Genomic DNA, 72,089 nt, shown 5'->3' on the forward strand with positions numbered 1-72,089 from the left:
AATCCTTCCCTTCAGATTCTATGAGCCCTACTTATTTGCTTCTTGAGATCAGGCAGCATGCCCTCCCCCACTTTCAAAGATTTCCCAAGTCTCAAGATGATGTTTGATTCTTTCCTTCTGCTCACATTAGCTGTGAAGAAGCCTGTGAACAGTTGGATTAAGGACCAATATGTGGGTGTAGTAAATAGACATATTACAATCCACAAACTCAGGGAGGAAACATAACCATGATCTATCTAGAACTCTTATCAAAAAGACATATATAAATATAGATATAGATATAGAAATAGATATAGATATGTTTGTGTATATGTGTGTGTCTGTGTGTCTGTGTGTCAGTATAGAGGGGACCTACCTTCAAAATGTAAAGTTGTAAAGTGAATAAATTGATTTATTAATGATAAATTATATTTACCACGTGATCCAGCTATGATATTTCTGTACTATGCCTAAATGACTCAATATGCTTCTCTGAAGATACTTGCTAGGCCACGTTTACTACCACTATTTTATAATATCCAAGAAATAGAAATAACTGAACTGTGATTTATCCTATGACTAGATAACAAAACTGGGTAGATATGCAATAAAGAAAATTATTCAGTTTTACAAAAAAAAGAAACTTTGAATTAATCAAATAGCAATTAAAATATTAAAACAGTTACCAAAAACCTAAAAGCCAGATATCAAATATTTTTTTTCATCTGAATCTTTTAGGTCCAACAGGTCATACTGAATATAAACCTACTCTTAAATGGAGAAATTGAGAAAAAATAAATCAGTATTTTCTATATGAATGTCAGGGAGATAAATAGCAAAAAGAAAATTGGTTTATAAGCAATCTGATGTGGAGAATCTAATACAGGAGAGTTTCAATTAGAGAAACTGAAACACAGAATAAAAGAATGTAAAGATAGAGATAGTAGGATGTCTGCAAACGTCAGCAGTATGTACATTAAGTATAGTGCTAAAAATACATGTAACAAATAGAAGTCATTGTATAGATTACCATATATATATATATATATATATCAAAGGTAGTTGCGAAAGTGGAATAAGCAATAGTAGCAAGGAAGTATCTAAGAGAAAGAGGTTTTTTTCTGGGTCAAAGCTTTGCTATATTTTAAGCAATTCCTGTGTTCATTTATTTAACTCTAACTCTGTAAAATGACAATAATTAAGACAAATATATACACTGTGGTTTGCTAATTCATTTCTTCTTGGAATTAATTTTAATCCCTATTTATGACTTACAATTTTCTTTGTTCCAATTAGACTGCTCTTAACTACAATTAGCCGGTCCTGAAGGCCATTATTTTATGGCATACCCACCATATGGTGGCTTCTCTTTCCTCCTCCTAAAACAATGTGTGCTACTCTCTCCTCCATCTTATTTCTTTCTTTTCTTCTCCTTAGCAAGCTTACAAAAACTAAACACCACCCATATCTCTCCTGTCCAACTCTAAGAGATGTGATCAATAACTTACAACAGGAAGAATGAACTGTGGAAAATTCAGACCTCCTAGAGAGTGAAAGAATTAAGGCACTAGCTATTAGAGGGGAAAGTCCCATCAATTGTAAAAAAATCCTTACATTTAGGATTTCCTATCAAGTAGTTACATGGAAGAAAATATTTAATTAGAGGAATGTGGTGGGCCTCTCCTTCAGGTAAAAACAGCATGAGTAGATAAAGGACTACTGCGGAGTCATTGCCCTACACAGGGACACATGGTGAAGAAGGTGATAGATGGGTTAACATTGATGGAAAGAGAGTGCTATATTATTCTTTAAATTTTATAGAATGCTTTGCCAGATCATGTCCCAATGTTTGTCTATTATCAAGAGGAACTATCCTATCTTTAAAAAGACAATTACATGAATTTTGGCCATGAAAGGGTAAAAGACTAAAGACTCCTTACAGCTGGCTGTCCTGTTATTATCCCAGAGATGATATTTAGAGATTGAGATAAAAGAGGTTTATGACCACCGTCTGGCACCAGTCTGTTTCTCAGGAAAATTTATTTCCTGTCTTGCTTTCTGTTCTGTATTTCATGTAAACTGTTAAACTTTTTCGTCATTATTGTATGAGTGTACCCTGGCAAAGGGTCAAAAATTAGCTCTTGTTCAAGCATTGTATATAACCACAAGCAGATTTCAGTAAAATTGTAGCAGATTCAAACCACCCTGGATGTGTTGTGTCTGTTTGTCATTGCACCGAACCTGTACCTTCCTGAGTACCAGAGCCCTGCTTCTCCCATGATGTCCCCCGCCTGAGTGGTCCATGGCAGTGGTGAAAGCTGGTTATCATGTCCCCAACCAAGGGTAGATGAAATTTTGATAAGAAGGCAGGAAGTTCTGGAAATAGTTGGAAAATTGGAAAGATGGTAATTAAAATATATTATATAAAACATCAAATAGTAATACAAATTAATATATAAACAAATATCATCCACACTGTCCAACATATAGTAAATTTCTTATACTATAAAATTGTAAAAGTGACTTTAATATGTAGGAATACCTTAATATATAAACAGAGTTCATATAATATACTATATTAATAAAATATTGTCAAAGGAATACATGTTGGTTTCAATATTCAGTCAAAGAAAATATAAATCCTTTCCTTGAAAATCTCTAGCCACTTTCATGATTTGAAAAAAATAATTCAAGTGAGTTACAAACAATGCAATTCCATAAACATAAGTGGCGAACTAATATACAGAAAGTATAAATACCTCAGTTCTGAGATTTAAAAAAAATGTTAGAAATTGTTGCCATTTCCATCAGATATTTTTCCAGGTGTTGTGATTAAGGTATACAGTAGATAAGGTAAATACTAGGCTTTTCTTCTTAAATATGCAATAACACACACATTCTGTAAAACATATTCTGACATAAGAAAGAGACAAGTCAAAGCTAATGGACTGGGAATGGGGCTGGATTCAGGTAGCGAATGGGAGAAGAGAGGAGATTGTGGAAAAGAAATCAGGAAGAAAGAACTAGAGTGAGGAGAGTGGATTGTGGAAAGGAGGACGAGCTAAAAGTAAGGGGACTAGAGGTGTACTGGACACGCAGTAGAGAAACATAATACAATATAATCATAAATTATATATATATATATATTAAATACATATATGTGTGAGTGCGTGTGCGTGTGCATGTGTGTGTGTGTGTGTGTGTGTGTGTGTGTGTGTTTGCTCTAAATGAAATCATCAGATAATGGGTCACAACTGCTCATCAACTTGTCACCAAAATGATTCAAACATTGGAATTGGTTTACATTTAATTGAGTTATGGTCCAAAAGCACTGCCATAAATTAAAAAGATATTTCTATAATGTAAGTTGTTTCTAATACAGTAAGGTCCTCCCCCAAACTGACAGCAAGGCCCCATTATTGATGATATTATTTAGACATTTCATTAAAACGGAACTGTCAATTCAGTGCCTACATATACTTTATAGTACTGCATTCCAGTGTGTTTGGTAATGGTCTAGATCCTTGTCACATGTATTATGACTTCAAATTAAGGGCTTTTATGGAATGTCTGAGTGTACAAATAAGTAGGTCTCTGATTATTGTGCCTTGTCTTCAGCTCATGTTTTTCTCTTGATTTTGCTTACCCAATATCATTATCATAGCATTATTTTTTAATTAATTTTTCATTGGTGACTTCCTGCTTCAGGAGTTTATGTTCTTGAATGAAATGCACACAGCTTTTATATTTAGTATAATTTAAGCAGCACAGTAAATGAGCAACTGCCCAACATTTATGGTATTAGAACCAACCTCCAATAGGTAACACTGAATTACTACTTACTAATTTCTTTGTTCTGTTTTGTCTATTATTGACTTAATTGAGTAGCCTTCTGGGCCATGTCCTTCTGGCCTCTACATGGTGACTCTGCTTTTCTCTTCTGCATACTCCTATATTACTGCATCTCCCTGTCCTTTCATTTCCTCATGGTTCCAAACCTGGGAACATTTAATCCTACAGCTATCTTTTCTCTTCAGGTAAGATGCTGGCATCTTTATTTACCAATCAGAATTAGCTGAGGGCATGTTCCCACTAGGAATATGCAGATCCTGTCCTGCAAATTGGTTTTGGGGACCAAATTAACATTGAAATACAGTTACATTGAGGTAGTTAGTAAGTCCATGCCTGTATTGATTAAGGGCAGCACAGTAAGAGTTTATGTCAGACATGTATAATATACATTGAAAACAACACTGGTGTAAATGGAACATATTCATATTTTAAATTACAAACAAAAGTATATGTATGTAAATATTTCATAATCAAACAAAGTATTGAGAGATTATTTTTAAATAAACAAGGTGTAAAGATTAAAGAAATGTAAATATTTGGTATATTAACCCTGTAGATAGTTTTATTTTATTGTATCACATTTAATTTTCTTATATTTTAAAAAAGTAATAAATGAATGGATAAATGTTTAAGATATAAAATAATAAATAATTGAAGATTTAAGCACCACAGTAAAGTTTAAAAACTGAACTCTCACGTGTAAATACTGCAAGCAATTAAAATTTATTTTTCCTGAAAGATTGAAAGTAAATATATCAACTATGACAGCCCTCAGGTTCAGCAGTAGTTGATTAACAAATAATTCAACTCCTCAGTTTTATGAGTTTTTGAGTGTGTTTTATGTGGTTACAGTTTGTTCATTTTTTATGTTTTTTGTTATTTTGTTTACTGTTGTACATTTATTTTTGATGATTTGTTTTGAATGTGGTTTTATTTTCCCATGGTTTAATTGTGAAGGGTTTGGTTTCAATTGGATTTTTGTATCTTTTTGCGAAAGGTCTTAATGTTGGGTGGAAAATGGGAAAGGATCTGAAGAAATAGGGGAGTGGTATAATATAACCCAATGTTTGAAATAACATATTGTTTTAAGTAAACAAAATGTACATTTCAAAATATATTTTAGTGTTTAAATATCTTGTGTCATTGAAAAAATAAAAAATAAAAATATATTTAAAACTAAAGGTGAATTAAGTAATCCTGTCGTAATAAAAATATGGTTACATCTAAAGATGATTTAACTAAACCTTTAGTAAACGAGGAGATATTAAATTTTCAACTCAATTTAACCCAAGCAAGCAAAAATGAAAATGAGTAGTAAAGCAATTTTACAATACCACTAGCTCAGTGTGATCTACATCTGTTGATGCTGAGAGGAAACATGGCTTCAAAAATGAACTTGAAGTCTCAGATGGCAGCACAGTGAGAGTCTGTATCAGACATATATAATATACATTAAAAACAACACTGGTGTAAATGGAACATATTCATATTTTAAATTACAAACAAAAGTTATGTATGTAAATATTTCATAATCAAACAAAGTATTGAGAGATTTTTTAAAAAATAAACAAGGTGTAAAGATTAAAGAAATGTTGTACATGTTTGATCATGAGGAAAATGCAAATTATAATGACCCTGAAATTCAACATTATACCTGTCAAAATAGCTAAAGTAAAATCTGTTTTAGCACATATTGGAGAAGATGTAGAACAGGGCAAACATTCCTCCATTTTTGGTGGGAGTGCAAACTTATACAAGAATTTGGAAATCAATTTGACAATCTCTCAGGAAACTGGGAATTGTTCTACCCAAGACTCAGCCATACCACTCCTGCACATATATCCGAAGATGCCACCCAATAGCAGAGGGGCAATTCTAACTTATGTTCATATAACCTTGTTTATAATAGCCAGACACTGGAAACAACCTTGATATCCTACAAATGAAGAATGGATAAAGTAAATGTATTATATCTTCATAATGGAATACTATTCACCTTAAAAATAAGGACAATGTGAGTTTTACAGGGGAATGGACATATTTTGATATTAGGAGCCTGAGTGGTGTAACCCAGAGCCATACGAACATATGGTATGTATACATTTATGAGTGGACATAAGCCATAAAATGCAGGTCAAATATAGTACAATACACAGACCCCAAGAAACTGGGTAATATAGAAGTCCAAATGCAGGCTGCCCAAATCTCACTCATTACTAGGTAGTCATCAGAGGTGGATGGAATGACAGAACAGCATAGAAATGCAAGTGGTGAAGGGACAAGGAATGGTGATCATGTTAGAGAAGAACAGAGGCAAAAGAGTGCTGGGAATGATAATGGAAATAAGTGGAAGAGAATTTCTAGTGATTAGGTGGAGGGCTGGAATGGGAGAGGATACAGGTAGTATAGGAGGGGTCACATTAGCTGAGATTCCTACTAGAGGTCAATAAGGAGACTGAATTGGCCACCTCAAAATCTCCCAAGGCAGAACTTCTAGAGGAGAGAGAGTGGCATCAATTCACCCACAAAAGCTTCAACACAAAATTTATCTGACCTACAAAGTATGCCAGGATAAGAAGGTTCAAAAAGTGAGGGAATAGCCATCATCTAATGATTTCCCCAACTCGAGCTCAATCTCGGGTGAAGCAGGCTTTTTGACAATGTTAATGAAACTCTGCTGTGCTTCCAGACAGGAAAATATCATAATTGTTTCCTAAGAGGCTTCATCCAGCAGCTCATGGAGGTTGACACCAAACCCCATAGTCCAATATCAGGCCCAGTAGCAGGAAGTTGTGCGGATGAGTGCGAGATTGAAGTGAGAAAGACAGAGGGGATCAAGGACACCAAAAGTAGACTAATAGAGTTAATTAACATGGGACCATGGGGATAATGTATGGATAATAACGGATAATGTACAGTTCTTCCAAGAGAGATAACATATAATTCCTGAAATAACAGGGGAATACCATAATCCACGTGGAAATAAAATAGTGAATGTCGTGTTTCCATACAGTTTATGAACAAGTACAAAAATTTCAAATAAAGCCTTAGCCATTACAAAGAGGTAAAAATATCTGATCTATTAACATAACTTTCACATTCATATCTTTCTAATTAATTTTTTTATTTTTATGCCAAATTGCCTTATGCTAAACACCAAAGATTTTTATAGGTTTGACTGCATGGTGTGTTCATAAGAAAAGAGTATATACTTCTTTTAAAACATGCAACAATAATTTCAAACATCAAATCCCAAAAAATAATCCCGAGGTATATAACACACCAAAATTAATTTTTTTACTTCAAAAAACAAAACAAAACATTGTGTCGCAAAAGACACATGCAAAAACGATAAGTGTTTACCTGACAACAGGCACAAGAAGCTTTCCAGGTATCCAAAACTGATTCAAAATAAAAACTAGTCATAATATATATTCTCTCTATCATTCATATATATATATATATATAATCATTAGAATTTTCATGATTATTAAAATTTGGTGAAGGTAAACTGAACATCAGTGAATATATATATATATATATATATATATATATATATATATATATATATATATATATATAATTTCAGTGGAGTCATTATGGATTTGAAATTGGGTATAGGCATTAGTTCCACTGCCCACTATCTGACAAGTTGTGAGGACTTATGGATATGTATTTCTTCGCTGAGGGATTTGATGAGAAAAGAAAAAAATATATTCCTTTTCTAGGGAACTTAATATGTGATAACAGTTGAATAACCTGAACAGTTGAGTGAAACACTTGAAGGACGTTGAAGAGAAAGACTGAGATCTTGTTCTCCTTGCTCTTTTTTAGTGTTAAGCTCACATTCAAATGAATGTTTATACGGTAAGAAATGGTCAATTTGTATAATTTCATTAGCAATGTTATGTTGATTTTATGGTTACAGTCTGATCAATATGTTAAGAGTAATAAACACTAGATAGAAAACACCAGTTATATTCTTCTAATAATATTATTTTAAATAATTTACCATATAGAATTCCCACATTATCTAATACTCTGACACTGTGATCCCTTAATTTCAGTCTCTACATGATTATTAAAATTAGTGAAGATAAACTGAACACCAGTGTTTCAAGGACTAAAGATTTATCAGTGTAAATTCGAGGACACTATTTAAGCCATAGTAAGTAATTATGATATCCTTCAGGACATAGAAGTATTTCTGAAGTGCCTTATCTATATCCACAAGGATAACATGGAAAGTCTTATGAAATCTGGGCATTTGTTCTTACAGGGCAAAAAATAATGTCAAACATCAAGACTAAGAGTTATGTAATAGGCAGAGTGCAGGATTTATTCATCTAGGAGAATTATTTTTTGACATTTCTAAAGCTTTGGGATGTCAATATAGATCTTCATATTGAGGCAACCTACAATCATGAAAATATTGTGTTACTCCATAAATATTTGAATCATAATGGAAGTATGTGATATGCATTTTATCTGACATGGAATTCTCCAAAAAATGTCTCAAACCACAGTCTGAGAAATGCTTATCCAAGAAAATTGGACCTCTTGAGAGCTGCAATTTTCAGGCACTTTAAGAGGATTTTGTAAAGAACAACCAATGGGCCATTCAGAGTCTGAATTAAGGCTGTCTGTTTCCCTGTCCATTATCATCTGAATGTTTATAATTCATGATTGGGATAGTTAGGCTTATCCATAGAATCCTTTCTAGCTAATATGCTAAGATGTGGAGGGACTCAGTTATTATTTAGATTTTGTCCTCAGATGTTACATGGGGTTCATCAACACAGAGATTCTCAGCTATTAGTAGTACACAAAATGAGAATACTTCTTAATACTTAATTGTCCAATGACTAGTTACAAATTAAATATTGGATATTTTTTAATCTCTGAAGACAGGTCATTTTATTTTTTTCAAAGGGGAGAAATCTGAGTTTTATATAGAATAATATATTCCCATTAATTAGAGTCGGTTCAATCCTCTGCTCTATATAATATTGTATCTTGTCGCTTGTCTAGTCTCAAATGTCAAATTACAACTTGTCATTTATACTGTTACCTTGTTGATATATAAAACCTAAGAGTATTTCCTGAGTTTCTTGTTCCTTCATTTTTATCCAGTGACTTTGGATTTTAATTTTTAATTGGATATTTTCTTTATTTACATTTCAAATGCTATCCCCTCTCCAAGTCCCCCTCCCAGAGACTCCCTATACCATTACCCCTCCACCTGCTGCTCTGAGGGGTCTTTCAAACCAACCCACCAACTCCATGCTCTGGAATTCCTCTACATTTCTGTAGAGTGATGTACCAAGGATTTGAATGAGCAGGATTCAAAATGAATTGTATGTTAATTTCAAAACCACATATTATTTTTCATTATACAAATATGAGTATAGGGGTTAACAATTGAATCAAGTTGCACATGCACAGACAGCAGTCACTTTAAGGTAGAACTTTGATAGGGACATATTCATCAACATAACAGGAGGATATGCTAAACAGCAGGGAAAAGTGACAGTTCCTTTGTTTATAACAATAGAAAGTGTGATCTAAGTCATGACATACAGGTTCCTCAGAAAATTGGACAGTGCACTACCTGAGGACCCATCTATACCTTTATTGGGCATATACTCCAAAGTTGCTCCAACAAATAACAAAAACACATGCTCTAAGATGTTCATAGCAGCCTCATTTATAATAGTCAGAAGCTGGAAAGGACCCAGATGCCTTTCAACAGAGAAACGGATACAGAAAATGTGGTACATCTACACAATGGAAAGGGGTGAGTTATCATTGTAATATCTCATCCAAATACCTTAGATTACACTCCAATATCTTCCTATATCATGATCCACAAATAGAATTTTTAGAGAATAAAATTACAAAAGTAACATAAAAACACAAGATAATATACAACAAATTCAATTGGAGAAGATTTTATATTTTCAGAAAGAACTTAGGCAAAGTTGCAAAACTGTATAAACATTCATAACATAACATAGAGTTGTAATTACCATAAATACAGTGTTATAGAAGAGATACTGATCACTCAGAGGAGATTCCTTGTTAAAAACTCTGTTGGGTAAATTACTTTCAATGAAAATATAGAATAGAAGTCACAACACAGAGATATTTTATTTTCCAATACTCTCATTCTTTGCTTGAGAGCATAGAAAGGGGTGGGCAGAAAAAGAAGTGACAATAAATTATAAGATCTACTAATTAGCAAAGAGAGGTAAGAATTTTACATTGACACTCAAATTTTTAGTAGAAAGCAGAACCTCTGGAGCTCTGAATGGCAACAGAATGATCATAAGTAAGATTGCTAGGGCTATATTTCTGTGATCACAGAGGGCATCAGAAATCATGTGTGACATTGTCTTTGAATGTTTACAGCTCACTTCTTTCAAAGCATCTTATGTGGTCAAGAGAAAACTGTTCCTGCCATAGCAATTATTCATGGTTGGGGCCCCAAGAAACTGTAATAAAAAGTACATCCTTTTTCTACATAAGAAATTAATTCACAAGGTGACTCATCCTCATTTTAGAAGATGAAGCACTGCAAAACTGAGACAGTGAAGATACTTCAGAGGCAGGAAACATATTTCGTGCACAGAAAATCGAAGTAGCTGACTCATAGCAAGAGTTTGGGGAATTCCAGAATGTCTTTTATTATGATGAGTTTTTATTTGCTCTGTCTGCCCCAGGGTTCTAACGAAATAGCAATCTTTGTTCTCTCCAGCACTTTAGTACCAGTATTTGTCTATACCCAGCTGACAGTTGGATCATTGCCAGAAGTCTGTGTATAAAAGCCTTAAATACAGTGATATTTATTATCCCTGATTGCCTCTGTTTTGTGGAGTGTGTTCATTCAAATAGTTTAAATGAACTATGCAATGTTTTAACTATTTAAACTCAAATGGTATAAAAACCAATGAAGGAAAAGTTCTCAATCCAAAGAATGGAAAAAAAAAAAACACTGCAGTGATATTCTTCAATACTCCACATGCTGCTAATTCATCTGTGTATTCTCTCTGTGTATTTCAGCAGAACAATGGAAAGTTGAAAGTTACCAGAGTAAAAATATAATATACCCTGAGATCTGCCTCGATTAATAATAATGAAAAACAACTTGCATTGCCTGGAATCTGATTATGTACCTGTTTTCATGTTCTAGACCCTTTCTGGCTCTAATAAAGTACACAGCTTTGTCTGTGCATATCTAATTATAAGTCTTGATGCCTGTTGTGGTAAGAATAAAAAAATAGTTGAGACAGTTTACCGCATGTCATGTCTCCATGCTGGGCCCCTGGTAATCTCAGACGTGGGTGGATGCTCCATAGCATTAGTTCTGGCAAAATAGGACCATATAGTACTAATTTATCTTAATTTATCTCCGTGGTGGCTGGTTTTAATGTAGTACCAGCACATGTTAGCCTAGCTATCTTCTATGTCCAGCAGTCTTTCTGCTCACCTTGCTAATCACCTTGGCCAGCCCACCCAGTCAGTTAATTTCTGACTCCAGCCACCGACAAGGTAAAATCAAGACCCAACAAAATTTAACCCACAGTGAGATTTATATGTTACCAAACCCACAATATAGCCTTAGAATAAATTCACTGCCAGTTAATAATAATAGAAACTGCCAACATAGACAATATAAAATTGGCCCAGACAATCTGGATAGTAATGATCTTCCTGTTTCGTCTCCATCTTGAATCCTCTCTGCCTCAAGATTTCCCTGACCATAACTGCCTTCTCATCCAATGATAGGCCATGCCTTATCCTGGATGCACCTTGCTGCATAATGGCATCATCCTACAGAAACCATGTAAAACTTGCTGCTCAGCTGGTCATTTTTCCAATGTGCTATAATGTCATCCTTAAATTATTCAAATATATATCCTATACAAAGGGCGTTTAGATTATGAAAATGAAATATTGAAGCTGAAGCAGCTGGGAACCCTGAGGAGACAAGTGGACTTGGGACCCATTACTCACCAAAACTCCAGCCCCCTGAAATCTACTCCCTTTCTGACCTGTGCCTTCTCCTGGGGCTGGGTGATCAGATGCTTGTCTGTCTCATTGAAGAAACCACAGTCTGATGGCCTCTCCGGAGTTTCTCTGTACACAGGGCAACTTACCCTAACCTGGGAAAGACTTTCTGGATTTCTGCTGCATACAGGGCAACAGAATTCATAGTCTATTCCCAAAAGAATAGCTACATTCAGGGCAACAGCAAGATGGCTCCTCTGAAGAGAAAGAAATTTGAAGGCCTTTCAAGAGATCTGAAGTTTGTCTGAACCCTGAACACTCCACAGTCTGAATCTTCAGCAACATGGCTGCAAAAAAAATTAACTAAAATAAAAAAGTAGCCTTCCTTTGTACAAATGATAATCAGCTTGAGAAAGAAATTATGGCAACAACTCCCTTCACAATGGCCATGATTATTTTAAAATATTTTGGTGTATCTCTATCCAAAATCTGTATGATATTAACTTCAAATCTCTGAAGAAAGAATCAAAGTTGTTCTCACAAAAATTGAGAGAATGCCCCTGCTCATGGATTGTCAGAATTAACATAGTAAAAATGGCCATCTTACAAAAGGCAATCTACTAACTCAATACGATCCCCATCAATATCCCAACAAAATTCTTGAAAGACATGGAAATTGTAATTCTCAATTTTATCCAAAAAGTCAAAAAAAAATCACAACAGGAAACACATTCTTAGCATAAAAAAGAACTGCTGGGGGAATCACCATCCCTGGCTTCATGCTATACTATTCAACATTACTGATAAAAACTACATGGTATCCATACAGAGACAATAGAATTAATCGATAGAATGAATTGAACTCCCAGAAATAAAACCACATAATTATGGACAGTTGACCTTTGACAAAGAATCAAGAAATGCACAATGAAGGAAAAGCACCTTCAATATACTGTGCTGGTCTTACTGCCATTCTGTATGTAGAAAAGTAAAAACTAAATAAGTACATATTTATCACCTTGCACAAAGCTCAAATCGAAATAGATCAAGGACCTCAACATAAAACCAGATACACTGAATCTAATTGAGGAGGAACTGGAAAGAAATCATTGAAATAACAGGAACTGGAGGAAATTTCCTAAACATTATTCCAATGGCTTATAAAGTACACCCAAACTTATGGGACACAATGTAAGCAAGGCTAAAAGGAAAATTTAAAAATGGGACCTTAGGAAACAGGAAAGCTTCTGTAATTCAAGGTCACTATCAATAGAACAAATCAGCAACCTACAGATTGTAAAGAAATCACTCACCCTACTTCTGATAGATGGCTAATATTCAAAATGTACAGGGAACTCAGGAGCTAACCATCAAAAAACCAAAAACCCAATCAAAACATGGGGTATAGAACTAAACAGCGAATTCAGGAGAAAGGAATCTTGAATGGCTAAGAAGCACTTAAATATTCTAAGTCCATACTGATCAGAGAAATACAAATGAAAATGATCCTGAGATTCAACCTTATACCAATCAGAATGGTTAAGATCAAAACCTCAGATGACAGCACTGTTGGCCATGATGTGGAAAAAAATGAATACGACTCTATTGCTGATGAGATTAAAACCTGTTAAAAAGCACTCTGGAAATCAATCTGGAGATTCCTCAGACAATTGGAAATTATATCTACATGAAGATCCAGTTATAGCACTCTTGGGCATATACCCAATATTTACCCTTTATACACGAGGGACACATATTCCACCATGTTCATAGCAGCCTTTTTTGTGAAAGTCAGAAGTTGGAAACAACCCAAATGTCCCAGAAGGATGTATACAGAAAATGTGGTTGATTACATAATGGAATACTACCTAGCTATGACGAATGGTGATCTAATGAGCTTCCAAGCAAATGGATGGAATAAAATTGAAACAATCCCACATATCCTATCAGATCACCATGGCTTAAGGCTAGTCTTCAATAACAGCAAATATATATATAAACCGTACATACCCATAGCAAATGAAAAACTCACTATTTACTGCTAACTTGGTCAGGGAAGAAATAAAGAATTTAAAGATTTCTTGGAATTCACTGAAAATGATAATACAGCATACCCAACCTTATGGAACACAATGTAAGAAAGGCTAAAAGGAAATTTCATAGCATTAAATTCCCTGGTAAAGACATTGGAGTGCTCCAACATTATCAAATTAAGGCACACACAAGAGCTCTAGAACAGAAAGAAGCAAACACACCCAGGAGGAACAGAAGGCAGAAAATAGTCAAACTCAGCGGCAAAATGAAACAAAAGAAACAAAGGGAACTAGACAACGAATCTACAAATCCAAAAGCTGGTTCTTTGAGATAATCAACAAGATATATAAAGCTATGGCCAAAATAAGTAAAGGGCACAGAAACAGTATGCAAATTAACGAATCAGAAATGAAAATATAGATATAACAACAGAAAATGGAGAGACTGCCCATGCTCATGGATTCATAGGATTATTTTAGTACAAATGCCATCCTGGCAAGAGCAATTACAGATTCACTGAAATTTCCACCTAATTTCCAGCAAAATTCTTGACAGACCTATAAAGAGCAATTCTCAATTTCATGTGAAAACTCAAACACACACACACACACACACACACACACACACACACACACCAAAACAAAAAGAGGACAGTAAAATAATCCTTAAAAATGAAAGAACTTCATAAAAATTGTATGGTATTTGTACAGAGACAAACAGATAGAAAGATCAGTGGACCAGAATTGGAGACCGAGAAATGAACCCACACCTATAGCCAATTGATATTTGACAGAGGAGCTAAAACCATCCAATGGAAGAAAGATAGCATTTTCAACAAATTGTGCTGGTTCAACTGGCCGTCAGCATGTAGAAGAATGCAAAATATTCTTATCACCATGAACAAAGCTTAAGTCCAAGTGGATCAAGGACCTCCACATCAAACCAGATGCACACAAACTGATGAAAGAAAAAAAATGGGTAAGTGTCTCGAACACATGAGCATGGGGAAAATTTCCTGAACAAAACACCAATGGGTTATGCTCTAAGCTCAAGAATCAACAAATGGGACTTCATAAACATGCAAAGCTTTTATAAAACAAAATACACTGTCATTAGGAAAAAAACAACAGATTGGGAAAATATCTTTTCCAATACTACATCTAATAGAGGGCTAATAATCAAATATACAAATAACTCAAGAAATTAGACTCCAGAGAGCCAAATAACCCTATTACAAATGGGGTACAGAGCTAAAAAAAATATTCTCAGCTGAGGATTATTGAATGGCCAAAAATCACCTAAAGAAATGTTCAACATCCTTAGTCATCAGGGAAATACAAATCAAAACAACTCTGAGATTCCACCTCATACAAGTCAGAATGGCTGAGATAAAAAACTCAGGTGAAAGCAGATGTTGGAGAGGATGTGGAGAAAGAGGAACACTCTTGCATTGTTGGTGGGATTGCAAACAAGTTCAACCACTCTAGCTATCAGTCTGGAGGTTCCTCAGAAAATTGGACATTCCACTACCTGAGGACCCAGCTATACCTCTCTTGGGCATATACCCAAAAAATGCTCCAACATAAAAAAAGGCACATGTTCCACTATGTTTATAGCAGCCTTATTTATAATAGTCAGAAGCTGTAAAGAATCTAGTAGCCCTTCAATGGAGGAATGGATTAAAAAATATGATATATCTAAACAATGGAGTAATACTCAGCTATCAAAAACAATGACTTCATGAAATTCATAGGCAAATGAAATGAACTACGAAATATCATCCTGAGTGAGGTTACTCAATCACAGAAAAATACACTTGGCATGTACTCATTGATATTACCCAAGACGTAATCCACAGACCACAGGAAGCTGAAGAAGTAGGATGACTACAATGAGGATGCTCCCACTCCTTCTTAAAAGGGGGAAAATATCCATAGGAGGGGCTATGGAAGTAAAGTTTAGAACAGCGACTCAAGGATTTGCCATTCAGAGCCTGACCAATATGTGGCCCATATATAGAGAGCCACCAAACTAGATAAGAATGATGAAGCTGAAATATGCATACTTAAAGGGACCAGATATAAATCTCTCCTGAGAGACACATCAAGGTCATGTCCAATACAGATGTCAATACTAGCAGCAAACCACCGAACTGAGAATTTCCCTTGGGGGAAATTAGAGGAAGTATTGAAAGAGTTGAAGGAGCTTCCAACTCCATAAAAATAACAATGCCAACCAACCAGAGCTTCCAGAGTCTAAACCACTACCCAAATGCTATACATGGACTGGCCCAGGGCTCCAAGAGCATATGTAGCAGTCTTTTTGGGGCATCAGGGGAAGGGGAAGCCCTTGGTCCTGTCAAGGTTGGAACCACAGTGCAGAGGAATATGGGGGGGTAATAAGGGAATACCCTTATGAGGGAGGGGGAGGGGAGGGAGTGGGGGCTTATGGACAGGAAACTGGGAAGGGGAATAATCTTTGAAATCTAAGTAAAGAAATATCTCTAATAAAAAATTTAAAAAAAAGTGAAAGAGACACCCGCGGATCCCGGCCCGCAGCAGCTCTCTGCTCCCAGACCCGGTGAGAGAGAGACACAACCGCCTGGTCAGGTGGGCACTCCTGAGGCTGCAGAGCGGAAGAGAACACCAACACTGCTCACCCCTGCCCACATCCCTGGCCCAAGAGGAAGCTGTATAAGGCCTCTGGGCTCCCGTAGGGGAGGGTCCAGGAGCGGCAGGACCCCTGCCTGAGACACCGCCAGAACCTGAAAGAAACAGACTGGATAAACAGTTCTCTGCACCCAAATCCCGTGGGAGGGAGAGCTAAACCTTCAGAGAGGCAGACAAGCCTGGGAAACCAGAAGAGACTGCTCCCTGCACACACACCTCGGACGCCAGAGGAAAAAGCCAAAGACCATCTGGAACCCTGGGGCACTGAAGCTCCCGGAAGGGGCGGCACAGGTCTTCCTGGTTGCTGCCTCTGCAGAGAGCCCGTGGGCAGCACCCCACGAGCGAACTTGAGCCTCAGGACCACAGGTAAGACCAAATTTTCTGCTGCAAGAAAGCTGCCTGGTGAACTCAAGACACAGGCCCACAGGAACAGCTGAAGACCTGTAGAGAGGAAAAACTACACGCCCGAAAGCAGAACACTCTGTCCCCATAACTGACTGAAAGAGAGGAAAACAGGTCTACAGCACTCCTGACACACAGGCTTATAGGACAGTCTAGCCACTGTCAGAAATAGCAGAACAAAGTAACGCTAGAGATAATCTGATGGCAAGAGGCAAGCGCAGGAACACAAGCAACAGAAACCAAGACTACATGGCATCATCGGAGCCCAATTCTCCCATCAAAACAAACATGGAATATCCAAACACACCAGAAAAGCAAGATCTAGTTTCAAAATCATATTTGATCATGATGCTGGAGGACTTCAAGAAAGACATGAAGAACTCCCTTAGAGAACAAGTAGAAGCCTACAGAGAGGAATCGCAAAAATGCCTGAAAGAATCGCAAAAATCCCTGAAAGAATTCCAGGAAAACATAAATAAACAAGTAGAAGCCCATAGAGAGGAGACACAAAAATCCCTGAAAGAATTCCAGGAAAACACAATCAAACAGTTGAAGGAATTAAAAATGGAAATAGAAGCAATCAAGAAAGAACACATGGAAACAACCCTGGATATAGAAAACCAAAAGAAGAGACAAGTAGCTGAGGATACAAGCTTCACCAACAGAATACAAGAGATGGAAGAGAGAATCTCAGGAGCAGAAGATTCCATAGAAATCATTGACTCAACTGTCAAAGATAATGTAAAGTGGAAAAAGCTACTGGTCCAAAACATACAGGAAATCCAGGACTCAATGAGAAGATCAAACCTAAGGATAATAGGTATACAAGAGAGTGAAGACTCCCAGCTCAAATGACCAGTAAATATCTTCAACAAAATCATAGAAGAAAACTCCCCTAACCTAAAAAAAGAGATACCCATAGACATACAAGAAGCCTACAGAACTCCAAATACATTGGACCAGAAAAGAAACACCTCCCGTCACATAACAGTCAAAAGACCAAACGCACAAAATAAAGACAGAATATTAAAAGCAGTAAGGGAAAAAGGTCAAGTAACATATAAAGGGAGACCTATCAGAATCACACCAGACTTCTCGCCAGAAACTATGAAGGCCAGAAGATCCTGGACTGATATCATACAGACCCTAAGAGAACACAAATGCCAGCCCAGGTTACTGTATCCAAAAAAACTCTTAATTAACATTGATGGAGAAACCAAGATATTCCATGACAAAACCAAATTTACACAATACCTTTCTACAAATCCAGCACTACAAAGGATAATAAATGGTAAAGCCCAACATAAGGAGGCAAGCTATACCCTAGAAGAAGCAAGAAACTAATCGTCTTGGCAACAAAACAAAGAGAATGAAAGCACACAAACATAACTTCACATCCAAATATGAATATAAATGGAAACAATAATCACTATTCCTTAATATCTCTCAATATCAATGGCCTCAACTCCCCAATAAAAAGACATAGATTAACAAACTGGATACGCAACGAGGACCCTGCATTCTGCTGCCTACAGGAAACACACCTCAGAGACAAAGACAGACACTACCTCAGAGTGAAAGGCTGAAAAACAACTTTCCAAGCAAATGGTCAGAAGAAGCAAACTGGAGTAGCCATTCTAATATCAAATAAAATCAATTTCCAACTAAAAGTCATCAAAAAAGATAAGGAAGGACACTTCATATTCATCAAAGGAAAAATCCACCAAGATGAACTCTCAATCTTAAATATCTATGCCCCAAATACAAGGGCACCTAATACGTAAAAGAAACCTTACTAAAGCTCAAAACACACATTGCACCTCACACAATAATAGTGGGAGATTTCAACACCCCACTCTCATCAATGGACAGATCATGGAAACAGAAATTGAACAGTGATGTCGACAGACTAAGAGAAGTCATGAGCCAAATGGACTTAACGGATATTTATAGAACATTCTATCCTAAAGCAAAAGGATATATCTTCTTCTCAGCTCCTCATGGTACTTTCTCCAAAATTGACCATATAATTGGTCAAAAAACGGGCCTCAACAGGTACAGAAAGAGAAATAATCCCATGCGTGCTATTGGACCACCACAGCCTAAAACTGGTCTTCAATAACAATAAGGGAAGAATGCCCACATATACGTGGAAATTGAACAATGCTCTACTCAATGATAACCTGGTCAAGGAAGAAATAAAGAAAGAAATTAAAAACTTTTTAGAATTTAATGAAAATGAAGATACAACATACTCAAACTTATGGGACACAATGAAAGCTGTGCTAAGAGGAAAACTCATAGCGCTGAGTGCCTGCAGAAAGAAACAGGAAAGAGCATATGTCAGCAGCTTGACAGCACACCTAAAAGCTCTAGAACAAAAAGAAGCAAATACACCCAGGAGGAGTAGAAGGCAGGAAATAATCAAACTCAGAGCTGAAATCAACCAAGTAGAAACAAAAAGGACCATAGAAAGAATCAACAGAACCAAAAGTTGGTTCTTTGAGAAAATCAACAAGATAGATAAACCCTTAGCCAGACTAACGAGAGGACACAGAGAGTGCGTCCAAATTAACAAAATCAGAAATGAAAAGGGAGACATAACTACAGATTCAGAGGAAATTCAAAAAATCATCAGATCTTACTATAAAAACCTATATTCAACAAAATTTGAAAATCTTCAGGAAATGGACAATTTCCTAGACAGATACCAGGTATCGAAGTTAAATCAGGAACAGATAAACCAGTTAAACAACCCCATAACTCCTAAGGAAATAGAAGCAGTCATTAAAGGTCTCCCAACCAAAAAGAGCCCAGGTCCAGACGGGTTTAGTGCAGAATTCTATCAAACCTTTATAGAAGACCTCATACCAATATTATCCAAACTATTCCACAAAATTGAAACAGATGGAGCCCTACCGAATTCCTTCTACGAAGCCACAATTACTCTTTTACCTAAACCACACAAAGACACAACAAAGAAAGAGAACTTCAGACCAATTTCCCTTATGAATATCGATGCAAAAATACTCAATAAAATTCTGGCAAACCGAATTCAAGAGCACATCAAAACAATCATCCACCATGATCAAGTAGGCTTAATCCCAGGCATGCAGGGATGGTTTAATATACGGAAAACCATCAACGTGATCCATTATATAAACAAACTGAAAGAACAAAACCACATGATCATTTCATTAGATGCTGAGAAAGCATTTGACAAAATTCAACACCCCTTCATGATAAAAGTCCTGGAAAGAATAGGAATTCAAGGCCCATACCTAAACATAGTAAAAGCCATATACAGCAAACCAGTTGCTAACATTAAACTAAATGGAGAGAAACTTGAAGCAATCCCACTAAAATCAGGGACTAGACAAGGCTGCCCACTCTCTCCCTACTTATTCAATATAGTTCTTGAAGTTCTAGCCAGAGCAATCAGACAACAAAAGGAGGTCAAGGGGATACAGATCGGAAAAGAAGAGGTCAAAATATCACTATTTGCAGATGACATGATATTATATTTAAGTGATCTCAAAAGTTCCACCAGAGAACTACTAAAGCTGATAAACAACTTCAGCAAAGTGGCTGGGTATAAAATTAACTCAAATAAATCAGTTGCCTTCCTCTATACAAAAGAGAAACAAGCCGAGAAAGAAATTAGGGAAACGACACCCTTCATAATAGACCCAAATAATATAAAGTACCTCAGTGTGACTTTAACCAAGCAAGTAAAAGATCTGTACAATAAGAAATTCAAGACACTGAGGAAAGAAATTGAAGAAGACCTCAGAAGATGGAAAGATCTCCCATGCTCATGGATTGGCAGGATTAATATAGTAAAAATGGCCATTTTACCAAAAGCAATCTACAGATTCAATGCAATCCCCATCAAAATACCAATCCAATTCTTCAAAGAGTTAGAACAATTTGCAAATTCATCTGGAATAACAAAAAACCCAGGATAGCTAAAGCTATCCTCAACAATAAAAGGACTTCAGGGGGAATCACTATCCCTGAACTCAAGCAGTATTACAGAGCAATAGTGATAAAAACTGCATGGTATTGGTACAGAGACAGACAGATAGACCAATGGAATAGAATTGAAGACCCAGAAATGAACCCACACACCTATGGTCACTTGATTTTTGACAAAGGAGCCAAAACCATCCAATGGAAAAAAGATAGCATTTTCAGCAAATGGTGCTGGTTCAACTGGAGGGCAACATGTAGAAGAATGAAGATCGATCCATCCTTATCACCCTGTACAAAGCTTAAGTCCAAGTGGATCAAGGACCTCCACATCAAACCAGACGCACTCAAACTAATAGAAGAAAAACTAGGGAAGCATCTGGAACACATGGGCACTGGAAAAAATTTCCTGAACAAAACACCAATGGCTTATGCTCTAAGATCAAGAATCGACAAATGGGATCTCATAAAACTGCAAAGCTTCTGTAAGGCAAAGGACACTGTGGTTTGGACAAAATGGCAACCAACAGATTGGGAAAAGATCTTTACCAATCCTACAACAGATAGAGGCCTTATATCCAAAATATACAAAGAACTCAAGAAGTTAGACCGCAGGGAAACAAATAACCCTATTAAAAAATGGGGTTCAGAGATAAACAAAGAATTCACAGCTGAGGAATGCCGAATGGCTGAGAAACACCTAAAGAAATGTTCAACATCTTTAGTCATAAGGGAATTGCAAATCAAAACAACCCTGAGATTTCACCTCACACCAGTGAGAATGGCTAAGATCAAAAACTCAGGTGACAGCAGATGCTGGCGAGGATGTGGAGAAAGAGGAAACTCCTCCATTGTTGGTTGGATTGCAGACTGGTAAAACCATACTGGAAATCAGTCTGGAGGTTCCTCAGAAAATTGGACATTGAACTGCCTGAGGATCCAGCTATACCTCTCTTGGGCATATACCCAAAAGATGCCTCAACATATAAAAGAGACACGTGCTCCACTATGTTCATCGCACCCTTATTTATAATAGCCAGAAAATGGAAAGAACCCAGATGCCCTTCAACAGAGGAATGGATACAGAAAATGTGGTACATCTACACAATGGAATATTACTCAGCTATCAAAAACAACGAGTTTATGATATTCATAGGCAAATGGTTGGAACTGGAAAATATCATCCTGAGTGAGCTAACCCAATCACAGAAAGACATACATGCTATGCACTCATTGATAAGTGGCTATTAGCTCAAATGCTTGAATTACCCTAGATCCCTAGAACAAAAGAAACTCAAGACGGATGATCAAAATGTGAATGCTTCACTCCTTCTTTAAATGAGGAAAAAGAATACCCATGGCAGGGAAGAGAGAGGCAAAGATTAAAACAGAGACTGAAGGAACACCCATTCAGAGCCTGCCCCACATGTGGCCCATACATATACAGCCACCCAATTAGACAAGATGGATGAAGCAAAGAAGTGCAGACCGACAGGAGCCGGATGTATATCGCTCCTGAGAGACACAGCCAGAATACAGCAAATACAGAGGCGAATGCCAGCAGCAAACCACTGAACTGAGAATAGGTCCCCTATTGAAGGAATCAGAGAAAGAACTGGAAGAGCTTGAAGGGGCTCGAGACTCCAAAAGTACAACAATGCCAAGCAACCAGAGCTTCCAGGGACTAAGCCACTACCTAAAGACTATATATGGACTGACCCTGGACTCTGACCCCATAAGTAGCAATGAATATCCTAGTAAGAGCACCAGTGGAAGGGGAAGCCCTGGGTCCTGCTAAGACTGAACCCCCAGTTAACTGGTCTATGGGGGGAGGGCGGCAATGGGGGGAGGGTTGGGAGGGGAACACCCATAAGGAAGGGGAGGGGGGAGGGGGATGTTTGCCCGGAAACCGGGAAAGGGAATAACACTCGAAATGTATATAAGAAATACTCAAGTTAATAAAAAAATGCAAAAAAAAAAAAAAAGTGAAAGAGCTTCTGGGGTAATTGCAATCCTTGAACAGAAACTGTATTACAGAGCAAACGTGGTAAGTAAATAAATAAATAAAACAAAACAAAAATGAACAAACTAAAACAAAACATAAAAACACTGTTGTGTTTGTATAGAAAGATCAAGAAAGGTCAATCAATGGAATAGAAATGAAGTCCTCAAAATGAACCCATATACTTACAGGGACTTTATCTTTGATAAAGAGTCCAAAATTATACAGGGACTAAATTAAGCATGCTCATTAAACGGTGCTCTTCTAACTGGAAATTTCCTTGTAAAAAAAAAAAAAACTTTAAAATAGATCAATATTTGTCACCTGATCAATGCTCAAAACAAAGTGGATCGAGGAACTCAACATAAAACTAAGTACACTAAATCTAGTAAAAAAGAAAGTGGCAAAGAGCTTTGAACTCATTGGCATGTTGGGGGTGTGTATGTGTCCTAATAAAATGTCAATGTCTCATACTCTAATATAAAGGACTGCAAAACAGGACCTAGTGAAACTGGAAAGTTTCTGTAAGGGAAAGGATATAGTCTACAGGACAAATTAGCAACCTACGGATTGTGAAAAAAATTTTACTAACTAGCCTTCCAATAGAGGGATAAATAGAAAATACATTATGAACTCATAACCTAACAACCAAAAAAAAAAAAAAGAAAAAAAAAACATTGCAAAATGAGGTATAGAACTAAACAGGATTTTCAACCGAGGAATCTCAAAAGGCTGATATTAAAAAATGACACTTAAAATATGTTCAGAATCCCTAATGATCAGAGAAATGAAAATGAAAATGACCTTCAGATTCCACTGCACATCAGGCAGAATGGCTAAGATCAAAAAATCAGGTGACAGCACATGCTAGTGAGGATGTGGAGACAGAGAAACACTTCTCCATTGATGGCTGCATTGCAAACTCATACAACCACTCTGTAAATCAATCTGGGGGTTTCTCAGAGCATTAGTATTAGATCTACCTGAATATTCAGCTATACTACTCTTGAGCATTTGCTATTAAGAATGAGGACATCATGAGTTTTGCAGACTCTCTTAGGGCACACAAGTGTGTTTGGCCATCACTCTCCTGCTCACCCCACACAGCCACCACTAGATAAGGTGTTGAACAAGTGAGTTTCAAGGAAGGGTCTCCTGAGTACTGCAACCCAAAGGGGCAGGAACATATCTCCCACTTTCATGACCTGGGCAAGTTTTTCCAACAGCCAGAGTTGGAGGAGATTCCTGAGTAGGAGAAACATCCACACACCCTCACAACCCCATGGCAAAAAAATGTTGCTGTCTGCTCTCTCCTACTTGAGACAAGTCACCCCCATTTAACATGGGCTGCCTCTTAGTGCAAAAGTCCATGAAAATAGCTTGACTCCTTTTCTTCAATAGCCCATTAAATGCAATAGTCATTTTGATAAGGCTTGGGATTCAAGAGTCTTGCTTTTAGCCATACGGGCAATGTTGCTGGCTTGGTATAGTGTAATTAGTATCCAAGTATTAACAGATCTTTAAAATTCATGGAGAATATTAACTTTCCAGTGATTTGATTGAGTAAAAGGATTTATTTAGAAAAGTAAATGGAAGGTAGTAAATATAGATTAACAGAACAGGGTACTATCATCATAATACCAACTTTCTACCTAAAAATACCTATAAAATAATGTGATAGTGTAGATAACAACATACTTTTCAACTAAAAGCTGGTCAGAAAATGATTCTTAAGAGGTCCATAGATCACCTAACAAATAATGCAGAAAGATAATAACAATCTAAATACGGTGAGGAACACAGTTGGCAAATAGTTTATAAAATATCTCCTTTATCTTAAAAGTAGCTAAGAATTTTATAGTGGTGGGTAGGGACAAGAAAGTGAAAGGGGTAAATAAAACTGTTTTATAATCTAATAAAACTTTATTTTAATCTCAAAAATAAAAAAAACACTTAAATATTCAATTTTACCAATATAGGTGGAAGCAATATTTACCTACGTCAAATATTAATACAAAAAATCAATATAGAAATTTACCAAGCGTCTCCCTAGGTAACTGGTGATTTTATTGGAAAAAATGTACTGAGCATTTTTGAATGATTATTTTCTTGGCTGTTTTGCTCAGAAAAAGGCTGCCCAGAAAAATCATTACCCAGTAAGGATGAAGAATCTCTTATAGATCACATGACACAGCCAATCTCACATACTCTTCTTCTCCCATTCTTTGTATTTTCCAGCCCTTTAAAAGGGTAATCTCAGTAAGTGTAGATTTCCCCACAATAGATTGCGTGAGTTAGTGGATACTACAGAGATGATATTTTTCTTTTCACTCATTCCATGTGTGGATGTAAATGAACTGTAAAGCCCAGTTGGGATATCTATTTACCAGGTGGCATCGATGATGAACAAAAATGGCTGCTATTTGGCTTGGTGTATAGGAGCAGACAGCACATTAATCTATTTCTGTATCACTTTCTTCATTTCCAGCTCCCTCATTTCTTAAGTGTTTCTGAGCTTTACATAGTGGTACATAAATGATTCATGATTTCCGCACTACAGTGGGTTACTGAAACCTGAAGCACTTTTGTGATAGCACTTCCTCTGGAAAAGTCTTATTGACAACCAGTTGGATTTTTTTTTTTTTGAGTACAAAGCAAAGGTGAAGAAAGTGATGAAAATAAAAAAGGAAATCTGAAATTAATAGACATGGGATATAGGAATAATTTATGAGAATGGAAACAAATGTAAGGGATTATTTTATCAGGTACTACATTTAACCAGTTAATGCCAGATATTTTATCACTGGAGATATGACTTCCTTATTCACAACTGTTAGTGTAGGTGATCCAGTTTTAAAAAATAAAACAATTATTGCCTCCATGAGAATGGACATTTAATCAAATAAGAATTTTGTTTCTATGTAAAATCCTTAAACCTTTATTGAACTTGGTAACAGATATACATTCACAGATATACATATACTTCTTACTCTGAAACATGTAAGATTCACAAGAGACTAGGATTACAGCTTACTTATTCCTATCATCCTTACTGGTAAATATAGGTGATATGTAAGATACCCCTGATGGAGGGGGTATTTTAAACTAGTCCTATATTGATATATCCAAGACACACATCTAAATTAATCAGTATCTGAAAAACAAGCCCTTCCTTTTCATTTGGTCCTGGAATGTAGTAAAAAATTGATTAACAGATATTATTAATTTAAATCCATCATCCAAGAAAGTGAGAATAAAACTACTATGAACGCACCCCATTTCTGTCACTGGACTTCATACTTCAAAAATTTGGACCTCAACAATTATCTGTTTTTATGTCTGTACTTTCTGCATTAATAGGCAAAGGCAGTTGTAATCTTTTCAGTCACCCTGTTAGGCATCACTTGTGCAATACACAATAAAGCTTTTAATAATTCTACTCCAACCTCTGATTTGAACCCATTTTCAACTAAATTTCCATGATTGGTTAATCAGATGCACATTCATTTCTCTTACAAGAGCCACAAAATGAGATAAGTGCTCAAAGTTGAACATTGTGTTAGATGTATAGACACAAAAAGAATACAGATGATGGACAGAAGAATAAGGCAAATTACTGAGCTACAACCCTATTGTTAACTATATAGTTACAAGTACAATAGAGATGTAAAAGGTGGTATAGATTTTGATAAGAACATTTTGGAATAAATATACCCTTGGGAGGGAATAGTGAAGCAAAGTTTAGAACAGAGGCAGAAAGAACACCCATTCAGAGCCTGCCCCACATGTGGCCCATACATATACAGCCACCAAACTAGATAAGATGGATGAAGCAAAGAAGTGCAGGCTGACAGGAAGTGGATGTAGATCTTTCCTGAGAGATACAGCCACAATACAGCAAATACATAGGCGAATGCCATCATCAAACCACTGAACTGAGAACGGGACCCCCCTTGAAGGAATCTTAGAAAGGACTGAAAGAGCTTGAAGTGCTTGAGACCCCATATGAACAACAATGCCAATCATCCAGAGTTTCCAGTAACGAAGCCACTACCCAAAGTCTATACATGGACTGACCCTGGTCTCCTTCTTCAAAGGTAGCAATGAATAGCCTAGTAAGAGCACCAGTGGAAGGGGAAGCTCTTAGTCCTGCCAAGACTGAACCCCCAGTGAACATGATTGTTGGGGGTAGGGTGGTAATGGGTGGAGGATGGGGAGGGGAACTCTGATAGAGAAGGGAAAGGGGAGAGGTTAGGGGGATGTTGGCCCAGAAACCGGGAAAGGGAATAACAATCGAAATGTAAATAAGAAATACCCAAGTTAATAAAGATGAAAAAGAAAGATATAAAACAAAACAAACAAACAAACAAAAAAAGAACATTTTCTGTGCTAAGCAAATGTAAGTTCAAAACTAATGAGAAACCAACATTAAACATAAGCCAGATATGACATAGAATACCTAATAGATTTACCTTGATTTTCCCACATAGCAACATTTAGATAAAATTAAATGTAATTGAGGCTCCTAGATAATGCACAAGATCAGAATCTTGAATTTTATGAAATTACCACAGAACACACAAGAAACAGAGAATGATATCTAATAATTACAACTGGAAAATGCATTGTGACACTAAAAATAATTATGACTATGCAACAGAAGTATTTTGACTCATGGAAATTTTATGGTAACTGGAGACCTTAGGATACTGAGATTCCAAGTCAATCCACTCCACCACACAAGAAACAGAGAATGATATCTAATAATTACAACTGGAAAATGCATTGTGACACTAAAAAATAATTATGACTATGCAACGTAAGTATTTTGACTCATGGAAATTTTATGGTAACTGGAGACCTTAGGATACTGAGATTCAAAGTCAATCCACTCCACCACCCAAGACATTTTGATAGGTTAAGATTTTTCATTGTAGTTATTGTTAAGAAGAAATATAATTCTACAGTAATACTTACATATCTGCATACTTTATTCTTTAAAGACAGTCAGAGCAAAAGGAACAACAATAACAATGAAACCTGATATTAGAAATTGGGTTGAAATGTAATGTAAAACATCTGAGAACTTTGATGGTAGCAAGATGATTGTTGTGGTGTGCCCTGGAGTTATCTATATTTTGATGCTAATTCTACTGCCCCAAGGACAGCTGCCTAGTCACTTACTCAGGAATCAGGTGACTTCACCAGAAACCACCTCCCCATTGAATTTGTAAAGTACAGGTGAGGGGCAGGTACTGGATAGAAGGAGGACTGTCATTGGAAGAGAAGGAAAGATGGACAGGAGAGATGTTTGAAGAAAGAGGAGGAGACTAGAACAGAAAGGAGAGACAGGAGGAAGAGAGGGTGAGAAGCCTTGGCAAATTATGTTAAGATTATGCTCTGTGTATTTATAGGTTGTTATTAATGTTCCTTAGGGATGGATGAAACTGGGGGTTGTTTGTTTAAGTGGGCAATTATATCTTACCATTTGGGTCAAAGGTTATTGTGTTGTGTGTTCTTTTATGTGATGGATTGAGTGTAGGAAAGTGTGTGGTGGCAAAAGACACTGGGCCGCCGTGGAGTTGGGATGTGTTTCTGCCAAGATATCTAGCAGGTATATTGGGGCACCACGGTGCAGACCTTGCGAGGTAAAAGACATAACCATTTTTATTTTTATATTTTTACAACAGATGATAACAAGGGAGAATTGTAATGTTTTGTTTTTATTATTTTTAGAAGGTGGTGGCATACTAGGTAAGGTGATGTCAGAAAACTATTCCAGATAGTCTCATGGTGTCAACTGAGAACTGTTGTCCAGATTTAAAAATTCTTTATAGACCTGACCCCTTAAACAGGCGAAGGAGCAACAGGCCTCCTGCCTCTGGAAGATTCTGAAGGATGACATAATACATCCTTGCAGATTAAGCAGATCTAAAAGGCTGTGTCCTGTATAATAGATCATAAAATTGATACAATAACCAGAAACAAAAACAAATACCTTACATAGAACACAGGAATAGTTTCTTTCAGAACAGGATTGTGAAGAATCATAGCAAGTTACCTGACCAACTTTTCTTTTTATTTTCATCTGCAGGTTTCTAGACCACTCCACCTTCTCTAAGAAGTAGCCTGTCTTCAATCTATAGCAAGAGTCTCATATGAGCTAAGAGCTCACTACTGATTTTTTTTTTATGTGAATAGGTTCCGTCAGCTGTGGTTGACCCAGAATGACTAAGCATATGTAGGAAAATAGAAAAATGGTTTGGGACCAATGAGGAGAGCAATTTCAAAATGAAAAAGAAGGAAGAAAACCTGATGTTACCAAGAGATTTTTTTCCATCAAAGCTCCTCTCTTTCTTCTCTCCTATCCCTCCCTGTTGCAGCAGAAATAAAAATAAAGAAGGGTAGAAGTAGAAAGACAAAAATATTATGCACTTATTCTTTTGTTTCTACCTATTGAAAGAATAAAGATTTTAAACTATCCCCCACTGACCCTGCTGTGAGGACAAGTGTACCTCACAGCAAAGAATAACATAAAATGTTTTGGGGCGGTAGCCTGACTATAGCCACCACAAACCATCTGGCCTGGATAAGGCCAGACTGAACAGTCCTGAGAAAAACAAGAACTAGGGTCTGCTTGCCCCAGAAGGAGGGTGGCCTAGAGTTGAACTGAGTCCAAGTTACAAACCAATGAAATTGCTTTGTGTGACTGTTGCTCACTGCCTATGTAATTTTCCCTATAAATCCCTTCCCCTAATAGGGCTTGGGGTCGACTCCTCTGTCTCCTGTGTGAGATACGTGTCATCCCCAGAGCTCTGGTTCCTCAAATATATCTCTTGTTTATTACATCAAAAACTTGAATTATCTAAAGGCATGTTTGTGTCCAATTACATAAAGCTATTTTCCACATAATACATTACATTGCATCTTAAATTATATTAACTGTAAAGAAATATTAAGGGGATTTTATTTTAGAAAAGAAATACCCAAAATCTAGGCATCCTACAATCATTTGTTTGTGGATACATGTGTTTGTGTGTGTGTGTGTGTGTGTGTGTGTGTGTGTGTGTGTGTGTCTGTGTCTGTGTCTGTGTCTGTGAGTGTGTGTATATGTGTGTTTGTGTTTTAATACAGAAAAGCACAACTCTCTCCTCCGGCCGAGCAAGATGCTCAAAGGAAAGAAAGCCAAGGGGAAGATGTTGGTCCCGTCCCCCGCCGTGGTCAAGAAACAAGAGGCCAAAAAGGTGGTCAATCCTTTGTTTGAGAAAAGGCCTAAGAACTTCAGCATTGGGCAGCACATACAGCCCGAAAGAGATCTCACGTGCTTCTTCAAATGGCCCGGATATATCAGGCTGCAGTGGCAAAGAGTCATCCTCTAGAGGCAGCTCAAAGTACCTCCTGCCATCAACCAGTTCACCCAGGTCCTGGACAGGTAAACAGTGACTCAGCTGCTTAAGCTTGCCCACAAGTACAGGCCAGAGACAAAGCAGGAGAAGAAGCAGAGGCTGCTGGCCTGCTCTGAGAAAAAAGCTGCTGGCAAAAGGGGCATCCCAACTAAGAAACCACCTATCCTCTGAGCAGGGGTCAATACAGTAACCACTTTGGTGGAGAACAAGAAGGCTCAGCTGGTGGTGATTGCCCATGATGTAGACCCCATTGGGTTGGTGGTTTTCCTACCTGCCCTTTGTTGAAAGATGGGGTTGCCCTACTGCATTATCAAGGGAAAGGCCAGGCTGGTGCGCCTGGTCCACAGAAAGACATGCACCACTGTTGCCTTCACATAGGTTAACTCGGAAGTCAAGGGTGCTCTGGCTAAGCTGGTGGAAGCTATTAGGTCCAATTATAATGACAGATATAACAAGATCCGCTGCCACTGGGGAGGCAGTGTCCTGGGTCCTAAGTCTGTGGCTAGCATTGCCAAGCTAGAAAAGGCAAAGCCTAAAGAACTTGCCACTAAGCTGGGTTAAGTGTACACTTAAGTTTTTTGTACATAAATATAATTACAAAATTATCTTCCAAAAAAAAAAGAAAAAAGAAAAGCACAATGTGTATATGAGTATGTTTCCTATTTGAGAACTTATAGAATTGTTATTAACATGTCATTATTTTGAAGACACTTCACTTAATATGTCATGAACTGTGTTAAAAATGCAACCATTACCTACAAGACATTAGGATTATCCATAATATCTATAACTAATAAACCATGGTCAGATAATTTGACATTTTAATATACCCTCAGCCTATTTAGCACTTTTTATGAGTGCTCAGAGATCTACAGGAGCATGAGTACACTCTGATGGTAATCTTCCATGAAAAATATTACTTTCCCTCTGCAACCAGTTCACCAAATTACACCAACTACTGCAAGTTTAATACATACCTACTCATGAATTCTGGTAAAGTTATCCTCAAGTTTTAACTTTAGATTTTACATACTTGACTGAAATAGGAAAAGACATGACTGTGTTTGTGCTGTTCCACTGTGAGAAGTACATATGTAGCAGAAAAAAGAAGCACCAAAGACTTTTCTAAACCCTCGATGGCACAAGTAAAACAACCTTCTGACTAAGTACACTCCTGCAATGACTACACTTTCCAACTATCCCCAAAGTTCTTTCCTTTGAGAAGCAGTATTTGGTTTTAACAGATTTAAATACATACCATGATTTTCATTTTGTATTGCACCTGGTTTGTTAATGTTAATGGGTGAAAATGCATTATAGTTTGATGTAATATATGCTCTCAAACAACAAGCAAGGAATATAATTATTCAGTTATTACTAAAAGAAACATACATGTTAAGAATAATTATTTTATTCTCTTCTACAATTCACTCATCCTATTGTGCTCCTTATGAGTCAGGTCCTTTCCAATACAACCCTCTTAATGGTCCCTCATTTTCTTCTATTCCTTCAACTTCTGTTTTTTTTTTTTAAGATTTATTTTATTTATTATATATAAGTACACTGTAGCTGTCTTCAGATACACCAGAAGAGGGCATCGGATCTCTTTACAGATGGTTGTGAGCCACCATGTGGTTGCTGGGAATTGAACTCATGACCTCTGGAAGAACAGTCGGGTGTTCTTAACCACTGAGCCATCTCTCCAGCCCTTTTTTTTCCCCCGGAGCTGGGGACCGAACCCAGGGCCTTGCACTTCCTAGGCAAGCGCTCTACCACTGAGCTAAATCCCCAGCCCTCAACTTCTGTTTTGCATGCTTGATTTTTATTCCTTTATTTCTTTCTTTGTTTTGTTTTCTGTATTAGTGTCATGGTGTTCTCATCTTAGTTTCACTACACGTGAAATGCAGATTATATCATAGAAAGTGAGATAATTTATTCCTAATACTTAGCTTACTTTACATGTCACATAATGTTATGAACTATTAAAGAAAAGTGGCATCGACTAATCCTCTGAAAACTTATAATTTCTAATTGTCTTTATACCTACAGACAAATTTTAACTGTCACCTTCACCCAAAGCATTGATTTTAGATCTCCAAACGGCAAATTATAGCACAACTTAAATTGTTAAGAATATACTGTGATCTGACTATCGCTTATTGATGAATCTACAAAATTTACCATCATTCTAAGACTTTAAAAATATTGCAAAATGTGAGCAAAAAGGTTATAATATTCAGTTGAATAGAACAATAGCTGTTTTTTGTGTAACATGCACAGTCTGCACACATTTACACCACTAGCCCTATATACTGATTTATTTCTCAAAAATGAAATTATGGATATATGTACATATGTATGCAATGGTTAGTAAAACATCTTATGAATTTTGAAGAAATCTGATAACATGTTGGAGGGATGGAATAAATTTTTATATAAAATAATAAGATTAAAATCTCAAAAAATAGAAGAAATACTTTAAAAATATTTTTCTAATAGCAGGGATATAAAGAATGTCTGACCAACTACTTAACATTTGCAAAACAAACCTATGTAGAGTTTCACCAATTTTCTCTCTGGGGAATGGATGCGATTATTGTACTAACTTACAAAAAACAGGCAATTTACTGTACTGGTGATCTTGTGACCCAAAGGTTGCATGACAAAGTCTTTACCCAGTAAAAATTATGTCCCTCCAATGGGTACACTGAAGACCTCACCATTTTGAGACTTCCTTGGCTAACATAGTCTAGTCTGTTTCTAAGTGAATCTGAGGTTACATTTGTAGTGTAGAAATTGTAGTAGCATATTGGGGCTCACGTTCTGTCTTTTATTGAGTTGTTGTAAATATTCATAATCACCTCAGTAACATTACCATATTCATTACTAGAAAAGAAAATTCCAAAAGGTCTCACTCATAGATGACAGCATACAGGTAAATATTTCCTATTAAGATAAGGAGAATCAATATTATTTACAGATTCATCCAAAGCAATAAGACACAATCCAATCCCAACTGGTAACACACACACACACACACACACACACACACACACACACACACACACACAAACCCAGACACAAACCTCTGTGTTTATAGAGGTCATAAGTTGGACAGTATATTTGGAATGAACAAGAGATGATTTGGAAGGTAATACTAGCATTAATATAATGAAACTACAGTATTCATTTATGAAATAAAAATGTATAATAAAATCACTTGTGCTAATTTATATCTGTATTTAAACTCTCACATTAATTATATGATTACAGTAAGGCATCCTTATATTAAACATAGAGAGATTTAAATTTAATTTTTGTTTTGTTTTAAGACAATTTAATATATACATTAAGTCCAAGAGGATCAAGGACCTCAACATAAAACCAGATACAGTGCCTCTCATAGAAGAGAGTATGGAAAAAAGCATCAAACTCATTGGCACAGGGAATAAATTCCTAAAGAAGACTCCACTGTTTAGACTCTATAATCAAGAATTGATCAATTGAACCTCATGAAACTGGAAATTTTCTGTAAGGCAAAGAAACTGTAAAGAAAAATCAGCAACTCACAGCCTAGGAAAAACTTCACTAACCCCATTTCCAATAGAGAGCTAATATTCAAAATATATAATAAGCTCAAGGAGCTAACCACCAAAAACCCAAACACCCCAATCCAAAAAATGGGGTATAGAAGTAAACTGGGAATTTACATCAGAGGAATCTCAAATGGCTGTGAAGCACCAAAAGAAATGTTCAAAGTCCTTGCTGATTAAGGAAATCCCAAAGAAAATGACCCTGAGTTTCCACCTTATACCAATCAGAATGGGTAAGATCAAAACCGCAGTTGACAGCACATGTTGACCAGGACATGGAAAAAGAGAAACACTTATTCATTGCTGCTGGGGCTGGAAACTGGTACAACAACTCTGGAAATCAATCCGGACATTACTCAGATAATTGGAAATAGACATACATGAAGACCCAGCTATACCACCCTTGGGCATATTCCTAAAATGCTAGGTACTCAATAATAAGAAGAAATTAGCCCCAAATTATAGAATGCCCAAGAAAAAAATCCACAGAACTCAAGAAGGCAAAGAAGCTGAAAGGCCCAAATGTGGAATCCTCAATCCCACTTTGGAGGCAGAAGAAATTAATCACAGAATGTGGCAAAGAAGGGAGGTACCTGGGTGGAAAGGAAAAAGAGAAGTGAAGAGGGGGACATGATAAGGTATTGGTGAGGGGGCAGGACTTGCAGAAAATAGGAAACAGGCACACTGGAAGGTAGAGTCTGTGGGATCCTCTAGGATGTACAAGATTCCTGGGAGGTGAAAGACTCTCAGGACTCAAAGGGAGTAACTTTGTACTTTCATGTGGGGGCCTTATTTCTGAAACCCTACATCTCCAACTAAACTAGGTTGACTTATAATATCATTCCTTGTAAGGTTAGAAGAAAAACCCATTTAATAATTATTTTTAAGTTTATGAAAACTGATGATGCTGTTATGCTCTAGTCACATCAAATTACAAATGTCATGGCTAATAGACCTCTAGTAATCAATAACTCATTCCAATTCGAAGAGTCGAAGCTCAGATTAATAAAAAAGTGGGAATTAGGTTCCACTTCATTGGTGGGTTGCTCAAATATTCATGGGATGACCTGCAATAATCTGTCAAAAAGATTACTCATCTTGAGTTTCTTACTTTTTTCTTACTGCCTACTTTTGCTTCTTCCTTTATCCTCCTCCTATATAACTACTTATTAAATTTTTTTCCACTGTTAGTCAGTTATGAAAATAATTTCACCCCTTACTGTGTGTACAAAGGTATTCAACAGACTTCTCCATGGTTTACTAGTTTTATATTCACAATACACAGGAAAAGGAATTAACCTAACTGCCTCCATTGGTGAAAGTATGATGAAAGTAAAGTAGGCATACAATATGAAAAGTAATAGAAAGTAGTACCTTATAATAGACAGATAAAACTAGAAAAGTACATAGTGAGTGCGATAATCTAGACCAATATTGACAGATGCCAATGGTTTTGTCTCATTGGAGAATCCTAGGTCCACCTCTTTTATTAGCACACCTGTACAAGGGTAAATGCAGGTACAATGAAATCATAAATGGACAATTACCTAGGTGTAGAATAGAAAGATCAATACAATAGAGTATACAATGTTTCAAGTGGTTGAGGGAAGGTAGACTTATTTAGAAATGTAAAAGGTAGTAAATATAGATTAAAAACAAGGAAATATCTTAACATCAATTTTCTGTGTAAAAATATGTATAATAAATAAATGTGATTATTTAGATAACTTCATAATCTTGTGAGACTTCCATATCTGATTTGAAAAATGCTTATTAAAAGGCCCATAGTTCATCTAACAAATAAATGCAAAAAAACCCATAAAAAATCAGAACACAGTGTGGAACAGAGTTAGCAAATAGTTTAATAAAACATCACCTTTACTGAAATATCAGAGTCCATTGTGGAAGACGGACAAAAGAGGTAAAATCTGGGATATGAGGCCATTCTCTGGAAGATTATATTTTCTACAAATGCCAGTAATCACAAGAACAACATTGAGAAACCTGAAGTACATGTCTCTTGAGAGGCTCTGTCATAGCCTTACAGATGCAGATGTGGATGCTTCCAGCCAAACATCAGATTGAACAAATGAACCGCAATGGAGGAGTTGGGGGAAGGACTGAAGAAGGTGAAGGGGTTTGCAGCTCCATGGGAGGAACAATAATATCAACCAACCAGACACCTCACCTTCCTGCTAGAGCACCTAGGACCTAAACAGTGTACCAAAGAATACAAATGTAGAGACACAAGGCTTGAGCTGAATATGTGACAGAGGATGGCATTGTCAGCTATCAATGATAGGGGAAGCCCTGGATCCTATGAAGCCTTGATGATGGAGCATGGGGGATTTCAGGAGGGAAACTTGGAGGGGGAATAACATTTGAGATGTAAAGAAGCAAAAACACCAATAAAAATAAAAACAAAAAAAAATTAAAATGAGTATTTCAAACATTTAAAAAGTGACAATAAGATACAGTTTTCCACAGAGAAAATTAACCAATTGGTTATTCAACAGAACATGATCAATCCTAAAAACATGCCTACAACATTGTGCAAACATGTACATACAAACAGACATATGTGTGTAATAATAAATGAAAGCAAACAGAATATTTGAAAAGGAGCAAAGAATATTATATTTGAACATAGAAGATAGAAGGGGAAAATAAAATTTTATTATAATCTCATAAACAAAAATATAAAATAAACACATTTTCCCCCCAAATAGAGTTGAACTCAATGTCTACTGCATACCCATCTAACATTGAAACAACAATACTAGAATTCTGTCAAGGTTCACCTTACATAACATTTTAGTTTATTGGGAAAACATACAGAGCATTTTTAATTTGTTATTTTTAGGCTGTGTGCGCTCATAAAAAGTCTACACAGAAAATTATTATTCGGTAAGGGTGAGGACTTTCTTACATAGTAAATGACAGAGCCAAGTTCTAATATTGTTTTAACACTATATTTTCTAGCCTCTTCAAAGGATACAATCAGTAAGTAAGATTTCCCTTCAATAAATTGTCTGAGCATGTGGATTCTGAATGAGGATATCCTGACTTTTCTTGTAATTTAATGAAGATACATAAACAAACTTGAAGTCTAGCTAGGGTATCTATTTACTCGGTGACACAGATAATTAATCTAGATGGCTTCTGTTTGCCTTGAAATATAGGAATAGACAGTATCTTGTTCTATTCTGATATCTCTTTATTCTTTTTCAGCTTTCCCCTTTCTCATGATTCTCTGAGAATTAGATAGTGTTAAATAAATGAATTATGGTTTTCCTACTACACTGGTATTCTGAACCATGAAGCACATTTTTCATAGCATTGACTCTGGAAAATTCTTATTGAAAATCTGTTGAAATTTATTTTTGAGAACAAAGCAAAGATGAAGGAAATGATGAAAATTAGGAAATGGACACCTGAATTGATGTAATATAGTACTAACTTATGAGAATAAACACAAATGTAGAGGATTTTTCTGATATTTTAATTAACCAATCAAGGCTGAGTGTTTCTTAACTGGGTACTATGCCTACTTTTTCACCAGTATTTACCTATGTTACTCATAGAAAAACGATTCTTGCCTCCAACAGAATGGACATTTAATCTAATAAGAACTTATGTCTATGTAAAATCCTCATCTCTTTATTGAACTTGGTGGCAGATACACATTTGATGACACTTATGTGAAACATGCAAGATTCCAAAATGAGTAAGATTTGAATTTAGTGGTTCCTTAGTTGTACCTAAAGAGGATATATGAGCTATCTCCTAAGGAGAATATATATTTGACTAGTCCTATATTAATATATCCTAGCCACCCCTCTAAAACAATTAAAATCATGATAAATAGAACATTTCCTTTCATTCAGTACAGGAATGTAAACAAGAAATTTGATAACAGATTTTATTAAACAATAGGACAAAACATCAATCCACAGAAGAGGAAAACATCGTTCCAACTCTATATCTGATAAAGGAATAAAATAGACAAAGAACTTAAGAAGTTAGAACCCAGAGAAAGAAAAACCCTATTAAAAATGGGGTACAGAGCTAAAGAAAGAATTCTCAACTGAGGAATATTGAATGACCAAGAAGCACCTAAAGAAATGGACAATATCCTTAGTCATCAGAGAAATGCAAATCAAAACAACATGAGATTCTACCTTGCTCCAGTCAGAATGGCCAAGATTAAAAAATATAGTCAGGTGACAACAGATGCTGGCTAGGTTGTGGAGAAAGAGGAACATTCCTCCATTGTTGGTGGTATTGCAAGCTGTTACAAACACTCTTTAAATCAATATGGAAGTTTCTCAGAAAATTGGACATAGTACCACCTGAGGACCCAGCTATACCATTCTTGGCTTTATATCCCAAAGATGCTAGAGGATATTACAAGAATACATGCTCCACTGTGGTCATAGCATTCTTATTTATAATAGCCAGAAGTTGGAAACAACCCAGATGAGCCTCAACTGAAGACTGGATACAGAAAATGTGGCTCATTTACACTGTGGAGTACTATTCAGCTATTTAAAACAATTACTTCAGGAAATTTGCACACACATGGATGGAACTTAAAAATATCATCCTGAATAAGGTAAAACAGTTGGAAAATAACATACTTGGTATACACTCACTGATAAGTGGATAATAACCAAAACATAGCTCATACTATCCATGATACAATACATAGACCATATAAAACCCAAGAATAAAAAAGATCAGACCAAAGTATGGATGCTACAGTCCTATTCAAAAGGGGAAATAATCTTAGGGAAGAAAAGGGAGACAAAGATTTGGGAGAGAGCAAAGGGAGGGAGGGAAAAATGTGGGGTTCAGATATGGGAGGAGTTGGGGGAGAAATACCGAAGGTCAGGAATTTGAAAGTAGGTATGTAGCATTGGGGGAGGGGGAACTGTTGTTACCTGTTGCAGTAAAAAATAAAGAAGTGTTTCTTTTATCCTGTTCTACCTGTCACTGTAGGGACACATAGCATCTGTAGGTTATTTTCATCTAAGTCAGCAAAAGCCTCTAAGCTCTCTCTCAAGTAATGCTGCTGACAGCTACTCTGTGTGTGTACCTTCAATCTCTCTACCCATCTAGTTCCCAAAGGGGGTTGCTGCAATGCCAGTTTCATACAGAGACCACATATGTCACAGATCTCTTACTGTGAACTTTGCTCATATTTCCAGCATACATCCCCTGGTCTCAGTGGCAGCTGTCTTCTCATAACACTCTGCCATTGCTCTGTTTATTTTGCCTATATCTGCCCCCCTCTATTAGTTATGGTATAAACTCCCAATAACTGCTTAAAATCAAGACTCATCGAACTGCAAACCAACAATCAGATTTATATATTAAATTATCAATCAAGATAATTTAGTAAATCCACACAATAAATTCACAAACAATTGATAAGGATATAAACTGCCCACCTAGATAAGATAAATTTGCCTACAGAAATCCATCACAACTAATTCGATAATTCCTGACCACCCAGATCTGTTTCATCCTTCTCTGTCTCCATCTTGATTTTCCTTCCTTCGCCTTCTCTCCTACTTTACAAAAGATTTGTCCCAGTGTTTTTTTGTTTTACTGTCCAATCATGGCCTTGACCTAACTTGTGCCAGTTCTCACTTGCATATAGATATTGTGATGATTTGCATGTGCTTGGCCCAGGGACTGGAATTATTAGAAGGTGTAGCCTTGTTGGGAGAAGTGTGTCACTGTGGGGGATGGGCTTGGAGACACTATTCCTGGCTGATTAGGGATGCTCAGACTGTTTCTGGCTTCCTTTGGTTGAAGATGTAGAACTTACCTCCTCCTGCACCATGCCTACCTGGATGCTGTGATGCTACCATGTTCTCACATTTATGTAATGGACTGAACATCTGAACCTCTGAACTTGTAAGCAAGCCACAATTAAATGTTGTCCTCTATAAAACTTACATTGTTACTGGTGTCTGTTCACAGCAATAAGACCCTAACTAAGACAGACATCAACCTAGAGTTACCAAACAAAAATCCTAGGTGTCAGGGGCCTAAGGATTTCCCAGGACCCAACCAGAAGACATTGGCAAAACTACCCCCAACAAAGAGGAGAGAGAACCTGTAGAGAATATATCCAGTAGATAGGCATGGCCCCTGTTTGAATGATGGGGACATTCACCCATCTCAAAAATAGTAAGTCAGAAATTCTCCTATCAAAAGGAACAAAGAGTGGAACAGAGACTGAAGGAAAGGCTATCCAGAGACAGCCCCACTTAGTCATCTATCACATCTACAGACAGAAAACCCAGACACTGTTGCTGATGCCAAGAAATGCTCACTTACAGGAGCCTGGCCTAGATGTCCCCTGAGAGGCTCTGCCAGAACATGACCAATACAGATGTCGATGTTTGCAGCCAAACATAAGACTGAGCGTGGGGACACCACAAAAGAAGTTAGGGCAAGGACTTTAGGAGTTTGAAGGGGTTTGCAATTCCACAGGAAGAACAACAATAACCAACCAGACCACTTAAAGCTTCTAGGAACTAAACCTCCAACCAAAGGATCCATGGCTCCAGCTGGATTATATAGCAGAAGCAGAGGATTTCCTTCTCAGGGTCAGTAGGAGTGGAGACCCATGACCCTGTGGAGTCTCAGTGTCTCAGCATTGGGGAATGCTAAGGCAGGAGTTGGTGGGGAAGTCGAGGAGCCCTCTTATAGAAGAGCCAAAGGAAAGGGAAGGCGATAGGGACTTGTGGAGGAGAAACAGGGAAGAGGGATAACATTTGAAACTTGCATAAATAACTTATCCTTAAAAATGAAAAAAAAGTAAAACAAACAAATACTGGCACACTCATAAAATAACATTTTGTTCTTTAAGGAAGGTGAGATGAAAACTACTATGAAGACAACCCATATCTATCACTTACATGCACACTGTAAAACATTAGGGCCTCGACAATCATCTCTTTTCATATGTGTTTACTTTCTACAATAACAGGCAAAGACTGTGTAATCTACCTATTCACCTTTTTAGGCTTCATTTGTGCAATACACAATAAAGCTTCCAATGATTCTACTGCAAACTCCGTTTTCACCCATGTTCAAGTAATTTTTCATGATTGTTTATTAAGATGCACATTCATTTTCCTACACTAGTTCCAAATCCTAAAAATCCTAAAAGTTTAGCATTCTGTTAGATTCATAGAAGCAAAAAGAATACAGATGATAGACAGAATCATAGGACAAATTACTGAGTTATAAGCCTCTAGTTAACTATACAGTTACCAGGACAATGGAGATGATAAACATGGTAAAATCTTTGATATGAACATTTTCTGTTCTAAACAAATGTTAATAAGTCCAAAACTAATGAGATAACATTAAATACAAGCCAGCTATGATATAGCCTGGTAGATTTCACATATTAGCATCAACTGATTCTTCCACATATTGATATTGAGATAGATAAAATGCAACTGAGTCACCTAGATTATGCAAATGAACAAAAACTTGAATTTTGTAAACTTACCATAGAACACAAAAAAGTCACACAATAATATCTATTGAACCTGTTCAGTGATACGATATAGTAATTAAGACAGTACTACAACTAAAGTACAATACATATTATGATTCATGGAAACTGGTGGTGTCTGGAAACCTTAGTACATTAATATTTAAAGTTATAAAAATAATTTTTTATGTTAAGCTTTTTTATTGTGATATAGGCAAACTCTTTGCTCTGCTTGTCTTAAATAAAAAAGATTGCAGATATGCAGATAATGTACAACTGTATTTTTCCCAACAATAGCAATGTAAACCTAATGTTAGAATTCAGATTGACATGTAAATATCTGAGGCTATTGATGGTATCAAGACGATATAAAAGGTGAATTGCAGAGTTTGGATTTAGGACTCACAGAAAGCGGTGACATACAAGGGACGGTGATGTCAGAAAATGTTCCAGGTAGTTTCATGATTCCAAGTGATAATTTCTGTAATAATAGAAAAAATTTTGACAGATCTGTTTCTGCAAACTGATTAAGGAGCAACAAGTCTCTTGTCTCTGTCAGATACACAAGGATGACATATGAAAGAAGAAGCAGAACTCAAAGCCTGAGTCCTTAATATAGATCTTAAAATTAAAGCAATGACCAGAAGCAATAGGAAATACTTTACACAGCAAACAGTAGTTGTGTTATTCAGAGCAGAAATGTGAAGAGTCATAGCAAGTTACCTGATGTGCTGTCCTTTTCTTTTCTTTTTCATCTGCTGGTTACCAAAGCACTCCTCCTTTTCCAAGAGGCATTCTGTTGTCAATGCCCAGCAAGAGATCGGTATGATAGGACAGCTAGATATCAATCAGGAGCATTACTGGAAAATGTTTAGGTTAATAGATTTCTTTAGTTGAGTTTGCTCAGCTTTGAGTCAACTTTTGAGGTGGACTTTGGCTGAGTATACATAGGAAAATAGAGAAAAGTTTTGGGACCAATCAGGAGAAAGATCTAAAAAAATGTTAAAGGCAAAAGTCTGTTGTAATCAAAGGATATATTCACCATAGCTCCTCCATGCCTTTTCCCTGCTCCCTGCCTGTTGCATCAGGACCAAAAATAAAGATAAAATAGAAGGATAATGACCAAAATCTTACGTAGTTATTCTTTGGGTTTTGACTCTAATTAAAAAGACAGAAAATTCTCCAGCAATACCTGTGACTTGAGTCTGTATATGGTACTTATTATATATCCTCCATTTGTGTCTAGGGTTTGCTGGTTGAAATCATGGGCTGTCAAATGCACTCTAGTAAGCTAACATTTGTAATCTTCCTGTGCCAATATGCTTAATAACTATGCTTATTTGGAAATGTTTCATATTAGTTCATATATTAATGTACATTACAATTTACAAATACTAAGCTCGAATTATCTAAAAAACATACTTCTGTCAGTTTCCTAAAGTTATTTACCACATAATACACACCATTCTTAAACAGTAAAAGAAATATTAAGAGGAGATTATTTTAGAAGAAAAATCTGAAATTAGGACTACCACAATCATTCTTTTGTGGGCAAATAGATTTGTGGTTTTTATGCAAATAACCACATTGTGTATATGGGTATGTTGTCTGTATAATTGCTTATAGAATTGTTACTAAAATGTCATTATTAGATAAATATTTAACTTAATAACCATATATCATATAATATGTTAATAATAAAATCATTACATACAATACATTAGGGTTACCCATGATAACTATATCTAATAATATATGGCAACTTATTTTGATTTCTCTTTTAATACCCAACTAATTTAACACTATTGATATGTGCTCAGATGCACAGATATCTACATGAGCATGAATAACCTCTAATACTAATATTCCATGAAAAATATTACTTTCCCTCTGCATTTGTTTCATCAAATGTCCACAAGTACTGCAATTTTCTTTCATCCTAACTCTGAGGCCTTCCTGTACTGTTATCCTCAAGTTTTAACTTTGATTTTTGCATGTGACTGAAAATTTAGCAATATGATGGTGTTTACATGTTCTCCTGTGAGCAGCACCTATATAACTGAAGAAAACCAACACAATACTGTTTTATACCTTCCATGTCACAAGTAAACCAACCTTCTGACAAAGCACACCCCTGTACTGAACATATTTTCCAATTATCCCCATATATCTTCCATTTCAGAAGTAGTAATTTGTAATAACAGGTTCAAATGTATACCACAATTGTTATTTTGTATTTCTCAGTGTTTGATAATGCTAATGCCTGAAAAATTATGTAGTTTGAATTAATAATCCCAAATAATGATAGAATAAAGTTATTTAATTATTGCTAAAAGGATAATACATGTCAATAGTAAGAATTATTTTACTTCCTTCTCCAATATTCCTCATCCTATTTGGTCCTGATTGTCCAAATCCTTTCAAATACCACCCTCATAGTGTTATGTTCCTCATTTGTTTCCATTCACTAATTTTGTTTGCTGGCTTGTTTTTTTTTTTATTTTGTTGTTGTTCTCTTCACAGTAATTCCAACTTTTTGTTAGCTTTTGCAATATAATGCATTTACTTGATTAATTTACTTATTTACATCCCAAATGTTGTCACCTCTAAGGCCCTCTCTCAGAGTGTCTATACTCCTCCGTTTTTTGTTTATCTTTGAGAGGCAGCCCTGTTTCTATCACTCTACTCTGGTACATCAAGTCCATGCAGGATTAGGCACATCCTGTTTCCCTGAGACCAGATGTGGCAGCATTCTGCTACATAGGTGACTGGGGGCAGTATTTCTATGATCATGAATTGATGGCTTAATTTCTGAGAATTCATAGGAGTCAAGATTAGTTAACAATATTGTCTTCCTGTGGGATTGTCATGTACTTGAGGACCTTTAATTCTTCCCTAACTCTTTCACAGATCTCATTCTACTGTGGATATCTGTATCTGTTCCACTTTTCTGCTTGGTTTGGCCTTTCATAATGCTTCTATTTTACAATCCGTTCTGCAAGCACAACATAGCATCATAAACAGTGTGAGGAAATTTTATGATGTATAGACAATACAGCCAGTTCCTCCTAAGATCTCAAGTCCTTCTTTTTTCTTTTTTCTTTTTTCTTTTTTTCTTTTTTCTTTTTTTCTTTTTTCCGGAGCTGGGGACTGAACCCAGGACCTTGCATTCGCTAGGCAAGCACTCTTCTGCTGAGCTAAATCCCCAACCCCTACAGTGATCTATTAGACGATTCCTAACTGTTGTGCTGCCCTGCCCTTCTGTACCTTCTGCCTAACCTTTCCTGGTTCTGCCCTATGATGTTTTGCTACACTTGTTAATAAATGTTCCCCGAATCATCTCTCTTCCTGCAAGTATCCCAGGTCCTATTACATTCCTCATTTCATTTGCTATTGCCTTATTTAAGGGGTGATCATTACAAGAGATTCTCTCAACAATAAAACCTTATGAAATCCATTTTTATTTGGTTTATTTTCATAGCAGTTGTCTCTGTGCAGTCATACTGTTTAGAAATTCATTAAGTAGAACAGACTGGCCTTGAAGTCAAGGATATTTGACTATCTCAACATCCAAAGTACATGGATTATAGGTTTCTACCACCACACCAAGCCAAACAGACCATTTGTAGTATGCTTTGTAGCTTCCTAACACGTTAACACAAGCTAGAGTCATCTGAAAGGATGGAGCCTCAAATAAGAAAGTGCCTCCATAGTTGAGCTATAGGTAAGTGTGTAAAAACATTTTTTTTCAAATTAGTGATTGATGTGTGATTGATGTAGCTCACTGTGTGTGTTCACACTCTTTGATTGGAGTAGAAATAAATCAGGTTGAGTAATCCATGAGGAACAAGCCAGTAAACAGTCTCCTTCCATGGACTCTGCCTCAGCTCCTGCCTCCCAGTTTTCTTCACTGTTTGAGTTTCTGTCCTGCCCTTTTCCTTCAATAATGAACAGTGATATGGAAACATAAGGCAAATAAATCCTATCATCCACAAGCTTCTTTGGTAATGGTGTTTCTTCATAGCAATGATAATCCTGACAAACATAAGAAGTGTTACTGTTCCTCGTGCTTTTCTAACCTAACAGCAATTTCTAACCTGATATTTTTATTTAAAATATTATGGTTTAAGTTTGTATGTATAGGATGCTTATGTTTAAGTATGAATGTGTGCATGTATACGTATGTTTGTCTGTATTTATACATGTGTGTGTGTTTGTGTATATTCATATAAGTTTTCATGCTTGTATTTTGCAGCTAGATATCTATTTGGCTACTGCTTTTTATTCTTGTAAGGCTAAATATTTAGATTGGAGAGCATAAAAGTATGTCATAAAATTTGTGACCACTTTTAATGAATCACAAGTCATGCTTTTTGCACACCTGTGCAAATGTATTCTCAGATCACCAGAGAGGTTCCTATTTCCAAGTATCTCTTTCTATCTTTTCGACAATGTGCTGGTTGTCCATCCTTCTGAGGCTGTACGTCTTCGAAGCAATTATTTCCAAATCTTTTCCAATTTATTTTTGCTTCCCTTACTCATAACTCAATAGAGTCATGTAAAAGGGCTTTCAAGCAGGGACAGTTGGCTTTGTTTTCCAAGTTTTTAAAATTCACATGTATTGATTATACATAGCCATAGACATCATGGAGACTTTATACTGCTATATTGTTCTTTAGCATGTTTTTCTCCATAGCAATGCATTTTCCTTCTGGAGCTACCTTTATCAACAGTTTTCTTGGCTACTACAACTTAACTTCTATGTTCTCCTCAAATGTTGAATCAGGTCCTGCTCACTTTTATCTTGTTTCTGACCCTCAGAAACAAGTGCTCAGAATATGCTCATTTACTCTTAGTACTCTTTTGTACCCTTCTCAATCTTAATGCAAGATCTTTCTCAACTGCTTGCATTTAAAAAACCACAGGAACTCATCAAGTACCCTATTGTCTAAGATCAAAGGGATAGTGAAGAGGCCATAGCCAGCATGGTACACATGGCTGGCAGGCCTGCTCATCACTCCCATTAACTTTTCCTTGTTAAAAGGGATTAGCCTACATTCCTAAAGCTAGCCACCAAGATCTATTCCATCATTCAGAAAGTTTCTCCTGCTAAAACTCACCATGAAGGCCTATCTATCAAAGTATTGTACTACAGTGATCTAAACCTGCATTAGGTTCACCTAATCAGCATACTGAATCAAAATTAAATATCTCAATCTAATACACTGTCTCCTCTCTATACACAAACAGTCTTTTTCATCCTTTACCCCCATAACTACACCTTTCTCCCCTCTCCGAAGTTCTGTATAAAGGTAAGTTTAGCATTTTTTTTGGTAGACCTGAGTATATGAACAAGTGAAACTATGACTCATGTGCCTTTTCCTGGGGTCTCTTTTTCTGTTTATTTGCCTTAATTTTTAAAATATTCATATTTCATTTTATCTCATTATATCTTATCTTTTAGAATCCAGTTTCTTTCTAATGATGGACAGAGAAAGAGTGTGGCTGTATGGCTGGGAAATTAGGGAAGTAGTGGTATAAATGGAAGTGGGGACTATAATCAGGATATGTTTTACAAAAGTAGTCTATGTTACATAAAATTGAAACAGAATTTCAAGGAGTGCTGAATGTTGTCCTGCTATTTTGTAAGTGAATTATTTCATATTTAAAACTATCAGTAATGAATCAATAGGCTTGACTGAATAATTGATAATGTGTTGTACATATTAAATACATGCTACCTTTTCTAGTTTTCTAGGGAATTAATTTTCAGCCTATCTAATTTTGTGATACTTAAATATAATTCCTCAAATTAAGGGGAATTCCAATAATAAAATTTTATTTGATGCTACTTCATAACTGTAGTGCCATTATTCTAGTGATTTGATGTAAATATTTGTATTATATTTATTCCATAACTCTCTGAATCCATGTTAATTTATGACTTTTTGTCTAAAGCAAAAGGGAGGGAATGCTTACTAGTAAAATAAGGGTCTCTTGACATTGCTTACTTCTATGCCACCATGAAAATACTCAGTAAACCATGCTGTGATGATAATTCCCAAGCTAGCAGAGCTAAAGCTTTCAAGACATCATGTGTCTGGCTTATCGTATAATTCTTTGTTGAATTAGTTGCAACATTCACAGTGAAACAATAATAATTATTAGACACAAATAAGTGGAACATTTAGTCCTTCTTTAAAAGATCATATCCTGGGCTCATTACAAACTTCTGAGGATGAGAAGCTTGGAGGACTTTCTAGAAGACAAATGGTATCTCTTTGACAGTACAACTTGTATCATTACATTAAGTGTAGGACAAGGCAACAGAAATTACTTGCTTGCAGCTTATTGTTCCTATACTATTTCATAAGCAATATATTAAACACAGTATTGGCTGCAATTGTGCAACTATTACTTTCATTATGACTACCATGTTTCAAAGTAAGTTGTACATTAAAAATTCCATATGTTCTGTGATACATTACTATAGAGGCATGAGATCAAATACTCAATATAGAGAAAGTAAAACTCACAGAGAATGAAGTTGCAGAGTGATAGAAACTTCAACAAGAAGTCATAGTATAAGAGGCACCTAATTTTGGGAAACGTTTCCAAAAATATCACACTACAGGTTTTCATGGAATGCCACGTAAATGTTTGCTAGAACATGGTTTATCATTACTCTAACAGAATTTTCTCATTATGGATAAGCCACAACTGTACAAAACACAATAGAAGTTGCTAATAAATGCTGAGTTGGAAAAAATGAGTGCAGAACAGGAATGAAGAGAAACTCTTAAGTACCCATCACTCCTTTTAATGGGAAGGCTAACTTAGAGAAGAACCGCCCAGGAAGTCACAGTAGAACAATCTTCACAGAGGGCCTCAGCATTTCACAACTTCGAATTCTCCTGATTCTTCAGAATTTAGTGGTTGTAGTTATATGTGATGGTCTTCTCTGCTCCTTAAGGGGATATACTGAAAAATTTTCATTGATTCATTTCTAACAACCTTTAATAATTCCCAATATAATCAGATCTCTGGAAAAACCTACATTCAGAAAAGTCCAATGGGGTAAACATTCCTTTTGACCATTTTCTCATACTCATAATATGTAATCAAGGGGTTAAACAATAATGCAATAATTCATCTCAAGTGCATGTACATTATTGAATGCCAAATGCCTGGAAGATTTATGTTACAGCCCCTTAAAAATGAAAACAAAATTTTAAATGCACAGTGCATGATGGGACAAAAAGCAAATGGAGCATCCCTGATAAAAGGAATAATCTCATTATGCTGTTAAAGTATTAGATTTGTGGCACAAAAGGGTAAGTAATAAGACATAAGGAGGCACACATGTTTAAAATCCCTGAATCATCGTGGCACATCCAAGTTTTCTTCTATTTGTTACTGTCAGGAATTGGTCTAGAATCTGACTTTGTGTTTTAAAAATCAAATGACCACCCATGTTTTAGCTATCTTACAATTAGAGATACAACATTTGTGAAACTTCTAATTCTAATTTGTATAGGTAAATTTATTTTTCCCATGGACAGACTGTTCAAGTGATTCAGTAAAATAAAAACCTAGGACCACAGTGCTCCTTCTTTTGTAGGACAATTTAGACTTCTTCCTCCCTAGGTCTAATATTGTCCTCAGTATCCCTCCAGTTACTACTATTGTAGAATAAAGAACTATAATTTTAGAATATGAGCAAGTGACTGTGCTAGTACCCTGTAATCATTACAAGAGTAATGGAACATAAGGAACATGCAGCCCCCTCATATGTTTAATCTCAGGCTTCATTCAGGCTCCCCACTTTTCCAGTATGTTCCATAAGAATTTCTCACAATATTAAGGTGTGTAGAGAGCCTTCTTCTTTATACCCTGACATGTTAATGTAAATAAAATAGCTAGTGGCAACACAAACTTTTTACGTATATTTCATGATTTAAACAACTATTTAATATACTAGTAATTGCCAAATTTAAGTCTTTATCAAGGAATGTATTGCCTCAAGTCTTAAAGACACATCTGGCTTTTTTATAAATATCTTTGGAGTTTGATTAAGACATATATTATTGCCAGGAAGAAAATATATTTCTGATATCTAAAATGTAGGTAACTACTTATGGGTAGAGACATCATGATCTCAAAAGTGTAAATTACTGCATCAATATCACCAAACAGGATTGCTTGTCTTGTAAATATTTCTCATTGTATCTACAGTTACCTCTCTCTCTAAATCTTAGTCAAAAAATATCTTCATTTTGCAGCAGACAGTGTGCATTGCAAAATTACACAACTGGTCAAAAAGCAAATTGTAACTGAATGTAACATGTGTTCAACACCAAATGATGAGTCTAAAATGCTAAAAATGCGACCACATTCCAAAATCTCCAAGATCTCTTTGTCATGCCAACAAAATGTTATAAGAGAATGAGGAACAGGATATTTGCTCTGAGGGCAAGGTATGTTGGTTGCAGCCATAAAATTTCATCAACATGAACACTTTTAATAGGATTACACAATGACATCAAAAATAGCCATGCGAATTTAGATGGTAATAACTGTCAAGAGTCCATCCTTACCAGAAAAACTACAGGTAAATAATGGCTATTGTGATGGAAGATCACTATTTGCCAGGGATAAGCCTGGATAGTTATTTAATACTAAGAGGTCAGCATTCAACACATACTTAAGATAAACACCTAATTTACTTCTCATGGAGTGGTTATGTCAATGTTCATATCTTTACAAAATTCATTCTTAATTGGCAAAAGTTTTAATCAAATAGGGAGTGTATGGAGCAGATGTGATAAGCATTGGAGTCAGGAGAAGAAAGACCAGAAATAATATAATCACAGTACTCATTTGTAAAACTCTCAAATAAATGAAACGTATTTTATACATACACACATATTAACATACAACACACACACACACACACACACGAACATGGAATTTAAATAGAATCACAATATATTTGAGAAATGGTTGACAACTTGATGAAGTAAAATCTACAGTACTATTAGGGTATTTTGTTGAGTCATTGCCTAAGTGGAGTCTCTAATCCCCTACTCAAACATCATAGACCAAGTTGTGCTTAAATCACAACAACTCGATGATAAGGCACTAGTGCTGGAGATTCTGATTACTTGTTTCACTAAGCTGTAAATATCCTATTCCAAAAATAATTTTGATGACTACTGATTACATTCAGGGGACTCAAAATAAAGCTGAATGAGAAATGAAAATCCTCAGTATCTCTAGCTATAACCACTGCAACATATAATAGTGGAATTCCTAAGTTATACTGGTGTTATACTGACAGAAAATGTATTGCAATTATGGACTGTATTTTTAGCAGATGCGTGATGTATTCCAGAAGATGGAACTCATAGCTGCCACTGTGAAAATGACCAAAAACTTGAAACTAGATTTATCACAGGCCTAGGGAAACCTTCCATCTTTCATTCAACAAAATGTATATAAACATAAAATTATCCTAATGACATATTGTGATACTTATAGATAAGTACACCACTCAACCATCATTAAAGTTGCATTTTAATCACTAGGAAGAGACTTTAAGGATTCCTGGGTTATATGTAGAAAATGGCTATATTTGGACCTGAGAGACACTGTTTAACTCTTGATTATAATATGTTGTCTTTATCACAGCCCTCTCCTCAAGCCTCATAGACCTGTGTGAAGGAAGCAAAAAACAATGGAATGGTACAAAGGTGGTAGTTCACTCGAAAGAAAAATACTTTCTATATACTATATTCTTGAAACATATTAGAACTCACAAATACTGCATAATCCTGTATAGGTTCAAACCAAACCAATAACCAGTATTGAGAAGGAAAAGTGGTTTATTCCATAGGAGTTCTATGTGGTCCTGTTATTTGATATTGTTTGTCCTCTGGTCTTGCAATTCCCTCCATCACCTGCTTTCATTTCCCTAACTCCTCCACTGAAGGTTTAGAGGTACCCATGCCTACAGTTACAATTGTAGCAGAGGAAGGCATTACCAGGCATCAATGGAATGGGAATGTCTTGTTCTTATGGGTACTTGATGCTCCAACATAAGGAGATGGGCGTGAGTGAGTGCTTAGAGGAGCACTCTCATCGAGGATAACAGGAGGAGGGTTGAGATGGAAACTTCATACAGGGTAAACAAGTGCAGGACATAACATTTGAAATACTAATGAATAAAATGAGAAGGAAGGCTTCAATGATGAGTTTGAGAGCACAGTGCAAAGCCTAATACGAATTACACGAGGCATTAAATAAAACAAGAATGGAATAAATTGACCCTAGGTGTACATTATGTTACAAACAAAAATTAATATGCATAGAAATATTTCAGAAATACACTTAAGAATACCTCATGGCAAATTATGTAAAGAACACAATACAATTCTTCTATGAAAGCTAAAATAAAATTTATGAAAGGACAGTGAAAAGTTAGCATCCATAAGATAATGCATTAGTTTATGAAGATGTCCCTTATAATTTATGAATAAATATAAATTCTAAATAACCCACAACCATAGAGATGATACAAAGATAATCATATCATACCCAATAGATGCCCCAACATATAAAAAAGACACATGCTCCACTATGTTCACAGCAGCCTTATTTATAATAGCCAGAAGCTGGAAAGAACCCAGATGCCCTTCAACAGAGGAATGGATACAGAAAATGTGGTACATCTACACAATGGAATATTACTCAGCTATCAAAAACAATGCCTTTATGAAATTCATAGGTAAATGGTTGGAACTGGAAAATATCATCCTCAGTGAGGTAAACCAATCACAGAAAAAGACACATGGTATGCACTCATTGATAAGTGGCTATTAGCCCAAATGCTTGAATTAACCTAGATGCGTAGAACACATGAAACTCAAGACAGATGATCAAAATGTGAATGCTTCACTCCTTTAAAACGGGAACAAGAATACCCTTGGCAGGGAATAGAGAGGCAAAGATTAAAACAGAGACAGAATGAACAACCATTCAGAGCCTGCCCCACATGTGGCCCATGCATATACAGCCACCCAATTAGACAAGATGGATGAAGCAAAGAAGTGCAGCCTGACAGGAGCCGGATGTAGATCTCTCCTGAGAGACACAGCCAGAATACAGCAAATATAGAGCAAATGCCTGCAGCAAACCACTGAACTGAGAATAGGACCCCCGTTGAAGGAATCAGAGAAAGAACTGGAAGAGCTTGAAGGGGCTTGAGACCCCTTATGAACAACAATGTCAAGGAATCAGAGCTTCCAGGTACTAAGCCACTACCTAAAGACTATACATGGACTGACCCTGGACTCTGACCTTGTAGGTAGCAATGAATATCCTAGTAAGATCACCAATGGAAGGGGAATCCCTTGGTTCTGCTAAGACTGAACCCGTAGTGAACGTGATTGTTGGGGGGAGGTCAACAATGGGGGGAGGCTGGGGAGGGGAACACCTATAAAGAAGGGGAGGGGGAGGGGCTAGGGGGATGTTGGCCCAGAAACCGGGAAAGTTAATAACACTCGAAATGTAAATAAGAAATACTTAAGTTAAAAAAAGTAATAAAAAAGGTAATCATATCTTGTTTGTTTATAAATCTTGAATGTATAAATGTTGAATTTTTTAAAATTGTAGACAATACAACCTAATTTCTGTAAATTGCCCTGTTTATATAGTGAATTAGTTTAAATGCTAAATTTGTGCGGATAACAGAGAGGTTTCAAACTGGATGCTGTGAAAACTCATTTTCAGTACTGAAATCATTTTCCTCATTTAACAATTTTCACCAGAGTCCTTAAATCACTTGTATGCTCACTACCATGGAATGTAGGTCCTATTTCCATACACAGTCTGTTAGTCTATAACTTATTATGATGTTAAGAGATATTAAGGAACATCGATTTTTGGTTCCGTTAATTTTGTTGCTATGGGTGGAATTATGTTTGTATAGCTGTTTTTTCTGTTTTTGTTACAAGATTACTTTCTTGCTTTTTTTAGCATTTAAGAGAGAAACTCCATGTGTTGGAGTTTCCATCTATTATCCTTTGTAGGTCTAGAATCATGGAAAGATAGTGTGTAAATTTGTCTTTGTCATGGAATATCTTGGTTTCTCCATCCATGTTAATTGAGAGTTTTGCTGGATATAGTAGCCTGGGCTGACATTTTTGTTCTCTTAGAGTCTGTATGACATCTGCCCAGGATCTTCTTGTTTTCACAGTCTCTGGTGAGAAGTTTGGTGTAAATTTGTAGGTCTGCCATTATAAGTTACTTGATCTTTCCCCCTGACTGTTTATAATGTTCTTTTTGTGTTTTTTGCACTTGGTATTTAGACTTTAATGTGAAGAGAGAAATTTCCTTACTGGTCTAATCTATTTCAAATTCTCTAAGATTCTTATATGTTTATGGGTATATCTTTCTTTAAGTTAGGAACGTTTTCTTCTATAATTTTGTTGAAGATATTTACTGGCTTTTAACTTCGGAATATTCATTCTTTTCTATACCTATCATCATTACGTTTGATCTTCTCATTGTGTCCTAGATTTCGTGGATTCTTTCAGTTAGGACATTTTTGTGTTTTACATTTTCTTTGAAGGTTGTTTCAATGTATACTTTGCTATCTTCTGCCCCTGAAATTCTCTCTTCAATTTCTTGTATTCTGTTGATAATGCTTGTGTCTCTGTCTCCTGATCTTTTCCCTATGTTTTCTGTCTTCAGATTTGTCTCCCTTTGTAATTTCTTCATTATTTCTATTACTATTTTAAAATCCTGGATGATTTTGTTCAATATCTTCACCTGTTTGGTTGTGTTTTCCTCCTATTCTTCAAGGGATATATGTGTTTACTCTTTTACTGCTTCTACTTCTTTACCTGTGTTTTCCTGTATTTCATTAAGGGACATAACTTATTTCCTTCTTGAAGTGATCTTCCATCATCATGAGATGTGATTTTAAACCCAAGTCTTGCTTTTCTGGTGTTTTTGGATATCCAGTATTTGCTTTGTTTAGAGAACTGGACTCTGGTGATGAAAAGTATTCTGGTTGTCTTTTGTTTAAGTTCTTGTGCTTGCCTCTTGTAATCCCATTATCTCTTGTTAGCTCAGGTTGCTGACTGTGACAGTGGCTTGACCCTCCTATTGTGTTTTGTGTCAGAACTCCTGGGGATTGTCTTTCTTCCACAGGAATCTGGGTACTGCTTTCTGTACCACAGGCTCCGAAACCAGACGGATCCGGCCTCAGACTTCTCCCTGGTTCCTGTGCCTTGAGGGCTTCAAGTGGAATTGATGGCCTCCCCTCTGCTATCAGGTGTGTCAGTGTTCCTGGGACTGGCTTTCAGCTCCAGGCATTGGTGGAAACCAGAAGGATCCTGTCCCTAACTACTCCTTGGTTCTGGTGTCCAGAGGTCTCCAGGTGATTTCCCCTTGAGCCAGGAATGTGAGAATAATTGGTTGCCTCCCCTTTGCTTTCAGGATTGTCTGCACTCATGAGAGGCTCACTCTCTCCCCTGGAGATCTGGGTACAGAGTCCTAATACTACATATAAGCCATCAAAACAACATGCTTAGTCTGTGTAAACAATGAGTCCCTTGTCAGATGTTTGTAATAAAATAGATATTATGATAATAATGATTTGTCACACCTTTTGAATATCTCCCTAAATATGCCAGACTATATATAACATAAGAGGTGCTATATAAAATGGGGACATGGAGTGGATACCAAGACAGAAGTAAGACAACATATCTATATCCTTACCAGTGAGAAATAATCATTGATTATAATCAATCTAAGTGTTCTGAACAGTGAAGTCAGTAACAGAATCACAGTGATTAACCTATTTTACTTCTTCTGACCTTGTGAAATAGCCCGGTTATGATTATATCTACATTTTGCCTCAATTGCTTATACTTATTGGTCTGAAAATGATGTCTTTAATTCCAGTATCCTTAAATAATTAATGCTATTTTCTGGTCTTCCAGAATCCTCCAATCAAAAAATGCAATAGGAGTGTTTCCTTTGAACCTATCTATTATTTTGTAAAATCTATTCTCTATAAGCAAGCTAATAATTAGTATGTTAATAATATAGCTCATACCTACATCAGTTTGACAGAGGCAGCTTATCTTGTAGTTATGACAGCTACTCAAAAAATAAAAACAAAACTGAAAATACACAGTAAATGGTATAGGTGAAATAAAAGCAGGCAGCATGAATAAAGGTAATATTCAATTTATAATATATGTCAAAGAAGTAGGACAGGTGCTGCTGTTTGAGAAACATTAAAAGCATTAAGCCTCAACGGTACCCTAATTTTTATAATCTACACAGAAAGCAGCAGATTCTGTTTGTTCACAGTAGTTACTGAATTTGGGTCATCTATCACAACGTTTTGAGCTTTGGCAAATTAATAGGATGTTCCACGCCATATCTATCTTAGAATTAGATTAAAAATGTGAGGGAAAGTGTTAAATCTCTTTTGACAAAATGAATTTATTTCCACCTTCAACTGTAAATTCTAGTTCTACAGGAGAAATATAGTGTTTCACTTACTAGGCAATCTTTCTACCACTGAACTAGATATTTTGGTCATGAAGTTAAATTTTGTACCAATCTTTTCCCTTCCCACACATTATCAGGGAACTCTAGAACCTATTGTCTTTGTCAGTGGAAGCAGAATTCTTTACACATATAGTATGGAATAAGGGAGCTCACAATAAGGAAAATGCTCATCTCTAGAGATGGCATTAGTAAGGGCATAACTGTCATTTCCCATTCAGTTTAGCCAAATATGTCCTGCCTCTGCTGTACCATATCTTGAATACAGATGTCCTATCATTTTCCAAACTAAGATTTCAATAAAGGCACACATGCCAAACTATGCATCATCATTGTGACGATAGCACAAGGAGTAGGCCTGTTAATGCCTCTCATACCCAGACATCAAAGGACATATAAGGGCTAACTTCTTATAGGCCTGTGAATTTTGAACAAAATATTAAATCCCTCTACTAGCCACCAAGCACATTTTACTAAGAGAGAAGTAGGAACATTCTATTTTAACACATTCAAGTCTCCCCTTGATTCCACACAAGTACACCTTGTACTTAAACAAAATTGGTAATGTCTACTTTCAGTTTATAAGAAAACCGTAGGACTAGTCCACACACAACAAATGGAATGTGTAATCGTCTGAATTTTTCCAGACAATCTAGACCTCTTTGGATACACTTATCTATGCCTAGCAAATATGTTCTAGATCTAAGAGTAGAATGCAAAGGGATTAAAATGTGGAGTTTATTTATAATATGGGAATGTCCAGATGTATGTAGGAGACAACTGCATGTTGTTGACCAAGTCATAGAAAGTATTGAAATGTTGGAATCTATTCCCAGGCATATTCTTCTTCCCATAACTATTAAGGAGAATTATCGATGTAAACAGAGGGAGACAAAATTATGCCTCACAGATACAAAGGAAGAGAATCCTAGTACTCTATTTATTCCTGGTTAATGAGGAAAATGACAGGGGTATCCAAATTTATTACACATAGTTATGTTAGTCCCCTTCTTCAAAATGAGAACTGGATTCATGGCTATATTTAAGTTTTTCTTAGGGATTTTGAATATAATTTATTACACTGTATAGTGATAATTCATTCTGCTGAACATTGTGATAATTGTTCACAACAAAGTCGATATTTTTGTGATATGAATAAATGTAAAGTTTATCACTTGTGAAGGAAATAAGACTTTTAGAGAATGCCAAATAAACATGGCTTTCCAGAATTAATTTGAGAAGACATCAGGAGAAATCAAGAATTTAACTAAACAACTTTTGGATTAGAAGATTCAGTATGATAGCATACTTCAGTGACACCAAAAATTCCAATAGAAAACTCCTAAACCTGATAAACAATGTCAGCAAAGTGGCTAAATACAAAATTACCTCAAACAAATCTGTAGCTTTACTCTACTCAGAGCATAAACAGGATGAAAAAGAAATTAAGAAAATGATTCCCTTTACAATTGTTATAATTAAAATAAAATACCTCAGTGAGACTCTAAATAAGCAAGTGAAAAAACTGAATGACAAGAACTTCAAGTCTACAAAGAAAGAAATTGAAGAAGATCTCTGAAGATGGAAAGATTTCCCATGCTCATTGGATTATCAAGATTAATATTGTAAAAATGGCCATCTAGCCAAAAGCAATCTACAAATTCAATGCAATCTCTAACAAAATTCCAACTCAAATTTTCATAGTTAGAAGGAGCAATTTTCAAATTCACGTATAATTACAAAAAAACCCAGGATAGCCAAAACTATTTTCAATAATAAAAGAACTTCTGGAGGAATCACCATCTCTAACCTCAAGCTATATTTAATCGTGATTAAAACTGTATGGTATTTGTACAGAAACAGGCAGGTAGATCAATGTAACAGATTTGAAGATGCAGAAATGAAATCGCACGTCTATGGTCACTTGGTCTTTGACAAAGGTGTTAAAACTGTCCAGTCAAAAAAAATGTGCTTTTAACAAATGGTGCTGCTTCAACTGGTGGTCACCGTATAGAAGAATGCAAATCGATCCATTTTTTATTGAATATTTTTAATTACATTTCAAATGTTATCCCTTTCCCTGGTTTCCCATCAACAAAATCCCTATCCTATCCCCCATTCCCCTTCTTCTAAGAGGGTGTTCTTCCACTAAACAATGAACCCCCTACACTGCCCTGATATTTCATTCCACTGGAGGTTCCAGGCTGGTCAGGACCAAGGGCTTCTTGCTGCCCAATAAGACCATCTTCTGCTACATATGCAGCTGGAGCCTTGAGTCTATCCATGTGTATTCTTTGGATGTTAGTTTTCTACCTGAGAGCTCTGGTTGGGTGATATTGTTGTTCTTATGGAGTTCCAAAACTCTTCAGCTCCTTCAATCTTTTCTCTGACACCTCCAATGGTGACCATGTTCTCAGTTTAATGGGTGGTGTGACCATTTGTTTTTGCATTTCTCTTGTTCTGGCAGAGCCTCTCAGGAATGAGCTATACCAGGCACCTGTCAGGATGCACCTCTTTGCATCAGCAGTATTGTGTATGTTGGGTGGCTGTATGAATATGGGCTTGATCTGGATGTGAGGCAGGCTTTGAATGACCATTCCTTCAGTCTCTTCTGCAAAATTTGTCTCCATAACTGCTCCAATAAATAGTTCCCCCATTTTAAGAAGAACTGAATAATTCACTTTTTGTTCATTATTCTTCTTGGGATTCATGTTGCCTGTGGATTGTACCTTGGGTAATCTAAGCTTTTGGATTAATATCCACTTATCAGTAAGTGCATACCATGTATGATTTTTTTTGCGATGGAGGAGTGTTCTTCATCCTCCACATCCTTAGCAGCATCCATTGTCACCTGAAATTATGAACATAGCCGTTCTGACTGGTGTGAGGTGGAATCTCAGGCTAGTTTTTGATTTGAATTTCTGTGATGACTAACTATGTTATACATTTCTTTATGTACTTCACAGTCATTTGGTATACCTCATCTGAGAATTATTTGTTTAGCTCTATACCCCATTTTTAAAAGGGTTATTTGATTCTCTGGAGTCTAACTTCTTGAGTTCTTTGTATATATTTGATAGTAGCCCTCTATCTAATATAGGGTTGGTAAAAATATTTTCCTATCTGTTCGTTGGGGTTTTCTACTGATGACAATGTCTTTTGCCTTACAGAAGCTTCCCAATTTTATGAATTCCCACCTTTCAATTATTGATCTTAGAGCATTCAGAAAAATTTCCCAAGTGCCCATGTGATCGAGGCTCTTCAGCACTTTTGCTTTTATTAGTTTTGGGGTATCTTGTTTTATGTGGAGGTCCTCAATCCCCTGGGATTTTAGCTTTCTTCAGGGCAATAAGAATGGTACAGCCTCTCTGGAAATCGGTTTGGAGATTCCTCAGAATATTAGACATAGTACTTCTTAAGGATCAAGCTATAACTCTCCTGGGTATATACTTAAAAGATGATCTAACATATAACTAGTACACATGCTCCACTATGTTCATAGAAGCATTATTTATAATAGACAGGAGATGGCAAGGACCCAAATGTTCCTCAATGAGGGATTGATTCAAAATTTGGTTCAATTAAAAACAATGACTTCATGAAATTCATAGGCAAATAGATGGAACTATAAAGTATCATCCTGAGTAATGTGATACAATCACAAAAAAACCTTACATGGTATGCACTCACTGATAAGTGGATATTAGATCAAAAGCTCAAATTACCCAAGATACAGTTCACAGACCATCTGAAGCTCATTGTGAAGGATGACCACAGTTCAGTACTTCAGTCCTTTTTAGAACCAGAAACAAAAATATTAACAGGAGGCAATGCAGAGACAAATTTTGGAGCAGAGACTGAAAGAAAGGCCATTAAGAGATATCCCCCTCACCCCACACCGGGAATCTGACCCATAAACAGTCACCACACTCAGACAATATTTCTGTTACCATGAAGTGCATGCTGACAGGAGACTGATATTCTGTCTCCTGAGAGGATCTGCCAGAACATGAAAAATACAGAGGCAGGGGCTTTCAGCCACCATTGAACTAAGAACAGGGACCCTCCTAGAGGAGTTAGAGAAAGGATTGAAAGAGCCGAAGGGGCTTACAATCCTATAAGAACAGCAATACCAACCAACCATAGATCCCAGGGACTAATCCACCAACAAAGGGGACACATAGACAGATTCATAGCTCTTGCTTTATATGCAACAGAGGATGCCCTTGCTGGGCATCAATGGGAGGAAAAGTCCTTGTTCATGCTAAGAATAGAGGGAGGAATGGCAGGAAATGATGGGTTGGTGGAAGAATACCCTCATTGAAGCAGGGCGAGGGGGGATGTGATGGGGTTTATGTACAGGCAATCAGTAAAAGGAATAATATTTGAAATGTAAATAAGTAAATTCCTCCAATTAAAAAAAAGAAACAAGTGTCTTCCCTTTATACTAATGTTCATGTCTTTACATATATCCCTTGAACGTCACTTCATTTCTTCTAGAAGTTTCATCCAAGAAGAAGTTTCTCAGCCTATTCATGAGATCATTTATGAGAGTTTGCATCTCTTTTTGTCTACACAGACTTCTCTAATTCATGTTGACTCTGTCTTTGGAGAAACACATATGTGAATATAGAATACTGAAGAGGGTCATAAATAAAGTAGAAACAGCAACAAAGGACCTGAGCATAGGAAAATAAAAAGAGACGTAGAAAATACTGAACTGCAAGAGTCTGGTGCTGAAATGTGATGCAGATACAATTGGTGTTTTGCTGTTGTAGGCTCTTATGGTGTTTTATTTGGAGAGAGAATAAGTAGGACTCAAGAGACAGTGACAAGGGTACTTGACTTGCTTGCCTTGCAATGCTTTGATGGTCTCAAATCTTAGCTGTAATCACTTCCTTAAGTGAGATAAATAAGAGAAGTTTTCCTGGTGTTCTTTGTGATTCTGTTCTCTCCTGTTAACTTATGATGACTTGTTGGAAGCCTGGCTGTTTCTGATGACTCATGTTGCTGTGCCTGACTTTTCTTTGGTATCCTGAAACTACTAAACTTGGTAATAGACTCTTGGTATCCTGATAAACAAAGATTACAATTTTCACAAATGTCTACTTCTAAACAGATCCACATTCCCTTCTCTTATTTATCAAACTTTCTCCCTACATTTGAGTGAGGGTCCAGAAGAGAGGTCCAAGCATTTGAGAACCCTTATTAAAAGTAAAATTTAAAAAATCTCAAGCTTCAATATTTTCATCTACACTTGCCATCATTACTGAATAGGGAACTAACATAAAAATCTGAATACTACCTTCAGAAAATCAAATGACATAAAAAAGTCAGAAAATAATTGGAGGTTTATAGAAGTCATGTTACATGCTGAAAGAATATATGCATTGAATAGATACAAGCAAGACTGAGTCACATTTCTTGGATTTTATAATATTATTTATGAACTACCAATGTCATGTGAATTACCACACAGACATGATAATATAAGGAAACAAATCAGATGAAGTATGCTTAAAACAAACAAACAAACAGACAAACAAACAAACAGGCAAGCAAATATAAAAATGTGAGCTGAAAATAACCATAATAGAAAATGGGGTTCAGAGCTAAACAAAGAATTCACAGCTGAGGAATGTCATATGGCTGAGAAGCACCTAAAGACATGTTCAAAATCTTTAGTCATAAGGGAAATGCAAATCAAAACAACCCTGAGATTCTACCTTACACCAGTCAGAATGGCTTAAACCAAAAACTATGACAGCAGATGATGGCAAGGATGTGGAGAAAGAGAAACACTCCTCCATTGTTGATGGGAAGGCAGACTGGTAAAACCATTCTGGAAATTAGTCTGGTGGTTCCTCAGAGAATTGAACATTGCACTACTTGAGGATCCAGTTATACCTCTCTTGGGCATATACCCAAAAGATGCCCCAACATATAACAAAGACACGTGCTCCACTCTGTTCATAGCAGCCTTATTTATTATAGTCAGAAGCTGGAAAGAACCCAGATACCCTTCAACAGAGGGATGGATACAGAAATGTGGTGCATGTACACAATGAAATATTACTCAGCTGTCAAAAACAATGACTTCATGAAATTCATATGCAAATGGATGGAACCGGAAAATAACATCCTGAGTGAGGTAGCCCAATCATAGAAAAACACACATGGTATGCACTCATTGATAAGTGGATATTAGCCCAAATGCTCGAATTACCCTAAATGCACAAACACATGAAACTCAAGAAGGATGACCAAATTGTGAATGCTCCCCTCCTTCTTTAAAAGGGGAACAAGAATACCCTTGGGAGAGAATAGGGAGGAAAAGTTTAGAACGGAGGGAGAAGGAAAACCCATTCAGAGCCTGCCCCACATGCGGCCCATACATATACAGCCACGCAATTAGACCAGATGGAGGAAGCAAACAAGTGCAGGCTGACAGGAACCAGATGTAGATCTCTCATGAGAGAAACAGCCAGAGTACAGCAAATACATACCCGAATGCCAGCAGCAAACCACTGAACTGAGAACAGGACCCCCATTGAAGGAATGAGAGAAAGGACTGAAAGAGCTTGAAGGAACTCGAGACCCCATATGAACAACAATGCCAAACAACCAGAGCTTCCAGTGACTAAGCCACTACCCAAAGACTGATTCAACCTTATAGGTAGCAATGAATAGCCTAGTAAGAGCACCAGTGGAAGCAGAAGCCCTTGATACTGCTAAGACTGAACCCCCAGTAAACGTGTTTGTTGGGGGGAGGGCGGTAATTGGGGAGGATAGGGAGGGGAACACCGATGTAGAAGGGAAGGGGGAGAGGGAGGGGGATGATGGCCCGAAAACCCGGAAGGGAATAAAAATCGAAATGTAAATAAGAAATACTCAAGTTAATAAAGAAAAAAGAAAAGAAACAAGTGTCTACCGTTTACACTAATATTCATGTCTTTACATATATCCCTTCAAATTCTCTTCATTTCTTCTAGAAATTTCATCCAAGAAGAAGTTTCTCAGCCTATTCAAGTGATCATTTAGGAGAGTTTCTGTCTCTTTTTGTCTACAGAGATCTCTCTAATTCATGTTGAATCTGTCTTTGCAGAAACACATATGTGAATATAGAATGCTGAAGAGGGGCATAAATAAAGTAGAAACAGCAACAAAGGACCTGAGCATAGGAAAATAAGAAGAGATGTAGAAAATATTGACCTGCAAGAGTCTGGTGCTGAAATGTGATGCAGATACAATTGGTGTTTTGCGGTTGTAGGCTCTTATGGTGTTTTATTTGGAGAGAGAATAAGTAGGACTCAAGAGACAGTGACAAGGGTACTTGACTTGCTTGCCTTGCAATGCTTTGATGGTCTCAAATCTTAGCTGATATTCACTTCCTTGAGTGAGATAAATAAGAGAAGTTTTCCTGGTGTTCCTTGTGATTCTGTTCTCTCCTGTTAACTTATGATGACTTGTTGGAAGCCTGGCTGTTTCTGATGACTCATGTTACTGTGCCTGACTTTTCTTTGGTATCCTGAAACTACTAAACTTGGTAATGGACTCTTGGTATCCTGATAAACAAAGATTACAATTTTCACAAATGTCTACTTCTAAACAGATCCACATTCCCTTCTCTTATTTATCAAACTTTCTCCCTACATTTGAGTGAGGGTCCAGAAGAGAGGTCCAAGCATTTGAGAACCCTTATTAAAAGTAAAATTTAAAAAATCTCTAGCTTCAATATTTTCATCTACACTTGCCATCATTACTGAATAGGGAACTAACATAAAAATCTGAATACTACCTTCAGAAAATCAAATGACATAAAAAAGTCAGAAAATAATTGGAGGTTTATAGAAGTCATGTTACATGCTGAAAGAATATATGCATTGAATAGATGCAAGCAAGACTGAGTCACATTTCTTGGATTTTATAATATTATTTATGAACTACCAATGTCATGTGAATTACCACACAGACATGGTAATATAAGGAAACAAATCAGATGAAGTATGCTTAAAACAAACAAACAGGCATACAAACAGGCAAGCAAATATAAAAATGTGAGCTGAAAATAACCATAATAGAAAATGGGGTTCAGAGCTAAACAAAGAATTCACAGCTGAGGAATGTCATATGGCTGAGAAGCACCTAAAGACATGTTCAAAATCTTTAGTCAGAAGGGAGATGCAAATCAAAACAACCTTGAGATTCTACCTCACACCAGTCAGAATGGCTAAAATCAAAAACTCCTATGACAGCAGATGATGTCAAGGATGTGGAGAAAGAGAAACACTCCTCCATTGTTGGTGGGATTGCAGACTGGTAAAACCATTCTGGAAATTAGTCTGGAGGTTCCTCAGAGAATTGAACATTGCACTACCTGAGGACCCAGTTATACCTCTCTTGGGCATATACCCAAAAGATGTCCCAACATATAACAAAGACATGTGCTCCACTCTGTTCATAGCAGCCTTATTTATTATAGTCAGAAGCTAGAAAGAACCCAGATACCCTTCAACAGAGGGATGGATACAGAAATGTGGTACATGTACACAATGAAATATTACTCAGCTATCAAAAACAGTGACTTCATGAAATTCATATGCATATGGATGGAACTGGAAAATAACATCCTGAATGAGGTAACCCAATCACAGAAAAACACACATGGTATGCACTCATTGATAAGTGGATATTAGCCCAAATGCTCGAATTAACCTAAGTGCACAAACACATGAAACTCAAGAAGGATGACCAAATTGTGAATGCTCCACTCGTTCTTTAAAAGGGGAACAAGAATACCCTTGGGAGAGAATAGGGAGGAAAAGTTTAGAACAGTGGGTGAAGGATCACCCATTCCGAGCCTGCGTCACATGTGGCCCATACATATACAGTCACCAAATTAGATAAGATGGATGAAGGAAACAAATGCAGGCTGACAGGAACTGGGTGTAGATCCCTCCTGAGAGACACAGCCAGAATACAGCAAATACACAGGCTATTGCCAGCAGCTAACCACTGAACTGAGAACAGGACTCCCGTTGAAGGAATCAGAGAAAGGACTGGAAGAGCTTGAAGGCACTTTAGATGCCTCATGAGCAACAATGCCAACCAACCAGAGCTTCCAGGGACTTAGCCACCACCCAAAGTCTATACATGGATTGAACCTGGGCTCCAACTGCATAGTTAGCAATGAATAGCCTAGTAAGAGCACCAGTAGAAGGGGAAGCTAAGACTGAACCCCCAGTGAACGTGATTTTTGGGGTAAGGGCAGGAATGGGAAGAGGATCCGGAGGGGAACACCCATATAGAAGGGGATGGGGAGGGGTTGGGGGGATGTTTACCTGGAAACCTGGAAATGAAATAACAGTTGAAATGTAAAAAAGAAAGACTCAATTTAATAAAGATGGATAAAAAATGGAAATGAAAATGACTCCTTGTTTTAGTGGGATGAGAGTGTGTATATATATTGAAGATTGTTTCCTAGTTTGTTTTCCCTCATACAGGATAAAATATTTGGAAAGAAATGAACAGTTTTATTTGTTTATGATAAATATTCTTTCAATCCATCTACATTTTTTGTCTGATACACAGTGTATATTTGTAAAAAATTGCAGTGGTCATTCTTCCAAAATAAACGAAGATATATATATATATATATATATATATATATATATATATATATATTTGTGTGTTTGTATTGTGTGTCAGAAATATATAAATATTTACACTCAAATTGAATTATTTTAAAATTTCTTCACTTAACTAGTGAATTCATCCTAAATGGTCAGGGATATTAAATGTAAATCACAATCTCATGAATTTGAATTTGACACTACACTTGTAATACTGAAGTTCAGAACTCAGAGTGGACCATGAACTTCATCTGCCTTTCTGACAGAAAATCCTTAAATATTTGATGTGAGCTATTGACCAAACATACACAATGTAATATTTTCTTTGTATAGCCAAGTGGTATTGTAGAAGGTTATATTTATTTTGCTTCATGTTTAAAATTTTATTTAAGTGGTGAAAAATCAGAAGAAATTTTATTAATACTAACAGTAATTTTGATTTTCTGAAACATTTTGATAAAATGTCCACTGCAATTTTTCAAATAGACTCTGAATATTAGTTGAAGTAATTTTAAAATTTCGTTGATACCTGTTCTTTGAAAGTCTTGCTTTACAGGCCAGGGGCAAGTAGCTTGGATGCCTTTTAAACATCCCAAACAAACCTAACTTCCAGATTCTCTCAGCATCCCTCAGTCACTATGTGTTTCACGGGGCATGGTTTAATATATCCCCCAAAATATGTACTGTTTATTTTTCCAACCTCAGTCCTGGGCTGCTTCACTAGCAGCTTTTCATATCTCTCTCTCATAATCTTTCTCTTTGGTAATACCTTTCTCTCCCCTATATTTGTACCTCTCTCTGCATTTCTTTTTTGCTCTTGAGAATACACTATCTCTCCCTCTTCCTTCCTTCCTTCCTTCCTTCCTTCCTTCCTTCCTTCCTTCCTTCCTTTTTTCTTTCTTTCTTTCTTTCTTTCTTTTTTCTTCCTTCCTTTCTTTCTTTCTTTCTTTCTTTCTTTCTTTCTTTCTTTCTTTTCCTTCCCCCTCCAGTCTGTCTCTTGTCTGCATGGTAACACCTCTGAATTCCTCCTGTAAGATCAGAGAGCATAAGATATAGGAACACCCAATAAAGCAGTAAACTGCATTCATATACCTAAATTTGGTGTGAATTGGGTTATTTGTCAGCAGAAAAAAGAAACAACTATTGGTCATCACTAATGAGATAGTAACATCAAATAAAACCATCTATTCTAGAGATTATGTAGATTTGATGTTCATATGGATTTTACAAATTAGACACCTTTTACTTAGCCACAGCATGGCTTGTTCTATACTGCTAGCTATTCTAACATTAAGAATTTGTGTTATCATTTTTGCACATAGTGTTCTTGTAAATAACTCCATGTCATGCACGGTATCTTTCCATATTGATGAACCATGGAAATATTATATTCCCTCTCTATTAAACAACAATCCCCAACAGTGGAAGGAGGTAGTACCCTCTTTATTGAAGATACAAATTCTATAAGATTGTTTTCTAACTAGAAGCTATGTCTTCCAACATTTAATATGTTGCAAAATATAACAGGTAATGTGCATATTGGTAGGCAATTAATGATTTAAAATGATAAGAATAGTTAAACAAGTATCATTAGGCAATTTCCCATACATGTATACACTTTTCTTACTCTAATTGTTTTACCATGGATGACTCTATGACATTCATGTTAGTCTTTAATTCCTGCTACAATTGAATGGGCACAGGCTTTGTCTATTCACAAAATAGGCATAGTTTTCTCCTTAACCAGAATAAAATCATTTCAAATTTGTCATTCATTATCCAAGATATATCTCTTCTTCTGCTTATTTTTTTCCTTTATCTCTCCTTGATTATTCTAATGAAAATAAATACTGTATTTAAGGAGATAAACAGATTGTGAGAATCATGACCTCAGAGCAAAATTCATCTGCAGTTTCACAGGATATATTTATATCATCTTAGACGTTACTATACACTGGTTGTTATATTAATTTGAACATAAGAAGATAGGACTGCATGTCAAAATGGCAAAGGGTGGATATTGATAGCTATTCTTCATTATAAATTTGATTATATCTGGAATGAACTACTATTCAGAAATTGAGGGCATTCTTGTAATTCAGATCTTGAAGCATGATAGCCATGTTTTGAAGGTCTTCTGAACAGTAAAGAAACGCTTAAGCCCAGGCATAGTGGTGCATGCCATTAACCCACATGTTCAGGAGAAAGGGCATATATATCTTTGAGTTAAGTATCACATATACTACAGACTTGACGACAGAACAATTTCCAGGACAGCCATGCTTACACAGTGAAGGAATTGAAAAACAGACAGCTAGTGGTTATATAAAATAAAAAGTGACCAGAGCTTCCAGGGACTAAGCCACTACCTAAAGACTATACATGGACTGACCCTGGACTCTGACCCCATAGGTAGCAATGAATATCCTAGTAAGAGCACTAGTGGAAGGGGAAGCCCTGGGTCCTGCTAAGACTGAACCCCCAGTGAACTAGTCTATGGGGGGAGGGCGGCAATTGGGGGAGGGTTGGGAGGGGAACACCCATAAGGAAGGGGAGGGGGGAGGGGGATGTTTGCCCGGAAACCGGGAAAGGGAATAACACTCGAAATGTATATAAGAAATACTCAAGTTAATAAAAAAAATAACACAATTAAAAGGAATACATGTTGAAAAAGTTAAAAAAATAAAAATAAAAAGTGAGCTATATTCCAAGTCCAGCAAGCACTAGCCTCGCCATTTGGTACTTGCTTTAAAGTCAAGAAGAGGAGCAGTTACAGGAAAAATTACTTGATGCTGGTTAGGTGAAGCTTAGAAATTAGCAGTGACTTAAATGTGTGTTCCGAGAATGGAAAGAAGAGATAGACATCATGCTCATGGTCAGATTTGGTAACATGTAAAGATAACCCATATGGTATGGTATTGAAGGCATGAAGGTTTCACGAAGAGTCTTGTTACTGTTAGAAGACATAAAAGATCATTGGTGAAGATGTAGCCTTAGTAGCAGTTGACGGTCCACAACTGAATGGATCATGTAAGGAATTTGAGGGTTGGTCCCATGAAGAGTGTCTATGAGCGGCTATTGGTGAAGCTTAGTTGCAGAAAAGACCCCAGTGTACTGAAGTTGCTAGTACCATAGGATGGTCTCTTAGAAGAGCAGCTGTGAAGTGGCTTCAGTAAGATCCTAGAACTCTACACACAGCAGAATTGAAGAACTGATCTGAGCTCTTCGTAACAACACAGAATAGGGGGTGTGTACGCTTATGGAAAGGATAAGCTGGAAATTTAAGCTTGCTGTGATACTTCAAGATGTTAGAGATGTCAAGACCATGGGATATCTGCTAAACAAACCTGGCAATAGTGAGTGGAACCAGCACAAAAAGAACAAAATTTGTTGTTGCTGAATGCCACATCTATTAGCAGCAATCATCAGGATGAAAGGAGTTTGAGCCCTGAAGAGTACTTTGATATCAGACATAAAGATGCAGAGTTTGGAATTTGCCCAGCTGGTTTTTGGTACAGCTTTGGTTGAGTATTCCCTTACTATGATATTTTTTAGTGACAATACAGACCTTGTGTCATGATATGTTGGATGCATGTTTTCTCCAATTTCATTTTGACTTTCTTAGAGGATTACTTTAATAAATTTCTTGAATCTTAGAGGAAACGTTGAACTTTTGATTCCTAAACACTCATAGACTTCTATAGTTCATGGGGATTTTGAAGTTTGATTAAATATATTTTGCACCATGCATTATCTATGTATGGCTCTTAAACTTTATCCGTTTGAACAATCCTATGTGGATCAGGGACTAAAATAGGTAATATCAATATGTACTGTCTAAGGAGTGGTGTCAATACAAGGTGCGGGCTTGTTAAAGAAGGTTGATACTGTGTGGTAGACTTTGAGAGATCTTTCTTCTTGCAACTTGGTGTTTTCAGTCTTCTATGGGGGGTCTTCAGAACAAGATGTAGAACGTTCAGCTTCTCTAACACCATGTCTGCCTAAACACTGACATAGTTATGCCATGGTGATAACAGTGGATTTCTCAGCTTGTAAGACAGTTCCAATTATATATTGTCCTTTATAAGAGGTGTCTTGGTAATGGCGTCTCCAAATGACTATGGAAGCCTTAAATAAAGCAATCCTTAAAATTATGTAACATCAGAGCTAGTTTTTTAGAGGCAATTGAGCTGAGAAAATTAAAAAGTAAATATATAAATAACACATTTGATAAAGGTATGATTAAATAAATCCACTAAATAAAAAGGCAATATTGGGTAACTGAATGTATATTTATAATATTTAAATTATGAAAAGACATAAAAATTGTGGAATTTCTTCAATGTATTAAAAAAAGCCACCTTTAGAGAACTGAGCGTTATTTAAGTTTTCTCTTGATATTGCCTGTATAAAAATATAGCAGACAAAAAATAAAGAAATAATTTTCATGTTACTTGTTTTTTATATGATTTCATAGAAATAATAATATTCCTAAGTTCTCACTCTTTGAATGTTGGATGTCTTGCTAGATCCCATTTGAAAGGTAGGTGGAACATCTTATTAGAGAAAGGCAAGCATCATCAGAGAACATTTTGTATTTCATACTTAAGTGGGAGGGGAAAAACTATCTGAGGTTCTTCTCAGTTCAAAGAACACATAAGTAGTGCACATATGTAATTCATTGGTTCCTCTATGAAACTAAACACAGTATCTTAGTCTGAACAAACATCATTAGTTGATTCATTAGTAAACAAGCACTGGCATTCTAATACTTATCCTGCATATTAAAAGATTTACATGACTTATTGGACCTGAATTTGGAATAGAATTATTCAGAGAAAATCATGCTTTTTATTTTGGAATTGTGTATATTTCTGAATGTCATGCAATTTGTATTCACCACACAAGATCAAGGAAATACTGATGTCAGAACAGAAAATGTATACCAAAGTATAAACTGAAATCTGTAAGAAAGTATTTGGTATTAAATATTTCATTTTCAAATGTGGTGACGAAATGAAATAGGTATATGTCCCCACTTTTCTTTAGTCTCTGATTTCTGGAATGTTTTCTGACTTATAGGTTCACTTGTGTTCTCCCAGAATTTTCAAAAAAGACACGCCATAAAAAGGACAGCAGTTATAAAAATCTGGACCCCTGAGATCTCTCAGATACTGAGTCACCAACTAGGTAGCTACTATTAGCTGGTCTGAGACCCCCCACCATATACCACAGAGGACTGACAGGTCTGGACTCTATGAGAAAAGAGGCAGCTAACTCTTGAGAGATTTGAGGCCCCACGAAATGAATAAGTCTAAGGCCTGGCAGGATATGGGTGTGTGGGTGTAAGTGAGGACTTCATCTTGAATATTTAGGAAGAAGAGTGTGATTAGGAACTGTCTGAGTGTGGACTGGTAGAGGAATAACAAATAGATTGCAAAAAGATATTAAAGATTAATAATAATTAATAATAATAATAATAATAATTTTCTAATTAGAAGTAGAAAATGTCTACCCTTCTACCTATACTATCAAAACAAAAGACAATAGAATATGGCCAAGGTTCTTGCTATGAATACTAGAAATTTATTGTGACAACTTGCAAAACATTACTGATTGTCTATTTACTGTATTTTGCGTGCTTTGACTAAAATAACCAACCAGAAAATCTTTACAAAGATAGTATGACATCCTTTTCATCTCGACTGCTAGAGTCACCTCCTTTTATCCTTCTTAGCCAGAATATTTCAGTCTTTCCAACAGCCACCTTTAGTTAATTCACAGATGTACAAATATTATAGTAGAACGTGGATACTCAAGTGTTATTCTCCTGATTCTTTCTCCCATTTATTGAGTGGATGGAAGCTATCCACCATTCCAGCTTATATATCTGTTTTCCAGATAATTTCCCCAAGTTGAGAAGAGTGCCAAAGCACTGGACAGTGTTACATGTGTTTGGCTGTTTTCTAGTCCCTGTACATTATTGAATCTTTAAGCATTTTTTCATTACTCTGTCTCTTGAAGAGGACTTTTAGGGCTTAAGTGAGGATGCTTCAATTCTGCTAGAGAGTGAGACGAAAACAAAGAGCAAAGGGAAGGAGTGCACTGAGTGGTGGAGGAGAGAAGTGGAAGCATCAGTGAAAAAGGGGAACATGATCTGTTATTGGAGAGGAATACCAGGAGTGAGAAATGGAAATATACAACCTTGTGAAATGGGAGATGGAGGGGACCCTCTAGAATGTAGGGACAGGGTGGGAAAATCTCAAGAGTCAAAGAGAGAATTCTTAGATGAAATGCCCAACAGTGAGGAGAAAGAACTTATAGAATCCATTTCCAGTAGAAAGTCAGGCCATCAATGGAGGGCTGGGGTTGCAATTGCACCATCAAAAAACTCAGAGTCAGAATTGTCTCCCTCTAAAAGAACTGC

General features: G+C 36.4%; 1 pseudogene; it reads left to right on the top strand.

Moving 5' to 3' along the window:
- The first annotated feature begins 30,086 nt into the window (after positions 1 to 30,086).
- Positions 30,087 to 30,887, top strand: LOC134484896 (large ribosomal subunit protein eL8-like; annotated as a pseudogene).
- The last annotated feature ends 41,202 nt before the right edge of the window (positions 30,888 to 72,089 follow it).

This window comes from Rattus norvegicus, chromosome 1 (genome assembly GCF_036323735.1).
Source record: "Rattus norvegicus strain BN/NHsdMcwi chromosome 1, GRCr8, whole genome shotgun sequence".
Taxonomy (NCBI): Eukaryota; Metazoa; Chordata; class Mammalia; order Rodentia; family Muridae; genus Rattus; species Rattus norvegicus.